Below are 63,773 nucleotides of genomic sequence, written 5' to 3' on the forward strand. Positions count from 1 at the left end.
TCATTTCATCTTTTCATCTAGTCATTTCATTATTTCATTTCATTTCATCTTTTCATCTCATCATTCATTTCATTTCATCATTTCATCAATTCATCATTTCATTTCATTTATTTCAACATTTCATTTCATCATTTCATCATTTCACTTCATCATTTCATTCCATCATTTCATGTCATTTATTCATTTCATCATTTCACTTCATCCTTTCCTCATTTCATTATTTCATTTCATCTTTTCATCTCATCATTTCATTTCATTTCATCTTTTCGTTTCATCAATTCATCATTTCATCATTTAATTTCGTTTCATTATTTCATCATTTCACCATTTGACTTCATTTCATCATTTCATTTTATCATTTCATCATTTCTTCATTTCATCTTTTCATTTCATTTCGTTTCATTATTTCACTTCATCATTTCATTTCCTCATTTCATTTCACCATTTCATCATGTCATCATTTCATCATTCCATTTCATCATTTCATTTCATTTCATCATTTCGTTTCATCTCATCAGTTCATCCTTTCATTATTTCATCATTTCACCATTTCACTTCATCTCATCATTTCATCATTTCATCTCACGATTTCATTTCATCTCATCATTTCATCTCATTTCATTTCATCTCATCAATTCATTTCATCTTTTCATCTCATCATTTTGTTATTTCATTTCATCTTTTCATCGAGTCATTCATTTCATTTCATGATTTCATTTCATCAATTCATCATTTCATTTATTTCATCATTTCATTTCATCATTTCACTTCAGCATTTCATTCCATCATTTCATATCATTTATTCGTTTCATTTCATTTCATCATTTCCTCATTTCATTTCACCATTTCATCATTTCATCATTCCATTTCATCATTTCATCATTTCATCCCATTTCATTTCATTTCACCATTTCACTTCATCTCATCGTTTCGTCATTTCATCTCATGATTTCGTTTCATCTCATCATTTCATTCTGTCTCATCATTTCATTTCATCTTTTCATCTCGTCATTTCATCATTTCATTTCATCTTTTCATCTAGTCAGTTCATTTCATTTCATCAATTCATTTCATCAATTCGTCATTTCATCATTTCATTATTTCATCATTTCTCTTCAATTCATCATTTCATTTCATATCATTTCTTCATTTCATCATTTCATCATTTCATGTCATTTCTTCATTTCACTTCATCATTTCATCTCATGATTTCATTTCATTTCCTCATTTCATCATTTCATTCCATCATTCCATTTCATCATTTCATTTCACTTCATCATTTCATTTCATCATTTCATTATTTCACCATTTCATTTCATCTCATCATTTCATCATTTTATCATTTTATATCATTTCATCATTTCATTTCTTCATTTCATCAATTCATTTCATCATTTAATTTCATTTCATCATTTCATTTCATCATTTCATCTCATTTCATCATTTCAATTCATTCATTTCATTTCATCATTTCATTTCAACATTTCATCATTTCATCTCAACATTTCGTTTCATCATTTCACCTCGTCTTAACATTTCATCATTTCATCTCATGATTTCATTTCATCTCACCATTTCATTTCATCTCATCATTTCATCTTTTCATCTCATTTCATTTCATCATTTCATTTCATCTTTTCATCTCATTTCATTTCTTCATTTCATTTCATCATTTCACTTCATTTCATCATTTCATTTCATCATTTCATCTTTTCGTTTCATCATTTCATTTCACTACATCATTTCATTTCATATCCTTTCATTTCATTTCATCCTTTCATCATTTCATCATTTCATCTCATCATTTCATCCTTTCATTTCATTATTTCATTTCATCATTTCATCTCATTTCATTTCATCATTTCATTTCATTTCATCTCATTTCATCATTTCATCTCATGATTTCACTTCATCTCATCATTTCATTTCATCTCTTTTCATCTCGTCATTTCATTTCATTTCATCATTTCATTTCATCAATTCATCATTTCATCATTTTTTTAATTTCATTGTTTCATCATTTCATTTCATTTCATCATTTCATTTCATTTCATCATTTCATATCATTCATTCATTTCATCATTTCATCATTTCATTTCATTTCACTTCATCATTTCATCATTTCATTATTTCACTTCATTTCATCATTTCATTTCATTTCATTTCACCATTTCATTTCATCATTCCATTTCATCATTTCATTTCATTTCATTTCATCATTTCATTTCATCTCATCATTTCATCATTTCATTTCATCCTTTCATCTCATCCTTTCATCTCATCCTTTCATCTCATCATTTCATCTCATCATTTCACTTCATCTCATGATTTCATTTCATCTCATCATTTCATCTCATGATTTCATTTCATCTCATCATTTCATCTCATGTTTTCATTTCATCTCATCATTTCATCTCATGATTTCATTTCATCTCAACAATTAATTTCATCTTTTCATCTCATCATTTCATTATTTCATTTCATATTTTCATCTCATCATTCATTTCATTTCATCATTTCATCAATTCATTTCATTTCATTATTAATTCATTTCATTTCATTATTTCATCATTTCATTTCATTTCATCATTTCATCATTTCACTTCATCATTTCATTTGTAACCCAGAAGCAGCAATTATTCTTTTTAATTGGTATGATTTTTCAAAATAATTCAAACAATTCTTCTTCTAGTATGTCTTTTAAAACATATAAATTATTTAATTGCAGAGTTAGAAAGAAATTATAAAATAATTTGATGGTGGGTTTGCCAACATCAAATGCTGCTTCAAGAAAAAAGAAAAAGAAGAAGGGCCCTAATTACTTTTGAAGTAGAAAACCAAAAGTTGTTAGCACTTTAATAGTTGAGAGAAGGAAAAAAAATTTTAAATAATCTCTTTAAAAAATAATACTGGAGACCTACCCTTGTGTCTATCTATTTTACTACTATTTGCTATAAAAGACATCTCCTCAGGCCAACTCATATCTTTGTTGTGAACTGGAAGGACAGATAGGAATGTGTTAATTTCTTATTCCTAAATCAGAAGTTTTAAAATCTAGTTAATTTTAATACATGCATTGCTTGACGATGAGATTACATTCTGAGAAATGCATCATTAGGTGATTTTGTCTTTGTGTGAACATCACGGAGTGTACCTACACAAACCTAGGCTATGTATGGTATAGGCTGTTGCTCCTTGGCTACAAGCCTGTACAGTATGTTACTGTATTGAACACTATAGGCAACTGTAACACAATGGTAAGTATTTGTGTATCTAAACATGTTAGAACATAGAAAAGGTACAACTAAAAATACAGTATTATAATCTTATGGGACCACTGCCATATACAGGTCTTTTGTTGACAAACATCTTTATGCAGCACATGCCTGTAATTGTCTCTAAAACCATTCCTATTCTTCATATTGAGGACTTTAAAGTCACTTGGTTTGAATAACCTTTTCCCTCAATTACCTACTTGAAGTAAAATTATTCTTAACCATCTACAGAAGTAATTAAAGTTCAGAAACAATGGAATTTCTTATACTTAAAACATTAGAAATATTACAATTATTTCTTAAATTTTAACAACTGTCAGAGTAATTTATTCCTTTTTCTTTTTTTTTTTTTTTGAGACAGTCTGGCTTTGTCCCCCAGGTTGGAGTGCAGTGATGTGATCTTGAGTCACTGCAACCTCCGCCTCCTGGGCTTGACTGATTCTCATGCCTCAGCTTCCTGAGTAGCTGGGACTACAGGCATGTGCCACCACACACAGCTAATTTTTGTATTTCTAGCAGAGACAGATTTCACCATGTTGGCCAGGCTGGTCTTGAACTCCTGACCTCAAGTGATCCACCCATCTTGGCCTCCCAAAGTGCTGGGATTACAGGCATGAGTCACTGCGCCCGGCCTATTCATTTTAATACAAAGGCAGCTAACAATGTTGCCACAAAACTTGATGGGAAAAGATACACTTAAAAAGTTTTTAATGGCATGTGCATGCCAGTGTGTAAATCTATGAATATACAAGTAGCTCTGTCAGTGAGTAGCCAGTGTGGATGACTAATGAAAGCCTGTGCTACTAACTATGCAAGAAAGTTGTTCTCTTTACTGAAACTCAAAGCAGTAACTTGAAAATTTTAAGGAACTATAAATTTGTAAACTGAATTCACTTGTTTTTATCTACCATTCCCATCCTTTGTCAGTCAATGACTAAAAACAGAATATTTTCCCTTTAAAGCAATCTAGGCCAGGCACGGTGGCTCACGCCTGTAATCCCAGCACTTTGGGAGCCTGAGGCGGGCGGATCACAAGGTCAGGAGATCGAGACCATCCTGGCTAACACAGTGAAACCCCACCTCTACTAAAAAATACAAAAAATTAGCCAGGCGTGGTGGCGGGTGCCTGTAGTCCCAGCTACGCAGGAGGCTGAGGCAGGAGAATGGCGTGAACCCGGGAGGCGGAGCTTGCAGTGAGCCGAGATCGGGACTCTGCACTCCAGCCTGGGCGACAGAGCAAGACTCCGTCTCAAAAAAAAAACAAAACAAAACAAATAAAGCAATCTAAATCGTATGGTAGGATTACATAAGAGTTCAAAGGGTTTTCTTTTTCTTTTTTTTCCAAAGGGTTTCTTTGTCATAAAAACATAATGATCAAATAATAGTTGTCTTGGAGAAAATTATAAAATGGGTTATTAGTAATTCTTTAAATTCTTCCCTTTGAAAATTTAATATAGATGCATGCTTCCATCTTTTACCTTCAATTACCAGGTGTTCATCCTGAATTTTCAAATATTCCAATCTAGGATCCTCATCATCCAGAAGAGTAAGGCAGTTCTGTGTAAGAAGGAGGAAATGTTTTTGTTATTTGGTTAGTAAATTTCAAACAAATACAGATAAAAATGAGTAACAATTAAAAAAAACTTCTTTGTAGTTACATAACTTATATCACAAATATCTGGCCTACTATAGTTGTTCATAAATATTTATAACTTAGGTGGCAGTATGAGAGAAAGACAATGTGTACTTCACAAGCATTATCTTTCTCTTTTTTAAAATTTCAACAGGTTTTTGGGGAACAGGTGGTGTTTGGTTACATGAGTAAGTTTTTTTGCTTGTTTGTTTGTTTTAAGATGGAGTCTGGCTCTGTTGCCCAGGCTGGAGTGTAGTGGTGCAATCATGGCTCACTGCTTCCTGGAACTCATGGGCTCTAGCAATCCTCCTGCCTCAGCCTCCTGACTAGGTGGGACTATAGGCACATGCCACCATGCCTGGCTAATTTCTTTGACTTTTCTCTAGAGACAGGGTCCACCTATGTTTCCCAGACTGGTCTCAGACTTCTAGACTCAAGTGAACCTGAACCTCCCACCTCGACCTCTCAAATTCCTGGGATTATAGGTGTGAGCCACCACACCCGGCCTAAATTTCTTACGTGCCATGCTACTACAAAACATCATTATTAGGGGCAGCTGGATGGAAGGTGTAGGAGGACACTATAGTGCCTTTTCAATATTTTTGTATATCTAAAATCATTTCAACAGGAAGAAACATTTATTTTAATACATGAAGGTGGTTACCCTTCCATGAGTTTAAAGTACAAAGGCAGGCTCATGGTGTCATCAGAATTCAGAACGCTGGTCACAGGGCTGGGGGTGCTGGGAGGGGCTGGGCATGGTTGGCTTTGTGATCTGGGCACTGGTGTGTTCCATCTGTGCATGTCTTTCGAGCTGCACACTTTCTTAATACATTTTCATAAGTTTAGCAAAAAATAAAATAAGGATGAGAAGCCTGCTTGGGTTGTTAAGCCTCGGGAAATTATCCAGCCATGAGCCCTGGCCCAGATGCTTCTAGAAGCCTGGAGGGAACTGAGAACTTTCCAAGTAGAGGTGGCAGAGGCAAGGCCCTGAGGTGGTAGCACACTGCTGTTTGTCCCTAGCTCTGAAGGGGGTGTCCTGGTCGGAATCAGTGCTGGGTGCACTACAGGCCCGGGAGTCCATGTCCACATTGTGGCTCAGTGCAGTGAAAGCCAATCTTACCCCCTCCGCAGAGTGTTCAGCCTGCCAGCAGGTGGCCAGCTGGTCCTCCTGGGATATGGCACGGACCCAGCAGCTCTGTTCGAAATCATAATGAGGGAACCAAGGGCCCCCTACATCCAGGTCCGTTGGGAGGCGAGGCATCCAGTTCCACTCCAGGAATCTCCAGGAACCCTGAGGTCCTCCCTGAGCCAGGGCCGGGCTGGGCACACCCTGAGTGCCCACAGGGTAGGTGTCTTCCCAGACAGCCCCACCAGGACAGGGTGTGGAAGAACGAGGTGCCCATGGCGAAATGGGCCACTGGAACTGGGCTGGTGGGCCTGGAGGGGCCTGCCTGTCCCCCTTGCAGAGGGTCTTCCTGCCACGTGAAGCCGGCACAGGACTGGGTGCCGAGGCATCTCTGGAGTCCTTGGGGTCTCTGTGTGGCCCCCGTGGTCTGACACTGAGGATACGCCTGTAGTCGGATCCCAGAGGGAGGGGTGTGTGCCACCTGGCATGGGGAAGCCATTGGGGCATGGCGGGTGGCTCCTGGGACTGCCCCCAGGGTTCAGACTGGCTGGGGGCTTCCTGCCGCACACCTTCATCCCAAGGCTGTTGGGCCTGGGATATGGCCCCCAGTCAGAACGCAGGTGGGAGGGGCCTTGGATGTCACCCAGCCCTTTGCCACCTCACATGGGGACCCATCTCTGCAGTGGGTGATTGGGCCCAGATGTGGGTCACCCTCTGCCCTCCTGGGTTGCCCAGTCCATGCCAGGACTGACTGTTCCCACATCTGGCTGAACTCTTGGCTCTGGCTCTGGGCTGGCCCGGGGTCCCGCCTGTGCCCTCTCCCTGAATGCCCTGTGGGTCAGGGACACCTGATTCCCTTGTCTCCCTTGCTCAAGGCTTGTTGTCCTGGCAACCTTGGAGGACGGTGCAGGAGTGAGGGGCCTCTGATGCTGTCTGAGGCTGTGGGTGCTTGAAGGGAGGGGCGGGGTCTCCCACAAATGGGTCTGGCTCCTCTAGTAACTTTGAGGGCCCTGTGAGGGGGAGAGCGAGACACCGTGGAAAGTGGGAGGGGGCTTGTTGGAGGGTCTTGCCCACATCTCCCTCCTGCATGCACATGTCCAGTACACACGCACTGAGCGCCTGCCCTGAGGACTGGTGGGCCTCCTGTACTTTTCTTAGAGTCCAGGAGGAAGAGGAGGAAGAAAAGGTGAAGAGGAAGGCCCAGGTAGTAGGGTTGAGGGTCCCGGGCACTCCTCCACTATTGACTGCCCCAGAGGGTGACATGGGAGGGGACATGGCACTGGAGCCCACCTGGCGGTGGCAGGTCCCCTTGCTTCCTTGTTAGTTTCTTCGTAGAGGCCCTAAGATGCTTGAGCACAGTGTCATCATCTATGGCCCAAGTGTGGAAGAACTGGTTCCGAAAACATGCCCACAGTCCAGACCCGGACGTCTTCATGAGGCGCTCTAGGGACAGGGAGAATATCAGGCCAGGAGAGTTACCTGGGAATGGTCACAGCTCATACCCCATGGCCACTTCAGCCTCCCACTGGGTGGTGCTGCATCCTTTTGTGGCCACCCCAGGCATCCAGATGTACACAGGAGACTGTGGCTTGGGGGCGATCTGGACAGGGAAGTACTCACCACACTCCTGACTTTCATCTGGGTCATGTGGGGGATGTGCTCGGTGTCACAGTGCCCTGCCCAGCCCACCTGGCCAGACCTCCCTCTGGGCCAGAACAGAGGATCATGAGGACAGTGTGAGGAAGCTGCCCTCGGGCCAGTCGGGGTCTGACCACAGGGCTCCCCAGGCCCCACTGGGCACACGTAGACTTACTCTTCTGAACCTTAAAGGTAATGCTTGTTATTGGCATCAACACCTGTCCTCCATCCAGCAAATACACGTCCCACAGGCGCAGGGTGAGCCCGAGAGAGATCTGTGGGGACAGCAGGTGTGAGAGAACCTGGCCCTTCCAGGCTGGGGCTGGTGGCTTGAGCTGCCCACATTGGGGCTTCAGTCTCCAGAGTCAGTGACCTTCCCCATGAGGGTCGCCTGAGCCATCCAGAACGCTGGGTCAGACAAGGTCTTGCAGCTCCCCATAGGCTTTGGGGTGCCCCGCTCTGCCCGCCTTTGCAGATAGATTTGCCCGGCGGAGTTGCTGCGAGGTCTGTGAAAGGAGCACAGGGGTGCCGAGGGGGCGGAGGGGGCTGAGGTGATGGGGCTGGGGCTTGCCCACCCCTTGGCGGGTAGGCTGGTAAAGTCCCTGTGCCCCCCTACTTCCTAGGCTGCTCTGAGACCTCACCCAGGCATTTCCCTAACCAGGCATTACCTGGCACGGACTGCCTGGGCTGGCCGCGACCCTCCAGCCCCACTGGTGTTAAGAGCAGTGGCGATAGATGAGGTCCTCTGAGGCACCTGTGGAGAGAAGTCCATGTGCTGTGAGCTGGCACTGCGACGGGCACTTCACAGACATTTAAGCCTCACCTCTGAGAGGTGAGCTTCCCCACTTTGATGGATGAGAAAACTGAGGTTCAGGGAAGTTAGTGAATCCGTCCAGGGTTATGAAGCTGGGAGATGGTGGAGCTGAGGTTCTAACTCGCAAAGTCTGCCCCTTAGCGCCCCCGAAACACCCTGGGCGTTTCTCCGTTCCCACGTTCCCCATGGGGATAGATGCCACCCCTCCATGTTGCCTCCTCAGCTGGACGGCTGACCCCGGCAGGGCAGCGCCCTACCTTTCTCTCGCTTCCTGCCCTGCACTCTTCCTCCATGTGGCCCTCCCCTTCACTGCCCTCCTTCTCCTCTGCTTTTCCCTGGGCCGGCAGGGCTGTCCTTACCTTGGGTGGGGCCTCATTATCTGGGCAGACCCAGGCTGAGGGGTTCGGGCTGGGGCCAGGTCTTTCAGAGGTGGGGTCTGCATTCTGGCGGATGACAGCTCCTCGGGCACTGGGTGTGGCAGTGGATGCAAGGATGGCAGGATCGGGGTCACGGGAGGCTGGGAAGGCAGCCAGGTTTCGGGTGGGCTGGTCCTGCAGGGACTGGGATCGGGGTACAGGTGCTGCGTATGGCTTCAGTGGGACCCGGTGTGCCACCAGTCTCCACAGGGACAGACCAGGGAGGGTGGGCTGCCTGCTCCATGGCACGTCCCCACCTGCGAATCGGGGTCTGGGGTGGGAAGGGACTTTAGTTGCCCCTTCCTCCATTGAAGGACAAGGGGTTCCTTGAGCCTGAGGACAGCTAAGTCAGGACAGACACAGGCAGCAAGAAGCAGGTGAGTGTCTCTGTCCACAAAGCCTGTGCTCTGTAATCCTAGCTCAGGGCTAAGCAGGTGTAGGGGTGTGTGTGTGTGTGTGTGTGTGTGTGTGTGTACCTGGGCTCTGAGCAAAGCTCCTTGTGTGTCTGCATTAAGACAGGAGTGGGGAGAGACTCACCTTGTGCGGTCCCTCCTGGGGCTCCACTGGCCTCTGCATAGGAATCTGGGAAAGGGGTCCTGGAGGCCCGGGGGAGGCCTGGGGGATGGGGGGCTCAGGCCCCGTGCTGCCTGGCTTGCTCTTGGCCAAGGGAGAGTTCTGCTGTTTGTTCATCCTTGTTCTCTCTTCTACCTGTGATGTGAAGGGATGTCAAGCAGGCCAGCTCTTACCTCCCTGTTCTTCAAACTGAGGGTCCCACCTGCCCTAACCACTCCTGCCCTGTGCTCTGTGCTGTGTGCTCCTTTCCCCTGCTCTGTGCTGTGTGCTCCTTTCCCCCGCTCTGTGCTGTGTGCTCCTTTCCCCTGCTCGGTGCCTGCTACTGTGAACAACTACTTCTTGTGGCTCTCCAGGCCTCAGGCAGTGGGACTGCAGTCTCAGGAGGCAAAGGAGGCAGTGAGTACCTCTCGGGCCCAGGCTGGTTTGTCAGCAGGATTCATGCCCCGACCATAATGGTACAGGGGCTTCCTGTCCCCAGGCAGGAGCTGCTGCTGCTGCTGTTTCTGAAGCTGCTGCTGCTGTTGCTGCTGCTGCAGGGACTTGAGGTAGGCATGCTCCTGCTGCAGCTGCCTCTGGAGATGATCTGACTGCCGCTGCTCCTCCAGCTGCTTCCACTTGTATTCCTGGGCCCGAGGGTAGGGAGAGAGGGCTCAGCAGGGTGTGGCCCTGGGAGTTAGAGCAGGCATGCCCTCTCTTTTCTGCAATTGCCTAGAGAGGAGATGTATTCCCTTGATGTCCTGGGTGAATCCCTTCCCTTGAACTGTTCCCATCCAGTTCCAGCAAAGAAGCTCTGAAAAGCATCTTCCCAGAGGATGCTAAGGGACCCGTTACCAGCAGCAGGGCCTGGTCCTGAAGCAGCTGTTGCTGAAGGATCTCGAGCTGTCGCTGAGCCTGTGACGAATATATTCCTGGGGGCCGGGGTGTGGGGTGGGGGGCAGAGGGCAGGGAAGGAGGAAGACGCAGAGGAGGGCAGCAGCAGCAACTTGGAGAAGGAGGAAGGGATCCGCAGGAGGGTGAGGGGTGCAGGGGAAGAATAAGAGAGAGGTAGGGGAAGGGATGGCATGAGCCCCAGGGGGGCCATGCGGCACAGATGGGGAAGAAGAGGGCACAGGGAATGAGGGGGGATGAGGAAGCGGCCAGGGAGAGTCAGGGATGGGGTAAAGAGATGGGAATGAGGCAGGGAAGGAGGAGGGAGGGGGCCAGGGTTGGGGTTGAAGGGTGGGAGAAAACGGAGAGAAAGAGTGAAGCTAGAAAAGACAGGAGGAATCTGGGGGTGGGGGAGAGAAGGGGGAAGGGCACGGGAAGCAGGGGCAGCAGGAGCAGGAGGGCAGGAGGGCAGGGATATGGGTGCGGCGCTCTACCTGCTCGCGCTCCGCCTGCCGCCGCTCCTCCTCCCGCCGCAGAGCCTGCGTGTGCTTCAGCCGCCGCTGCTGCTCCTTCTCCTGCAGCTTCCGCTGCTCCCGCTCCCACCGCTGTTGCTGTGGGGAGATCCAGGTGGTCTTAAGAACCATACCGGACATCGTGTCAGCACTGTCCCTCCGTGGACAGGGAGGGGAGCTCCAAGGAGGGGAGCTCTTCACGGAGGGTGGTGAGAGAGACCGGCTTCCGCTTGTTTCTGCAACTATACCCATCCCCATCCAAGGACCCGCAGGGCTGGGCTCAGGTAAACAGCCGGTAGCTGTGACGAGAGAGGCTGTGAGACTGACTGCTGTATGGTGAGACTGACTGTATGGTGGGCTTAGCTAGACACCTTCCACTCTCCACACCCCACCAAACAACAAACAAAAACCCGAACTCATAGAGTCGACTCTCTGGGCACGTTCATGATGGAGCTGGGCAGCGGTGGCACAAAGAAGTGTTGGGGTCACAACTCTGTTGGTTCCCACTCTCAACCCCGTGGTCCCGCCTGAGTGGGTGCTTTAACTGGATCAAAGCCTCTGCCTCTGGCCACGCCCAGGTGGCCAGGAGACTTACCGTCCCCTTCTGCCCGGTCTTCAGTCCTGTCCTCCTTTCCTATTACTGCCGCGTCCCACATTCACCCCGGAGTTGCTCTCTCCCCAGCTCTTGCTCAGTCATTCCACTTCTCAGCACTCAGGAATTTGGTTTTTAGGAGTCTCTACCTCTTTGTGCCCACCACCCCCAGGACAAGAGTCCCCAAAGCCAAGCACCACTGTAGACCCCCCACTCAGTGATGACCCCCCAACCCCCACTGTGCCTGCCAGGCCTACCTTGGCTCTCCCTCCTCTCTCCATGGCTGTCATCTTCCTCCTCGCTGCTGCTGTACTCATATTCTGTCTCCTCTGCAGGGGGAGACCACTGCAGTTAGCTCACCCAGTGCCCCAGACCCCACCGTGGGCTAGAGAAATCTTGGGTGGGGATAACCAGAAGGTCTGTCTGGGTGGGCAGGCATGAGGGGCCCCACCCACTTCCTGGGGGCAATGGGAGGACAGTGGGTCTCAGGTGTGGGCCTGGATGGGGACTGGGACTGGGTCCCAGGGCAGGTGAGGTCTGGCAGAGCCTGTGCTTGTGCTCACATATGCATGTGCTTAACATGGAGCTTTTGTAAGGATGTGAAAGGCCGGTCCTCCTTTGGAAGGCTGATTCAGATTGGAAGGGAAAGGAGGGAAAGCCCCTCAGGCGTTGCAAGTTTGAGAACCATCTCCTTGGACAGGGAGAGCTGCGGCCAAGGAGGGGAGAAGGAAGGGGAGCCAGGAGTGAGCAGGGCTGGCAGAGAGGAACCAGGCTGGAGTGTCCCCTAGTACTTGCCCCCTCCAGCCTGCCCACTGACCTTTCTCACCTCGCTTCTTCCAGGATCGGTCAATGTGGTCCTTAAGCCGGATGTGGACCTGCCGCTCCGTGGGCTGGTCCCAGATGAAGGGAAACTTCAGTAGCTGCTCCGTGGGTGGGCAGCTCAGGTAAGTCTTGATGAGACATGTGTCAATGAAGTCAATGAACTTCTCAGACCTGGAAACAGTGGTGGCTCACACTGGGAGGGTCCCCTCAGAAGGGATGGGTGCAGGAGGAAGAGGGTGGATCACTCATCTACAAGCCACCTTGACATCCCTCCTATCTTCATATCCCAACACCAGTCACCGCCCTCTGCCCCCCAAAATCTCTTCTCTGGTGAGATCCAAGCCTGAGCACAGAGGGTATGAAGGTGGGGATGGCCTTGTCCAGGGACCTTCCTTCCCAGAGCCCACACTCTCAGACCTACCACTTCTTGGACTTGAGCCTGCGCGGAGGGTTCCGAGGAATGAGGAAGAGGGCTCGCATGGGGTGCATGTCACACAGAGCTGGACACAGAAGAGATGCCCTCAGTCCCTTTCACTGCACTGGGAGCTACAGGACCCTTCCTCGGCAGGGTCCCAGGACCCACCTCCTCCCTACAGCCACTCTCTGGGCCCTTCTCTTCCCTCTCCTCCTATTCCCCGGCAGACTCAGAACTTACGGGGGATCCCTCTGCCATCTCGATGGCTGTGATTCCTAGAGACTAAATGTCACTCTACAGACGGGAGAGAAGGAACAAGTGAATATTGCTGACAACTGTGCCCTGCAACATCTCTTCACCCACCATCCTGGCCTCTCAGGAGCCTTCCTGGGCCACACCCCTTCCTGCAGCAGTGCCCTCCAACCCATCCCATCTTCCCACCCACACTTGCCTTGCCATTAGTGTTCCCCAGCCCCTCACTGCTAACATCATCTGAACTTCCTCTGTTCCCCAGCCTGCTCAGGCCCCAAGGTCCCCATATTGCTTCCTGCCCTTGGCAGCCCCCATGCTCCCAACTTTCCACTCCATATCCTGTAACTGTAGGTGGCATCAGGGTTCTCATCACAGGCGATGACCTCTGGAGCCATCCAGTAGGGAGTCCCAGTGAAAGTGTTCCGGCTGCCCACGGTGCAGTCCAGCTGAGCACTCACCCCAAAATCCACTGTGAAGACACAGAGGGAGGGGTCAGCGTGGGGAGTCACCTCTGCTCCCTTGCCTCACATCCCTGCATGCACACACAGGACTTGCCTGAGCCAGCTGTGGTCCTGGCCCGACCCAGACACCCCAGCACCCTCCTTTACCCCACCATCCTGAAGAACCCAATTCCATCTTCCTGCATCTTAGAGAAAAACCCAGGTAAAAGGATCATGGACAGCATCCCAGGCAGGAGGGTCATCAGATCCCATCTTCCCAGAGCAACCTGCCAAGCACCTGGCCCATAACAGGTGACAGGTGAAGAGCTTCCTGAGGGATTTGCAGCAGGAGGCAGGGCATTCCAGTGGGAGAGGGGAAAGGGGAGGGAGTTGGGCCTGAGCCACCAGAGGGGAAAAAGGGGCCCCTCATTCTCTGTTCTGGAGGTGAAAGGGCCCCGTCAGCCTCAGAAGGAGCTGGCACACCTAGCTTGATCTCAGCATTCTCTGTCAGCAGCACATTCTGCCCCTTGATGTCTCGATGGATCACCTTGTGTGCATGGAGATGGGCCAGACCCTGGGACAGGAAAGCAGGGAAAATTAGCCATGGTGTTGGATGGGGTGGGAAAGAGTAAGTGGGGAGCGAGTTGAGGGGACGAGGAGCAATCAGTCTGGACAGGGCTGGGCTGAAGGAGCAGATCCTCTCCACCAGGAGCCCAAGCAAGCTGAGCTGTCCTGGAGAGCTTCCTCAGAGAGGTGGCTGCAGGTGAATAGGTGGAGAAGCGGCAGAGCTTGGAAACAGGAGTTTGTCTCCTCCAACAGCCTGAGACTTCTCAAGGTGGGGACCGTGCTTCCACATCCCACCCGCATCAGGCCTGCTGCTCCCTAAAGAGGGGAGTGATGTCTCCTCCCGGTGCAGGGAGGATCTTTGCTCACGGAGAAGCTCCAGCCAGGGTAGCAGAGGAGAAGACAAGAGGAGGGGCCTTGAACTCACCCTGACGATCTCCCTGCAGATATAGGTGATACAGACCTCCTTCAGGGCGTTGCCCTTCGTGTTCTTTACCAGGTCAGTCATTGAACCAGCACCACAGAACTCCATCACCAGCTAGGTACCGAAAGAAAAAGTATGAGTCAGACAACCGCCCCCCTCCCCTGTCCCGATCCCCCACTAGACTCCTAGAGGAGGACCAGAGACCTTGGGGCTAGAACTGGTATGAATTAGAGAGCAAGGGCCACAGAAGCCTCACAAAGGCCACAGGATTTCCTGAAGTCAAGAGAGAGAGGGAAAAAGTCTAGGTGTGGTGGCTCATGCCTGTAATCCCAGCACTTTGGGAGGCTGAGGCAGGCAGATCACCAGAGGTCAGGAGTTCAAGACCATCCTGGCTAACACAGTGAAACATGGTGAGCAAGACTCTGTCTCAAAAAAAGGAAAAAAAAAAGAGAGGGGGGAGAAGGAATACAGATGGAAAAGAACTGGCAGGGTGGGGCTGGGTTTAGGGTAGGAGTCCAAGGAATCCCTGAAACTGTAGACAAAATGATGCAGGTATATGCATTTTCTTTGAGGAAGGGTCTAGTACTTTCATCAGATTCTCATTGGGATTACAAACCCTAAAGTGGTTAAGAACTACTGCTTTACAGCAGGGTGCGGTGGCTCATGCCTGTAATCCCAACACTTTGGGAGGCTGAGGCAGGTGGATCACGAGGTCAGGAGTTCAAGACCATCCTGGCTAACACGGTGAAACTCCGTCTCTAGAAAAAAAAAAAAAAAAAAAAAAATATATATATATATAAAAGTAGCCGGGCGTGGTGGCAGGCGCCTGTAGTCCCAGCTACTTGGGAGGCTGAGGCAGGAGGATGGCATGAACCCGGGAGGCGGAGCTTGCAGTGAGCCGAGATTGTGCCACTGAACTCTAGCCTGGGTGACAGAGTGTGACTCTGTCTCAAAAAAACAAAACAAAACAAAACAAAAAAAACTACTGCTTTGGGCCAGGCGCAGTGGCTCATGCCTGTAATCCTAGCACTTTGGGAGGCCGAGGCGGGCAGATCACGAGGTCAGGAGTTCGAGACCATCCTGGCTAACATGGTGAAACCCCATCTCTACTAAAAATACAAAAAATTAGCCTGGCGTGGTGGTGGGCGCCTGTAATCCCAGCTACTCAGGACGCTGAGGCAGGAGAATCGCTTGAACCCAGGAGGCAGAGGTTGCAGTGAGCCGAGATCACACCACTGCACTCCAGCCTGCGTGACAGAGCGAGACGCTGTCTCCAAAAAAAAAAGAACTTCTGTTTTGGATCGGGGCTGGCCCAAGGCCTGCTTCTGTATGGTCAGCAAGTCAAGAATGGTTTTTACTTTTTTTTTTTTGAGACAGGGTCTTACTCTGTTGCCCAGAGTGGAGTGCAGTGGCACGATCTCAGCTCACTGCAGCCTCTGCCTTCCAGGTTCAAGCGATTCTCCTGCCTCAGTCTCCCAAGTAGCTGGGATTACAGGTGCCCGCTACCACGCCTGGCTAATTTTTGTATTTTCAGTAGAGACCGGGTTTCACCATGTTGGCCAGGCTGGTCTTGAACTCCTGACCTCAGGTGATCCACCCACCTCAGCCTCCCAAAGTGCTGGGATTACAGGCTTGAGCCATTGCATCTGGCCTGGTTTTTACATTTTTAAATGGTTGTGGGAAAAAACAAAAAAAGGAATCTTATTTTATGACATGTGAAAGTGAAAAAACATTGAAATGTGAGTGACCTGTGAAGGTGTTGGGGGTATAGCCATGCTCATTTGTTTACGTACTGTCTATTTCTGCTTTCGTGGTGCAATAACAGAACTGAGCAGCTGGGACAGCAAATATGACCCGCAAAGCCTGAAATATTTACTATCTGGCCTTTCACAGAAAAAGTTTGCCAGGGCCGGGCACGGTGGCTCACGCTTATAATCCCAGCACTTTGGGAGGCCGAGGCGGGCGGATCACGAGGTCAGGAGATCGAGACCACAGTGAAACCCCGTCTCTACTAAAAATACAAAAAAAAATTAGCCGGGCGTGGTGGCGGGCGCCTGTAGTCCCAGCTACTCGGAGAGGCTGAGGCAGGAGAATGGCGTGAACCCGGGAGGCGGAGCTTGCAGTGAGCCGAGATTGCGCCACTGCACTCCAGCCTGGGCGACAGAGCGAGACTCCGTCTCAAAAAAAAAAAAAAAAAAAAAAAGAAAAAGTTTGCCAGTCCTTGACTTAGAAGCAGAAAAGGGGCTAAGAATCAGTGATTCTCCAAGTCTGCTAGAGACAGAAAGAGTACGTAGGGTCTACCTAGATAGCTGCAACAGGGAACCTGGGAAGACCCTGAGAGAAACTCCTCCAGCACAGAGAGTAACAAGGCCAGGAGATGAAGAGGGCTCTGGGTCTGCACCTCCCAGGGAGAGCAGCTGAGACCTGGAGGCAGAGAAGATGGCTCCAACCAGTCTTCCTGGGAATCAGCATGCTTGTCCAAGTTTTCACTAAAAGCCACATCCAACGCAGGAAAAGGCTGGATGGACACATATATTTGCATATGCAATAAAAGTAATTTGCATGTGCCTACTCCTTGGAAAGCAGAGCACAGTGAGAGGAGGGGAGGACCTGTGCCCAACAGGTCCAGAAGGGGGCGCCTGGCCACTAATGCCTCTAGCCCACCACAATCTCCACCACACACACCTGGCAGGTAGACCTCCCTGTCACCTTTCTCCCTTTCTTTGTGTGCTTGAGTGTGTGTTCCCAAAAAGCCAAAGGGCCTTGGAGGCCAGGACCATGGCTTGTGCTCATCTATACAGAGTATACAGAAGTGCTTAGTAAGTGCTTGTCATCTGAATAGCTGCTGGGAGGGGAGACCTGGCGTCAGCGCCAAAACTCCTGACAGCCATTGCCACACTCCCTGCTGCTCCATCCTCAGGGACTGGGCTCAGTACCACAAAGGGTGAGGCTGGGGGAACATGTCAGCACCAGTGCCCAGGCTAGGGAGAGGAATGACTCTTAGGAATGTTCTGGGCCGGGCAGGAGGAATTTGGGGGAGGCCCCAAGCTCTGCAGCAGGCTCTGGTTTGAATGATGACGTAGAAGGGCTGGGTGCACTGTAGCATCTGGGGTGCCGGGAGGGGTCTGGGCCCTGTTATCTCCCACAAATATTTTGGTTCTGTTGCTTTCCCAGGAGCTATGCTCAAAGGCAGGAAAACTGATGGACCGCCTCCCCACAGTCTCTCTAGCCTTTGCCAAAATTATATTTATTTATTAAGAGCCGATCACACAGTGTGAGATACTGGTTAGGGGAAGGGTTGGGGCAAATGCCAGGACCCCTCCCCACAAAACACTCAAAGGACGAGATGCTGCAATTCATGGGGGCTGGAATGCGGGTCCATCCATGAGGCAGGAGGCCCCTCTGGGTCCAGGTACAGGGGAGGCTGGGTAGACCGAAGGGAGGGTAGCTGGCAAGGAGAGATGCTGGGCACTGATACTGAGTCCTAGTGAACAGCCTGGAGACAGGGAATGGGGGGAGGGCAGGCAGGGGGGTGTTTCTCACCCAGAGCTGGTCATCGTTTCCCAGGGGGCTCTTCTTGATGAAGGCTCCATAGTAGGTGGCAATGTTGCGGTGGTGAGAGTATTTTTTCAGCATGTTGATCTCCTGTTTGATGTCTTCCTCCTCGTCCTAGGCAAATGGGAGGAGCTGAGCCCTGAGACTCCCTCCACACTCCCTTCTCGCTGGTCCGACCCTCCCACTGCCCAGCTCCACTCCCTACCTCCATAACATCCATGACCTTGATGGCAGCCAGCTGCCCAGACTTGACATGCTGACCCTGCAGGACAGAAGGATCTGAGTCTATGCTCAGAGAACTGAACGTAGAGAGGGCTTGACTCTAGGAGACACAGCTTTAAACTGTTTTCTTTTTTTTTTTTTTTTTTTTGAGACAGAGTCTCGCTCTGTTGCCCAGACTAGAGTGCAGTGGCAGGATCTCAGCTCACTGCAAACCCCACCTCCCGGGTTCACGCCATTCTCCTACCTCAGCCTCCCAGATAGCTGGGACTACAGGCACCCGCCACCACGCCTGGCTAATTTTTCGTATTTTTAGTAGAGACGGGGTTTCACCATATTAGCCAGGATGGTCTTGATCTCCTGACCTCATGATCCACCCACAGCCTCCCAAAGTGCTGGGATTACAGGTATGAGCCGGCACGCCCGTCCCGACGGCTTTCTATCTTACAAAGTGCCCCTTAGCTGGGCACTGTGGCTCACACCTGTAATCCCAACACTTTGGGAGGCCAAGGCAGGCAGATCATTTGAGACCAGGAGTTCGAGACCAGCCTGGCCAACATGGAGAAACCCCGTCTCTACTAAAAATACAAAAATTAGCTGGGTGTCATGGTGGGCACCTATAATCCCAGCTACTCAGGAGGCTGAGGCACGAGAATTGCTTGAACCTGGGAGGCAAGCCGAGACCGTGCCACTGCACTCCTGCCTGGGGGACAAAATGAGACGCCATCTCAAAAACAAAAAAAAAAAAAAAAAAAAAAAAGAAAAGAAAAGAAAAGAAAAAAAGAAAGAAAAAAAAAGAAAGCACCCCTCATTGTGGCTACACACCTCAGTGAATGTGCTGTTCATCGGAGTGGACAGAGGAGAGCGCTCCTGAGCCATCATGGCCAACAGAAAAACCACCGACAGTGGACTTCCAAGTTACAGGCTCAACAATGACGAAGGGTCTCCTCCCATAAACACTCAAGACAGATGAGGGAGAAACATTTATGTTCTGTTCCAGCCTCTCTGGCTTGGACTTTCTATAGACTGAAAGTTAGAGCAGGGCATGAAAGATGCTTCTCCACCCTAATGGAGGATGGAGGGAGTAGGAGAAGGAGACTAGGGAGGGAGGGGCTTTGCCTCACCCTTTTCTCCTAAGCAAGACAAAATGCTGCAGTGCTTTCCTGACTCACCAACTCTGGACAGGAGGCCTCTCCCAGAATCAACTTCACCCACAAAGCTTTTTATTCTTGTCGATAGGGAAAGAACAGAGACAGAGCTGAGATTTTAGGGAACTCAGAGAAACACAGAGGGGCCAGCCGACATGTGCTAATGCTCCTGTCACCAGTCCTAGTGGGAAGAAACTTCCTCTTCTTGAGTGTCTCCCAGCCACTGCCCTCCTACCCCAACATCCTTCTGAAATTCCTAGTGGGAGCATCTAAGGCTTGGAGAGGAAAGCCCAAAGGCTTCCCGGGGAGGAGCAGGATGGAGGAAGGTGGCCCCTCATGGGGATGGACTGGCTTTGCCAGCCCATGGGTAATTTTTTTCCTCAGCCATTCAAGACCCCAAGCCCAGAGATGCAGGAGCACACGGCACCACTATTCCCATGGCAACAACAAGGCAAGAGATTGCGGGTGGGGTGCCTGTTTCCCCAAAGTTTGCAAGAGAAGGAGCGTAAGAGAAAGGCAGGTGGTCTCAGTGACACAGGAAACATGGGGCTAGAGATGCAGAAGAGACTTGTGACAGTATCCAGCACTTTGTCTGGAGATGAAAATGCCACGGGCCCCAGGGGGTTCCAGTCAGAGGCAGCATTCACCCTGAGCATCCTCACTCCCTGCTAGAGTGGCTCCCCCCATCCAAGTGTGAGCAGTGTGGTCAGGCCACACGAGAGGGCGGGGCTGGCCAACCTAAAAGCTACCATCGGTGGCTGAGAACATGCCACTTCTGTCAGGGACAGAGGCACCTCAAAAGCAGGAAGCCTGAGCTCTGGTTCCAGCAGGCCAGCTGTGGGAGCACAGGTCACTTCCCCTCTGCAGAAGGCCACCCATTAGGTCCCACTACCTCAAAGTCCTGGGTCTCTCTGTGGTCCAGGGAGAGGCCAAACCCACAGCTCTGGCCTTAGCTCTCTCTGAATCCCAGGAGAGTTCTGACACACAAGGCCATATGCCCTTCCACCTGCTCTAACTGCTGCAGGCCACCCTGCCTGGCTGCTGGCCTGTTCCCACCATGTCCGGGACTGGCTCTGCACTCAGGTAGAGAGAGGCATCGACAGTGCCTCCTCCTGGGTGCTCTTTCCTCTCCCCCCCTCTACCTTTCCAGCCTCTGGCATCTCCCATAGCCCCTCTCAGACCTGCAGATCAGAAACCTACTTCCTTCCGCTCCTCCCAAGAGTGCCCTGCAGATGTGGACGTCATACTTCCACACCATTCATCTCACCTGTCCGTAGGTTCCATTGCCGACCACCTCCACAAGCTCAAAGATCCCAGCAGGGTCCTAGGGGCAGGGGACAGGAGGGAGACAGAAGAATACTGTGTCAGGACTTTAGAAAAGGATTACAGAGCTAGAGGGGGGTAAAGTGGTATCCAGTCAAGATATGAGAGTGAACACCAGCACATCAGGAGGGCACATGGCAGGAACCCTGGTGGCTGGCTGCCCTTTTCCTGGATTGGTTGAATGAATGTTTTATGGGAAAAGTTGGAAGAAGTGAGTGGCCAGGTGCGATGCTCATGCCTGTAATCCCAGCACTTTGGGAGGCCGAGGCGGGTGGATCACGAGGTCAGGAGATCAAGACCATCCTGGCTAACACGGTGAAACCCTGTCTCTACTAAAAATACAAAAAATTAGCCGGGCATGGTGGTGGGCGCCTGTAATCCCAGCTATTCGGGAGGCTGAGGCAGGAGAATGGCTTGAACCTGGGAAGTGGAGCTTGCAGTGAGCCAAGATTGCGCCACTGCACTCCCGCCTGGGTGACAGAGCGAGACTCTGTCTCAAAAAAAAAAAAAAAAAAAAAAAAAGAAATGAAAGAACGTGGAAGTCAGAACCCAGATGGCTTTTCAAAGACATGTTCCCAATTTCAAATCCACCGAGAAACTGCATCTGTATCCTCATCTGCAAAATAAGGGTGCCCGAGTACCTTCCTCTGGGGTTGGTACTCACATTTTAAGTGAAGAAATGCCCATCAAATGCTTCAGATGGTTCCTGGCGCCAGAGCGTGTGCCCAATAAAAGTTAATGACCATTATTATTATCTTACTTCTTAAAAGCAGGGATGAGGAAAGCTAGCAGGGAGCAGGAACTTCAGGGCCACAATCCTCTTGTCCTTCCCTCTTCCAAGTCCCCCTGAGACTGAGGGCTTCCAGGCCAGGGTTTGAGGCAATCAGGGGCAAAGGGACCTGGAGGGAGGGAGTGAGCAGGTGATGATGAGAAAGGGCCTCTGAGAAGGGAGAACTTTCTGTTCCTACTTTTTTGAGCCAAGCAGTACCAGGAGGAGAGGGCCCGGAGGGCTTGAACAAAGCCTGTAAAGAGGCTCGCCCTTCCCATGGACCAAGAGCAGGCAGGCCTGGCCTCAGCAACACAGCTGCTGTCGGGAGGCCACCAACACCCTCCTGGCAGAACCTTTTATTTTTTTGAGAGAAAGAAGTTGGAAGGTGGAGCTGCAAGCTGAAGAGAGATACAGCTCAGTACTGTCCACACTCCTGCACCTCCTGCAGAATGATGGCTCTTTTTTTTTCGTTTGAGACTGGGTCTCACTCTGTCACCCAGGCTGGATGCAGTGGTATAATCATAGCTCACTGCAGCCTCAGTCTCCTGGGCTCAAGCAATCCTCCCACCTCAGCCTCCTGAAGAGCTGGGACCAAAGGCATGCACCACCACTCCTGGCTAATTTTTTTTTATTTTTAGTAGAAACAGGGTGTCACTATGTTGCCGAGGCTGTTCTCAAACTTCTGAGTTCAAGCAGTCCTCCTGCCTTGGCCTCCCAAAGTACTGAGATTACAGATGTTAGCCACCACGCCTGCCTCAGAGCCGACAGTTCTGGTGTTTCACATGGCAGGCCCGTCCCCACCACTGCGGGGACCAAGCAGAGGCAGAAAGTGAGGATGGCACTTACGAATAAACTCTCCTGGCAACACGTGGCCTCTGTGCTGATAATCCTAAAAGCATATAATCTAAAACTCCCTTCTCCTTGATTTTGAAAGCTAATATAGGGTTTCTGGGAGAAAAAAACAATCCCACCAAAAAACCCCACATCCATGCCAATAAAAGCACTTCATCCACTGAAATAATAAGCCCAAGGAAGATGACTTGTGCGTGTTGAAGACCAGAGAGACACCAGCCCAAGGCTTTTAAAAAATGTCCTCACTGTGCACTTTTTCCATTTTCTCAAAGAGGAGCTGGAAAGCGGAGATGTGCCCCTGGCACCCTGTGCGTGCCCTATCAGAGCATGTACCACGAGGCATTGTGACTCTACATTTACTTGTCTAATTCACTGGAGAAAGGAACTGAGCCCTCCTTGCTCACCCATAATGTCTAGCACCTTGCTGAGGCCTGGCACGCAGCAGCCTGAAAAAACACCCCAGCCGGCTTGGGAGGAAGTAATGACAGAGCTGAAGGGGGTTCCTTCTCTGTGCTCTGAAGGGGACTGGGCTGACCAGACCAAGAACTTTGTGGGTCTACATTCAATTATTTGGCTTCAGCTAAAGTTACGAAAAAAAAATCTTGGCCAGGCATGGTGGCTCACACCTGTAATCCCAGCACTTTGGGAGGCTGAGGCGGGCAGATCAAGAGGTCAGGGTATCGAGACCATCCTGGCTAACACGGTGAAACCCCATCTCTACTAAAAATACAAAAAATTAGCCGGGCGTGGTGGCAGGCACCTATAGTCACAGCTACTTGGGAGGCTGAGGCAGGAGAATCGCTTGAACCCAGGAGGTGGAGGTTGCAGTGAGCCGAGATCACACCACTGCACTCCAGCCTGAGCGAAAGAGCAAGACTCTGTGTCAGAAAAAAAAAATCTTAACAAATTTATTCTTTTTTTTTTGAAATGGAATTTTGCTCTTGTTGCCCAGGCTGGAGTGCAATGGCAAGATCTTGGTTCACCGCAACCTCCACCTCCTGGGTTCAAATGATTCTCCTGTCTCAGCCTCCCAAGTAGCTGGGACCACAGGGGTGTGCCATCACGCCCAGCTAATTTTGTATTTTTAGTAGAGACATGGTTTCACCATGTTGGTCAGACTGGTCTCAAACTCCTGACCTCAGGTGATCCACCCACCTCAGCCTCCCAAGGTGTTGGGATTATAGGTGTGAACCACTGTGCCCGGCCTAATTTTTTTTTTTTTTTTAGAGTCAGATCTTGCTCTGTTGCCCAGGCAGGGGTGCAGTGGCATGATCACAGCTCACTGTAGCCTGGAACTCCTAGGCTCAAGCAATCCTCCCACCTCAGCCTCCTAACACATTAATATTATAGGCATGACCCAGCATGCACAGCTAAAACAATATTTAATAGGTATAAATCACAGTAGGATCCCCAGGAAAGAGAGGTATTGTCACTGCAATGCAGGGGGCTAACGAGAGGTCTTTCTGACCCTGAGAGCTGGAAGGAACCTGAAAAAATTCATCTCATTTGTCTTCAGTTCTAGATTAGAGGCTCAAAGACCATAGAGTTCCCTACAGAGCTGCCCAACAGAAGCACTCATCCATTCTGGGGCCTCTGAACTGACTGCTGGAAAATCCTTTCTTGAATCAAACTGTAGTTCTTTCCGAGATGGAGGGAGACAGGAAAAAGGACCTATGGTCATAATTTTCTGAACACTCCTAATCTAAGACGGAAAATACTGTGGGCCTGTTAGAGCTATAATGATCTGTCACCATGAACTCAAATTACTACAAGTACATTTTAATTTTGTAACCTTGACTCCCAATCTGTCTCCTTTCCCTATGTTTGGGCGGCACTGAGGGATGAAGGAATATTTGAAGTCAGACACCCCGGGTTCAGATATCGACATTTAATGGGTTTCAAGTCAGTTCCCTGAAAACTCCTACTGGAAAGGGTGATTCAGAGAAGCAAGCTGGGGTCCCGCACGTGGCACTCTGGTTGTGGTCTCTCACCCCCCCTCCCCACCCAGATGCTCCATGTTACAATAGCAGCACTGCTTTCCCACCACAGTCCAGTCTCTGCCTAATCCTCTTCCTCCTCCCTTTCCTGTATTGCAGCCACCCTGTCCTTTCTGCCTTCAAAATGTGCTTTGCTTGTCCACCACCTCAGACCAATCCCTCATGTCCTCCCTCCTGGAGCTCTAACCTCCCCCATGTCTTCCTTCTGCTGCCACTGATTTAATTCTTCCAAAATGGCGCTTTCCTGATTTTACTCTTCTGCCCAGAACTGGTAGCGGGGCTCCCCAGTGCTTAGAGAGTCCCAACACCTCAGCCTGATATTTAACGATGCCCCGTTATTATCCAACCACTAAATATCTTCTGAGTGAGTGCCTCCATTTGCCCTGCACTGGGCTAAGCCCTAAGCAGGGAAAACCTGTAAGGTAATCGTATCTCATTTCATTCATCCATTACATATTCCTTGAGCACAAACTATGTAGTAACTCCTGAATTAGACACAAAAGGGAGCTCACCGATATATGAGAAATATAAAACCTTATAATTTTATAGATTGGCCAAGTACTCAAATATGAAAATGTGGCAGTCTACGATTATATATCATAACAGAAGCCGAAAGCACGAAAGCTGCTGAAATGCTGCTTGGTGTGGCGGAAAGAGCACGGGAGGGGGTTTTCAACTCTGGCACTAGTCGTGTGTCTCTGTGCAAGTATTTAACTGTTTGAGGCTTCATTCCCCTCCCACAAGCTAAGAGGGGGCTGGATTGTGTAAAAAGTCCACTTTAGGGTTGGGCGTGATGGCTCATGTCTGTAATCCCTGCACTTTGGGAAGCTGAGGAGGCCGGATCATCTGAGGTCAGGAGTTCGAGACCAGCCTGGCCAACATTCTGAAGCCCGGTCTCTACTAAGAAATACAAAAATCAGCTGGGTATGGTGGTGGACACCTGTAAACCCAGCTATTCGAGAGGCTGAGGCAGGAGAATTGCTTGAACTCAGGAGGCGGAGGTTGCAGTGAGCCGAGATCGCGCCACTGCACTCCAGCCTGGGTGAAAGAGTGAGACTCCTTCTCAAAAAAAAAAAAAAAAAGAAAAGAAAAAAGAGTGGTGAAGACCATGCTGTGTTGTGGGAGAGCAGTCTGGGTTTGAATGTTGAACTGGGGATGTTAAAGTATACACAGGTACATTCTATTGTCATGCTGTGCTGTGGGAGAGCAGTCTGGGTTTGAATGTTGAATCGGGGATGTTAAAGGATACACAGGTACATTCTACTGGGCAGTTAGAAACAAGGATCTGTAAATACAATTTACAGGCATTTGTGAGTGTGAGAGTTGGAGATACAAACAAGATATTCAGGGAGAGTGTGGATGGCCATGGGCAACATGTGAGAGCAGCAGAACACACGCCAGAAGAGGAGATGGTCATGGAGGCTGCAGGGGGTATAAGGGGAGTGATGGCCTCGAATGCAGCAGAGCAGCCAGAGGGCACTGAAAAAAATCCCACTGACCTCAGCAGCTAGGAAACCACTGGGAACTGCCACTGTGTGAGCAGAGGGCAGACAGCGGGGGCTGGAGGAGACAGGGATGTGCTGAGGAAATGAGGGCAGCACCCTTTCTGGAGAAGTCTAACCTTGAGAGGAAGGGGGAAAATCAGATGACAGCTAGAGCTGGCAGCGAAGTCAGAAAATAGGGTTTTCAAAATAGGGAAGATTGTTCATGATTACGGAGAGGAAGAAGCCAAAAAGGGTGGATGTTTGAGGAGTTGATTTTTCTTTTGTTTTTGAGATAGAGTTTCTGTCACCCAGGCTGGAGTGCAATGGCATGATCTTGGCTCACTGCAACCTCCGCCTCCCGGGTTCAAGCGATTCTCCTGCTTCAGCCTCCCAAGTAGCTGGGATTACAGGTGCGCACCACCACACCTGGCTAATTTTTTGTATTTTTAGTAAAGACGGGGTTTTACCATGTTGGTCAAACTGCTCTCGAACTCCTGACCTCGTGATCCACCTGCCTCGGCCTCCCAAAGTGCTGGGATTATAGGTGTGAGCCACTGCACTCAGCCAATTTTTGTACTTTTTATGGAGACGGGGTTTCACCATGTCGCCCAGGCTGTTCTCGAATCCTGAGCTAAAGAGATCCACCTGCTTTGGCCTCCCAAACTGCTGGGATTACAGGGGTGAGGCACCATGCCTGACTCTGTCCATCTTTTTTTTTTTTTTTAAGACTTAGTCTCATTCTATTGCCCAGGCTAGAGTGCAGTGGTGCAATCTCAGCTCACTGCAACCTCCACCTCCTGGGTTCAAGTGATTCTCTTGCCTCCCTCTCCTGAATAGCTGGGATTACAGGTGCCCGCCACCACCACACTTGGCTAATTTTTTGTATTTTAGTAGAGACAGGATTTCACCATGTTGTCCAGGCCAGTCTCAAACTCCTGACCTCAAGTGATCCACCCACCTCGGCCTCCCAAAGTGCAGGATTACAGGAGTGAGCCACTGTACCCAGCCTGTCCATCCTTTTGATTAGAGCCATCCTAGTAGGTGTGAAGTGGTATCTCATTGTGGTTTTGATTTGTATTTCCCTCAGGAGGCTGAGGCAGGAGGATCCTGTAAATCCAAGAGTTCGAGGCTGCAGTGAGCTATGATCATGCCACTGTACTTCAGCCTGGGCAACAGAGTGAGATCACCTCCCTACCCCATCTAGAAAAGGATGGACAGTCAAAAGTGTTGATGAGGGCAGGGAGAAACTGAAATTGTCATACACTGCTGCTAATGTAAAATGGTCCAGCCACTTTGGAAAACAGTTTGGCAGTTCCTCAAATGTTAAACAATGAGTTACCATATCATCCAGCCATTCCACTTCTAGGTAGATACTCAAGAAAACTGAAAACATATATCCACACAAAAATATGTAGGTGGATGCCCACAGGAGGATTATTAATAACCAAAAAGTAGAAGCAACCCAAATATCCATCAACTGATGAATAGATAAATGTGGTATATCTATATATAGAATGATATTGGCAATAAAAAGAAATGAAGACCAGGTATGGTGGCTCATGCCTATAACCCCAGCGCTTTGGGAGGCAGAGGCGGGAGGATCACTTCAGGTCAAGTGGTTTGAGGCTGCTTGGCAGGTTTGAGACCAACCTTGGCAAGATAGTAAGACCACATCTCTACAAAAAATTTAAAAAATTAGTGAGGCATGATGGCATGTACCTGTAGTCCCAGCTACATGGGAGGCTGAGGTGGAAGGGGCCCTTGAGCCCAGGGGCTGAAGGCAGTAGCGACCTATGATAGCACCACTGCACCCCAGCCTGGGGGACAGAGCAAGACTCTGTCTCAAAAAAAAAAAAAAAAAAAAAAAAAACAAAAAAAAAGGGAATAAACTACTGCCAGATGTTGCAACATGGATGAACCTTGAAGACATTATTCTTAATGAAAGAAGCTAGTCACAAAAGGCCACATATTATGTGGCTACATTTATGTGTAATGTCCAGAATAGGCAAATCTAAAGAGAAGAAAAGCAGATTAGTGGTTGCCAGAGGCTGGGAGGAAGGAGAAAATGGGTAATGACTGCTAATGCATCCTGGGTTTCATTTGGGGATAATAAAAAGATTATTATCTTCTGAACTTAGATAGTGAAGATGGTTGCATAAGTCTGTAAGTATACCAAAAACCACTTTAAAATATTTTATTTTAATTTTTGTTAGTTTGTTTTTTCAGACACGGTCTCACTTTGTTACTGAGGCTGGAGTGCAGTGGTGTGATCTCAGCTCACTGCAACCTCCGCCTCCTGAACTCAAGCAATCCTCCTGCCTCAAACTCCCAAGTAGCTGGGACTACGGGCACACACCACCACACCTGGCTAATTTTTATATTTTTTGTAGAGATGGGGTTTCACTATGTTGCCCAAGCTGGTCTTGAACTCCTGAGTTCAAGTGATCTGCACGCCTTGGCCTCCCAAAGTGCTGGCATTACAGGCATAAGCCACCACGCCTGGTCTAAAATATTTTAAAAGGGTAAATTTTATGGTATGTAAATAAATTTCAATAAAGCTGTTATTAAATATAATAATCCTTCAATATCACTAATAATAGGAGAAATGCAAATCAAAACCCAATGAGATAGCATCTCACCCCAGTTAAAGGGTTATTATCAGAAGATAAAAAGGCTGGGCATAGTGGCTCACACCTGTAACTGTAATCCCAACACTTTGGGAGGCTGAGGTGGGAGGATCACTTGAGCCCAGGAGTTCAAGATATGCCTGGGCAACATAGTGAAACCACTCCTCTACAAAAAATAAAATAGTCTCAAAAAAAAAAAAAAATAGCCAGGTGCAGTGGCTCATGCCTGTAATCCCAGCACTTTGGGAGGCTGAGGCGAGCGGATCACGAGGTCAGGAGATTGAGACCATCCTGGATAACATGGTGAAACCCCGTCTCTACTAAAAATACAAAAAAAAATTAGCCAGGCTGGTGGCGGGCGCCTGTAGTCCCAGCTACTCGGGAGGCTGAGGCAGGAGAATGGTGTGAACCCAGGAGGCGGAGCTTGCAGTGAGCCGAGATCACGCCACTGCACTCCAGCCTGGGTGACAGAGTGACTCCATCACCAAAAAAAAAAAAAAGCAAGACCTCAAACTATTAAAATTATAGAAGAAAACCTAGGAAATACCGTTCTCGACATTGGCCTTGGCAAAGAATTTTTGGCTAAGTCCCCAAAAGCAATTGCAATAACAACCAAAAGAGGTGGAATCTAATTAAACTAAAGAGCTTCTGCACAGCAAAGAAAACTATCAACAGAGTAGACAACTTACAGAATGGGAGAAATATTCATAAACAGTGTGTCTAATATCCAGAACCTATAAGAAAAACTTAAATCAACAAGCAAAAAAACAACCACATTAAAAAAATGGGCAAAGGACATGAATAGACACTTCTCAAAAGAAGACATACAAGTGGCCAACAAACATATGAAAAAATGTTGATCATCACTCATCAACAGAGAAATGCAAATAAAAACCACAATGAGATGCCTTCTCACGTTAGTCAGAATGACTACTAAAAAGTCAAACAAATAACAGATGCTGATGAGGCTGTAGAGAAAAAGGAGCACTTATACACTGCTGGTGGAAATGTAAATTAGTTTAGCCAGTGTAGAAAGCAGTTTGGAGATTTCTCAAAGATCTTCAAACAGAGCTACCATTTGACCCAGCTATCTCATTACTGGATATGTACCCAAAAGAAAACAAATCATTGCACCAAAAAGACATGTGCACTCATGTTCATTCCAACACTAGTCACAATAGCAAAGACATGGGATGAACCTAAATACCCATCAATGATAGACTGGACAAAGAAAATACGGTACCTATACACCATGAAATACTACACAGCCATAAAGAAGAAGGAAACCATGTCCTTGGCAGCAAGATGGATGCAGCTGGAGGCCATTATCTTAAGCAAACTAAGGCAGGAACAGAAAACCAAATACTGTATGTTCTTACTTATAAATGGGAGCTAAACATAGAGTACACAGAGACACAAAGATGGGAACAACAGACACTAGGGACTCCGAGAGGGGTGAGGCAGGTGGGGGACAAGGCCTGAAAAGCTAACCATTGTATACTATGCCCACTACTTGAGTGATGGGATCAACTGTACCCCAAACCTCAGCATCACACAATATAGCAATGTAACAAACCTGCACATGTACCCCCTCAATCTAAAATAAAATACATATATATGTACACACACACGGAGAGAGAGAGGGACTGAACATAACCTATCATGCTGTGCTTTGGTGAGGTAAAAAGAAAGTTATTTTAAGTAAAAGGCACATGGCTACTGGTTTTCAAAAAGACTGTGAATCATCTGACTTTCACCACTTTTTTTGGCTTCCTAATTCGGAGAGAACAAGCTTATGAGGCATCATAGACAAACAGGTCTAGATACCATATTTTGTGAAGAGTAAATAAAGCAGACACATATTTATATTTCTAATTTTACAGAGATTTAACAATGAATAAAAATTACTCCAGGCAAAATGAGTTTTGGGTTTCATCAAATGTAAAATGTTTTGAAAACTAATCCAAAATATTCACACACACGCGCACACACACACACACACACACAAACACACACACAATCACGCCAGCAGGAAATACTATTCTTATGATCAAGATTGGAAACATCTTATTTTCTATCTCTTCCCTGCAATCTCATTATGGCTAGGCTACATCATAAATGGGCACTAATGAACATGTGAATTGCCTTTGCATATCCACTCTGGCAGCTGCCTCGGTCCATTTCTGTCAGGTGGGGACAGCACAGGTGGTATCAGTGGAGTCATTCTTGAATGACTGCTCTTTTTAACTGTTTTCTTCAATTTCCTGTTACCATTCCTATTTCCTTTATGCTAAACCTCCTGCAGGCAGCCACCTCCCTCTAGCTTTTTATTCTTTCCAGTGTTCTTGGCAGCATGGCTGATGGGCTGGGGAGGCTGTAATCAAGGGGCCTTCCTTCATGGTATGATCCAGCCTCAGAACGGGCGGAGGCAGAATGGACGGGGTAGCAGGAAGAACAAACAGGGGTCCGAGGCGAGTTTATACTTTGGGAGCCCCTATTATTGGTCAGTAACATGACAGGTTTTCTTTTCTTTTTTTCAGACAGGGTCTCCCTCTGTCACCCAGGCTGGAGTGGAGTGGTGCTATCACAGCTCACTGCAGACTTAAACTCCTGGGCTCAAGCAATCCTCCTGCCTCAGTGCTGGGTTTCTTTTTCTTTTTTTGACATAAAGTGAAAAGAAGGTAATGGCAGTGGCAGATACAAGATATATATCTACAATCTGGGTAGATTCTGGTTTTAAGACATATGACTGCTGATATGATGGAGACTCCCAGCCCTGCTAATTTACTATCTGGGCGAGGTCTTGGCTGAGCCTGGGTTTTCCCTGCCAGCTTGTTTCTTTCTCTGTCCCCATCTCCCCAAAAGGCTTGAGGCTGGGAAGGGAGTGTTGTGGTGCCAGAATCTTTGAAAGGTTTAGCAAAATATTTTAATAATGCAGTAGGAGTTGGTGATTTTAAGGAGGGTTTCTATTTAGTGTGAAAGATACAACAATAAAGCTTCTGCAGGAAAACATAGGACAGTATCTTCATGATCTTGGAATAAACAATGTCTTACACAGAATACAAAAAGCATTAACCGTTAGAGAAAAGATTGATGAATTAGACTTAAGAACTTTGTTCATCAAAAGAAGAACATTTAAGGCACGCTGGATGAAGGTATTTGCCACAAAATTATTTAACAAGGGACTTATATCAAGAATACAGAAAGAACTCTTAAAAGCAACAAGGAAGATAATGACAATCTGATTTTTTTTTTTTTTGAGACAGAGTCTCTCTCTGTTGCCCAGGCTGGAGTGCAGTGGCACAATCTCAGCTCACTGCAATCTCCACCTCCCAGGTTCAAGTGATTCTCCTGCCTCAGCCTCCCAAGTAGGTGGGATCACAAGGGCCCACCATCACACCTGGCTAATTTTTGTATTTTTAGTAGAGACAAGGGTTCACGATGTTGGCCAGCCTGGTCTCAAACTCCTGACCTCAGGCTATATGCCACCTCGGCTTCCCAAAGTGCTGGGATTATAGGCATGAACCACTGCTTCCAGCCAACAATCTGATTTTCTAAATGGGCAAAAGTTCATGTCCTGCTTACAGAGCCAATAAATCTTGACCCCCAAACAAACAAGGATGATGGTTTCCAGTTTCATCCACGTCCCTGCAAGGGACATGAACTCATCCTTTTTTATGGCTGCATAGTATTCCACGGTGTATATGTACCACATTTTCTTTATCCAGTCTATCATTGATGGGCATTTGGGTTGGTTCTATGTCTTTGCTATTGTAAATAGTGCTGTAATAAACATACATGTATATGTGTCTTTATAGTAGAATGATTTATATTCCTTTGGGTATATACCCAGTAATGAGATTGCTGGGTCAAATGGTGTTTCTGGTTCTAGATCCTTGAGGAATTGCCACACTGTCTTCAACAATGGTTGAACTAATTTACATTCCCACCAACAGTGTAAAAGCATTCCTATTTCTCCACAGCCTCATCAGCATCTATTGTTTCTTGACTTTAATAATTGTCATTCTGACTGGTGTGAGATGGTATCTCACTGAGGTTTTGATGTGCATTTCTCTAATGATCAGTGACGTTGAGCTTTTTCTCATATGTTTTTTGGCCACATAAATGTCTTCTTTTGAGAAGTGTCTGTTCATATCTTTTGCCCACTTTTGGATGGGGTTGTTTTGTCTTGTAAATTTGTCTAAGTTCCTTGTAGAGTCTGGAAATTAGACCTTTGTCAGATGAATGGATTGCAAAAATTTTCTCCCATTCTGTAGGTTGCCTGTTCACTCTGACGGTAGTTTCTTTTGCTGTGCAGAAGCTCTTTAGTTTAATTGGATCCCATTTGTCAATTTTGGCTTTTGTGGAAATTGCTTTTGGTGTTTTAGTCATGAAGTCTTTGCCCATCCTATGTCCTGAATGGTATTGCCTAGGTTTTCTTCTAGGGTTTTTGTGGTTTGGGGTTTTACATTTAAGTCTTTAATCCATCTTGAGTTAATTTTTTTATAAGGTGTAAGGAAGGGGTCCAGTTTCAGTTTTCTGCATATGGCTAGCCAGTTTTCCCAGCACCATTTATTAAAGAGAGAATCCTTTCCCCATTGCTTGTTTTTGCCAGGTTCACTGAAGATCAGATGGTTGTAGATATGTCTTGCTATTTTTGAGGTCTCTGTTCTGTTCCATTGGTCTATATCTCTGTTTTGGTACCAGTATCATGCTGTTTTGGCTACTGTAGCCTCATAGTATAGTTTGAAGTCAGGTAGCATGATGCCTCCAGCTTTGTTCTTTTTGCTTAGGATTGTCTTGGCTATACAGGCTCTTTTTTGGTTCCATATAAAATTTAAAGTAGTTTTTTTCTAATTCTGTGAAGAACGTCAATGGTAGTTTGATGGGCATAGCATTGAACCCATAAATTACTTTGTTTATGACCAATGTATGACCAGTTTCACGATATTGATTCTTCCTATCTATGAGGATGGAATGTTTTTTCATTTGTTTGTGTCTTCTCTTATTTCCTTGAGCAGTGGTTTGTAGTTCTCATTGAGGAGGTCCTTCAAGTCCCTTGTAAGTTGTATTCCTGGATATTTTATTCTCTTTGTAGCAATTGTGAATGGGAGTTCACTCTTGATTTGGCTCTCCGCTTGTCTGTTGTTGGTGTATAGGAATCCCTGTGATTGCTGCACATTGATTTTGTATCCTGAGACTTTGCTGAAGTTGCTTATCAGCTTAAGGAGTTTTGGGCTGAGATGATGGGGTTTTCTAAATACAGAATCATGTCATCTGCAAACAGAGACAATCTGACTTCCTCTCTTCCTATTTCAATACTCTTTATTTATTTCTTTTGCCTGATTGCCCTGGCCAGAACTTCCAATACTATGTTAAATAGGAGTAGTGAGAGAGGGCATCCTTGCCAGACTTATCTTTAAAGAAAGCATTTACCAAACACATATCTGAAGAAGAACTTGCATGCAAAATATACCAAGAACTTGTGAAATTCAAAAGTAAGAAAATAAACTACATTGAACAAATGGACAAATATATGTAGCCATACCTCCCAATAGTAGATATTCTGATGGAAAATAAGCATATGAAGACATGGTGAACACTAGGGAATTAGGAGAAAAAAGTAATGCACTGTACACTAAGGAAAGCAAAGTAAAACAGCAATGAGATAGAAAGCCTATACATCGATTAAGACAGTTACATAAACAACAAACAAGCAAAAGCCAGCACTACCAATCCTTGGCGAGAATACAGAACAGGAACTCTCCTTCATTACTGGGGAGACTGCGTAATGGCATAGCCACTTCACAAGATAGCATGGCATGTTATTGCAAAGGAAACTGCAGCATCACATAGTATGCAGTAACTGTGCCCCTACACATCTACCCAACTGGTGTGAAAACACATCCACATACAAACCAACAAGAGAATACACACAGCAGCTTTATTCACAATGACGAAAACCTGGAAGGAATCAAATCGTCCTTCAGTGAACACATAACCAAACTGTGTCGCTTGTAACCCGAGACAGGAACACGTGATGGAGACACATGAGACCTTTAGGGTGCAGCAGAGGAAATGGGGACAGACACATGAGAAGGCAGCACTGCAGCCACAAGGATTTCAGATACAAAAAGAAGACACTGACCACAGGCACATGGTATGGCAGCATTTGAGGACAGATATGTCTGCAGGCACAGGGCAGCTGGGGAATGAAGACACTTGAGGATGGATATGGACCTCTAGGTGATGAGGGAAGACCCAGGTATCCTGACATGGGCCATATGGACAAGGAATGGATACACATGAGGGAAGACATGGGCTACGTGCAGAGGGACCAAAGACAAATGAAGACTGGCATGGGAGGTAGGCGCGGGGGAAGGAGAAAATCTAGGCAAGATCTGTACTGCAGGCTGAGAGGACGGCAAAACCTGACAACACACAAGGGCAGACATGGAGAGAACCTGCAGAATTCAGGCACTGGGATGGAGATGCACAAAGCATGGCATGTTTGCAGGGACACAGGGGTGAAGACATTGGGAGACAGACAGTGCTGCAGGCACAGGGGTTGGAAACAGCTGAGTGCATACAGGAGATGCTTAGATCAGAGCTTAGTGGAAACGTACACCCTAAGTGAGGATGTCAGAACAGAGAGAGACTGAAAATCAATCATCTCAGCTCCTTCTCAGGGATCAAAGCTAAGGAACAATCCAATTGGAAGTATACCGAATAAAGGCAATAAAAAACATAACAGCAGACATCAATAAATACGTAAAAAATAAAGCACAACAAAAACAAATCAACAAATAACATCAATAAACCATTAGTCAATGTGATTAAGAAAAAGAGAAGTTAACACAAACCATCAGTATCAGAAATCAACACAGACACATTCTTCACTGGGCCTGTGGACCTTAACAAGAACTTAAGAGGACTTTGTGAAATATGTGGGTCTAAAAATTCAACAGAGAACAAAATGCACCACATTTAAAAACCAACTTACCCAAACTGACCCAAACATAACATGAAACAGAAAAACTCCTAGTCTACTAAACAAATTGAATACATTCTTGGAAAAAAAAAATCAACAAACAAAAAGGTTCCACAAGTAAAACTCACAGCTCATAATTATGGAATACTCCATACAAAGAAAAACACTGAAATGAAAATAAAGATAATATTTTCAAAATTTTTTGTGTAGCTGGCATTACATTGAGGACACAATTGGACCAAGACACATTATGGAACACAAATGAATAAAATTATGTCACCTCTTTCATAAACAGTATGCATCTCCTTTTTAATAAACAGAGCTGGGGCCAGGCGCGGTGGCTCACGCCTGTAATCCAAGCACTTTGGGAGGCCGAGGTGGGCGGATCACGAGGTCAGGAGATCGAGACCATCCTGGCTAACACGTGAAACCTCGTCTCTACTAAAAATACAAAAAAAAAAAAAAAAATTACCCAGGCGTGGTGGCGGGTGCCTGTAGTCCCAGCTACTTGGGAGGCTGAGGCAGGAGAATGGCATGAACCCAGGAGGTGGAGCTTGCAGTGTGCCAAGATCGTGCCACTGCACTCCAGCCTGGGCAACAGAGTGACAGTCCATCTCAAAAAAATAAATAAATAAAAATAAATAAATAAATAAATAAACAAACAGAGCTACAAATATGCTGAGCAAAATATTACATAAATGAAGCCACTTATGAAAACACAGTAGATCAATACTAAATGGAATATATACCAAAATGCAAGGTCCTTAACATTCAAAATAAATCATATAAGTCAACCCATTAGCAGAAAAATACAGAAAACAGTAAGATCATTTAGCCGAAAAGTTTTTTAAAGCATTTAATAAAATTTAAAATTGAACCACAAACACACAAAAAAAAACTTGAGTAAAATATAAAAAGAGGACGGGCCAGGCACAGTGGCTCACACCTGTAATCCCAGCACTTTGGGAGGCCAAGACGGGTGGATCACCTGAGGTCGGGAGTTCGAGACCAGCCTGACCAACATGGAGAAACCCTGTCTCCACTAAAAATACAAAATTAGCTGGGCGTTGTGGCACATGCCTGTAATCCCAGCTACTCGGGAGGCTGAGGCAGGAGAATTGCTTGAACGTGGGAGGCGGAGGTTGCGGTGAGCCAAGGTCATGTCATTGCACTCCAGCCTGGGTAGCAGGAGCGAAACTCTGTCTCAAAAAAATTAAAAATAATAATAAAAAAAAAAGAAGGCAACTTCTGGGCGGGCATGGTGGCTCATGCCTGTAATCCCAGCAATTTGGGAGACAAGGTGGGGGGATCACCTGAGGTCAGGAATTCAAGACCAGCCTGGCCAACCTGGTGAAACCCCGTCTCTACTGAAAATACAAAAATTAGCCAGGCATGGTGGTGGGTGCCTGTAATCCCAGCTACTCGGGAAGCTGAGGCAGGAGAATCGCTTGAACCTGGGAGGTGGAGGTTGCAGTGAGCTGAGATTGAGCCATTGCACTCCAGCCTGGGCGACAAGAGCGAGACTCCACCTCAAAAAAGAAAAAAAAAAAAGCAACTTCCTTAATTTCATGAAATCTGATAAAGTCTAATACTAGCAATAACAAATAACATAATAGAGAATTATGGGAAGCTTTTTCCCCCAGTGCAGGACCAGATGAGGATGCCTGCTATCACTCTTTAATCAGCATTGTAGTGGAGAAACAATACAGTAAGAAATAAAAAGGCATTAGGATTAATTTTTAAACCAAAAAAATTGTCGTTATGTGTATATGACCCTATTACATGCCTAGACAATCCCTGAAAACCCCAAAACTGTTACAATTAATAACTTACTGGATACATTATTGTTACAATCAGATTACTATACACTAGTATGAAACCAATAGAAAATAATGATCAAACTAGAGAACAAGTATCTATGACAAAACGAGCCAATAAAGGATCAATTTACAGATTTAAGATAAATCCTTCCAATCAATATATAAAAAAGGACCCCACAAAAACACGCACAAAATGAGCAACGCATATGAAGACAAGTAAGGCACAGAAGCCAATAAACATTTGCTAAACTCTACCTCATATGAAACCCGCCACTGCAAGTTCCAGGTGAGAGGATCCCTGCAGAAACACTGCAGGGCAGGATCCCAGAAGGCAGGACCACCGGGGAAGTGATGGAGCCCCTGCAGTGGGGAGGGTCTCAGGCCCAAGAGGGTCAGGTGGCTCCAGACCTCCTGCTCCAGCTTCCCCTTACTCCCCACACCAGGCACAGCCCCAAGTGAGTGCCCCGATGCAGGGAGGATTCTGACTGGCCATGTCTTCTCTGCCACTGTGCAGCCTGCTGAATGGCAGCCTGCTTGCCCATTACATCATTCCAAGCTTCCCTTTCATGGGTCACCTTCTCCCTCCCAACACAATGCCAGAATCCACCCCAGGAGGATAGGGACCGGGAACCAAACTGTGGCACCATGAGTGGAGACCCTGGAGGCAGACATGGGTGTAGGCACAGAGTGGAAACATGCTAGCCCTAGCACAGAGGATGGGGACATTCAAGGGCAGACACAGGCTGCAGGCACAGGAGAGAAGACCTGGGCTACAGTCACAGGGGATCCAGACAAAAAGGGAGCTCGCTGGCTACAGCTGCACGGCAGAGAGGCACACCAGGGACAGACATTGGTAGAGGTGCAGGATAGAGGAGTAGGTGAAGGTTGGTGTGGGCAGGGAGCACAGAGATAAAGACACCCAAAGGTAGATGTGGCTGTAGGCTGAAGGGTGGAGTCACAAGAGTCCTAATGTGGGCTGCATGGACAAGGGCTGGAGACACAGGAAGACAGGCATGGGAAGCAGGTACACTCAATGACAGGCCTCTGCTGCAGTAACAACAGACGGAGACACTCAACGAAAGAGACTGGCTGTAGGTACAAACACTGGGGATAGGAGTTTTGGGCACAGTCTCCTGGGAGAAATGATCCAGAAAAAGAACAGAAATGGGCTGAAGGCACAGGGGAAGGAGACACACGAGTGCAGACACGGCCCAAAAAGCATGGATGAAAACACTGACTGTGGACATGGATTAGGGGGACAGAGAATGTAGCAAACATAAGCTGGCATGGGCAGAAGCTCAGGGGACAGACAGACAAAAACATCAGAATGGGCTGCAAACACAGGGATTGAGGCACTGGAGGACTGCTACTGCCTGAAGGCTAAGGAGATGGCAACATTCAAGGCAAACAATGTCCTGCAAGCACACAGGATGGAGACTCACATGGCTGGCACGGGCTGCAGGAGCAAGAAATGGAGACTTCTGACAGGGGGCATAAAGTGCAGGCAGAGGACAGACCAGGTGACAATACACAAGGGCAGACGTGGGCTTCCGTCATTACGGGATGATGATACTGGCAAGAAGATACAGGCTTCAGGCACAAGGATGGAGACACACAAGGCCTGGCATGGCTGTAGGCAATACAGGGTGGAAACACTGGGAGGTCAATGCGGCTGCAGACACAGGGTTTGGAAACACCTGATGGAAAATGTGGGCTGTCAGGTAAATCCCTGCTTAGAGAGAAATTTACAGCCTTAAATGAATGTGTTAGAATAGAAAAAAAGATTGACAATCACATAAACTCCCTTCTCAAGAATTAAAAACTATCAAAATGAAAGAATGCAGAATTAAAGTAATAAAGAGCAGACATCAATGAAATAGGAAAAAAATGCAACAGAAACAAATCAAGGAAAAAAGTTGGTTTATAGGGTCAGGCGCAGTGGCTCATGCCTGTAATCCCAGCACTTTGAGAGGCCGAGGCGGGCAGATCATGAGGTCAGGAGAACAAGACCATCCTGGCTAACACAGTGAAACCCCATCTCCACTAAAAAATACAGAAAATTAGCTGGGCGGGGTGGCGGGCACCTGTAGTCCCAGCTACTCGGGAGGCTGAGGCAGGAGAATGGTGTGAACCTGGGAAGCACAGCTTGCAGTGAGCTGAGATCGCACCACTGCACTCCAGCATGGGCGACAGACTGAGACTCCGTCTCAAAAAAAAAAAAGTTGGTTTATAAATATTAATACACCTAATAAACCACTAGTGAAACTAACTAAGGCAAAGAGAAAAGACACAAAAAACCAATATCAGGAATCAAAACAGAAGCCTGTTCTGTAGAGCAGTGTATTAAGACACTAGGAGGGTTCTGTGAAATACTTAGGACTACAAGTTTGACAACAGAGATTCAAATAACATCACATTGAAAAATAAACTTACCAGGCCGGACATGGTGGCTTACACCTGTAATCCCAGCACTTTGGGAGGTCGAGGCAGGTGGATGGCCTGAGGCCAGGAGTTAGAGACCAGCCTGGCCAACACACCAAAAACCCGTCTCTACTAAAAAATACAGCCAGGCACTGTGGCTCACACCTGTAATCCCAGCACTTTAGGAGGCTGAGGCAGGTGGATCACGAGGTCAGGAGTTCAAGGTCAGCCTGGCCAACATAGTGAAACCTCGTGTCTACCAGAAACACAAAAATTAGCCAGGCATGGTGGCATGCACCTGTAATTCCAGCTACTCGGAGGTTGATGCTGGAGAATTGCTTGAATCCGGGAGGCAGAAGTTGCAGTGAGCTGAGATCGCACCACTGCGCTCTAGCCTGGGAGACACAGCGAGACTCTGTCCCCCAAAAAATAAAAATAAACTTACTAAAATGGACACAGAAATAACATAAAACAAGAAAACTCGTACACATACCAAAGGATTTGAATTATTAAAAGTCAAACCAGCCAACAGAAGTACTGTTCCACATGGAAAATTCCATACCTAAAGAAATATTCCAAATATTTAAGGAAGAAAACACCTAAATTTCTCAGACTCTTCCAAAGAAAGAAATATAGGAAATATTTTTCAGCTTTTTTTTTGTGAAGCCAGCATTACGTTGACACCACAATCTGAACAGGACATTAGAAAAAAAAACTATAGGCCCTCTCTTTCATTAACAGAAATACAAATATTCTTAAAAAATCATATCATATGAATTAAACCACATATGGAAATGTAACACATGGATGCCAAGTGGGATATACTAAAAAATGCACGATTTGTTAACATCCAAAAATAGTTCATGTAAAATATCCTATTTTCAGAAAAATAGGAGAAAAACATATGATTATTTACAGTATATGCAAAGAAAAGCATTTATTCAAATTCAACAATTAGTCATAACTAACTCTTAGCATATGTAAAAGAAGGCAGCTTCCTTAACCTGATTAAGTTTGTCTAAAATGAAATTACAGCAAACTACATAAGGAATACAGGATCACTGAAACCTTTTCCCTGGAATCAGAACCAGACACACTGTGCTCAGGAGGTGCGATCGGGACAATAAAGGAAGAAAATAAAGAAAAATAAAGGTGTAAGAGCCAACATTTAAGCAATACAGCTGTTATTATACGTAGCTGACACTAAGTATGTAAGTATTTACGTACGTATTTAAGTACATAAGCACATAACTACATGTACATAAGTATGTGAAAAACCCACCACAGTCCAAAAATAATGGCTATGAATATGTGAATAAAGCCAGGTAACACGATACAAAATCAATCTATAAAATCAATTAGATTCTTATTTACCAGCAAGAAAGAAATGTGAAATAAAATTAAGGTACAATGACCAGACTAAGAAGCAACTATCTGCACTAGAAATGACCCCATAAAGGATTAATTTATAGAATACCTTTTTAAATTCTTCAAATCAACATAAGAATACAAATGACCCAATAGAAAAGCCAGCACTGAAAACGAAGACAAAGACGCAAAGGCCAATAAATATTCACAAAACGTCGCTTCACTAACTTATTTCCAGTTCCAGATGACAGGAGGCCCTCAGGGACCCAGAAGGCAGGACCACAGGGAGGTGACAGCGCCAGCAGCAGGAGGGCAGGCCTTTGCATTGGCCCAAGCGGGCCACGGCTCCTGGCGGGCTGGCAAGCCCGAGCAGCCTGGCGCTCCTGGCCCCTGCACACGCTTCCCTCCCTCCACCCCGTTCCTCTCTCTCTCTCTGTGCCTTGGGCCCCGTGGGATGCGCTCACATCCAGACTCACTAGGTCCGAGACATTGGGAAATGGAGAAGCGCTTGCGAGCTGAAAGTCCTCCAGGAACACCTCAAGGAAGCTTCACCTGCACCTGGGACACCCTTCCCTGATGCTGGCCTCAAGGCAGGTGCGCCGCACACGCTTCCGGTCCATGAGCTTCCGGTCCATGACGACCACACCGCAGACGAGCACGCGAACCCAGCCTCCAGGAAGAGAAAATGGCGGAATGGGCCTTCGCCTCCCTTTTATAGGGCTGTACTCAACCGCTGCATCTTGGAAGCTTGGTTTTGATTGGGTGAGAAGGAACTTTTTTCGACAACTCTTATTGGATAATAGTCTCCTGCTCTGACTGGATAATCTTAACTAATCAGAGTTGGAGACTTATCCAATCTGTGTTGTAGTACAGAGTCTGCTCTCATCCTAACAGAAAGAAGCTTCCAGGATATGTCCTTTGAATACAGACATTATAAAAGGGAGGCAAAGATCTGCACCTGCCGTGGAGGTTGGGCTCATGTCCTCCTCTGCATTGGAGTTAGCCAAGGAGCGTGTGCAGAACACTTGCCTCTTGGCCAGCCGTAGAGAAGGATGTCCCAGGTGCGGGCGAAGTTTTGTTCATGTGTTCCTGGAGGATTTTTCCCGTGGCAAGTGCTTCTCCATCCTCCAGCATCTCAGGCCTGGTGAGTCTGGATGTGACCGCTTCCTATGGGGGCCCCAAGCACAGAAAGATGCAAAGGAGGGTGGATGGAAGGGGAACGTGGGCAGGGCCCAGAGAGCATCAGGTTGCCCGTTTCACCAGGCACCCCTGCTCCGGTGCAAGGCAGAGGCCGGCCAGGCCCCCACCCAGCGCCCCTCCTGGGCTGTGGCCCTAGCACCTAGACCCATCCCGCCATTCTCCGCAGCTCCACTGCCCCACAGGCAGGAGCTACCGGCGTGGAACCTGCGGGCTGCAGTGAGCAGTGGAGGCAGTAGCCGCTGCTCCCTGGATTCCCGGGATGTTTTTCTTTGGCTTTTTTCTTTTTCTATTTTATTTTAGATTCAGAAGGTACACGTGCTTGTTTGTTATGTGTATATCACACGCACAATGTGGGGGTTGAGCTTCTAGCATACCCATCACCCAAATATTGGAGGTTGTACCCAGTAGGTACGTTTTCAACTCTTCCTCCCAACTTTGTGAGTCCCCAGAGTGTATTCTCTCCATCTTCCTGACCATGTGTACCCATTGTTCTCACTTAATACATAAGAACATGCAATATTTGGCTGTTTCTGCATTAATTCACTTAGGATAATGACCTTCAGCTAGCTGCATCTGTGTTGCTGCAAAGGACATGAGTTTGTTGTTTTTTATGACTGCCTAGTACTTTGTGGTGTATATGTACCACATTTTCTTTATTTAATGAACTGTTCGTGGATACTTACCTTGGTTCCATGACCTTGCTGTTGTAAGTTATGCTGCGATAAACATGGGAGTGCAGTGCCTTTTTATATAATGATTTCTTTCCCTTTGGGTAGATACCAGTAGTGGGATTGCAGCCGTTTGAGGCCGCTCTCATGGTCATCTAGTTTCTGTCAGGATCACAGGCTGGGGCACGTGCTTCTCCTACAGACTGAGGGCTGCTTTAGAAACCGATGTGTTTTCCTATCAGAACACTTCTCATCACCTCTGGAGCACATCCTGGCCCGGTCATCGGAGCCTCCAAGCGTCATGAGTCCCCTTTAATTCCTATGGGGCGTCCAGCACATGCATTGTTCCAGGCAGCCTCTGGAGGGACTCAATCTACTCCTCAGTGGAGGGGCACAGCCATGCTGAGAGGAAGTGTGCCCCGTCACACATGGCCAACTGGCTCTCTGCAGAAAGGGGTGGTGCTGTTCCAAAGGCCCAGGAAAGACAATGGGCAATGGAAATAAGCAGGACAAAGCCTCCAAGCTGCATCTCTAACACAGAAGATGCTCAAAAGAACCCAATTTGATCTGTGTGGTGTACGTGAAAAATTTGAGGCCAGGTATGGTGGCTCACACCTTTAATCCCAGCACTTTGGGAGGCTGATGTGAGAGGATCACCTGACCCCAGGAGTTCAAGACAAGCCTGGACAACACAGCAAGAGCCTGTGTATTAGTCCATTCTCACACTGCTATAAAGAAATACCTGAGACTGGGTAATTTATTAAGAAAAGAGGTTTAATTGTCTCAAGGTTCTGCAAGCTATACAGGAAGCATGGCAGCTTCTGCTTCTGGGGAGGCCTCAGGAAGCCTCCAATCATGGCAGAAGGGGAAGGGGAGTGAGGCCTCTCACCTGGCAGGAGCAGGAGCAATAGAGAGCAAGCGGGGAGGCGCTGCACACTTTTAAACAACCAGATCTCACAAAAACTCACTGTTGCAAGAACAGCACCAAGACAATGGTGCTAAACCATTCATGAGAAACCTTCCCCATAATCCAGTCACCTCCCACCAGGCCCCACCTCCACCACTGGGGATTACAGTTCAACATAAGATTTAGGTGGGGACACAGATCCAAACAATATCACCTTGTCTCTACTAAAAATAATAATAATAAAAGCCAGATGTGGTGGCACCACCTGTAGTCCCAGCTACTCGGGAGGCTGAAGCAGGAGGATCACTTAAGCCCAGGAGTTCAAGGCTGCATTGAGCTATGATGACACCACAGCCTAAACAACAGAGTGAGGCCGTGTCTCAAAACAAAAAGAAAAACAAAAAAAAACTAATTTGGATTTGTATTTCAATCTTCTGTTTTCTGTTCTTTAATACCCTTATTAAAGAAACTGCACAGCTTATCTTCATTTTGGTACTCCAATCTCAACATCATTTTTTAAATTGTTTCAGCAGTGGGAAGAGATTCCCAGGGAGATACTGTGATACTCGCCATCCAAAGCTTTATGACTAAGGTTCCTGTTGAGGGAAAATTCAGATATAGGAAAAGGCCCATATTTATTGTAAGAAAGTTTAAGGATAGTTGCCAAAAAAAAAAAAAAGTTCCCAAACTCAATGCAAAATTACTATTGCAGTATTTTTCCATTCTTATATCTGTAATAATAAGCAAAATGATCAATGAGCCACATTTCTACCCTTAAAATAAATATACTTACCAATTACTCAAAGAATCTCACAGTAATCTCCAGGCTATCTTGAACAACCAACCTGCTAAAGATGCCACAGGTGCCTCAACACTGAAGGAATCAGGTCTATGCCAGCTCAGCTACTTCCTCTAGTTAAACCTTTGAATACACACACACTGAGTTTCTCTACAGCTTTAGGATGCACAGTGGTTGTTATTGTTGCTAGACAAGTCCTTGAAGATTATCCTCTGACTCAAAGCTTTAAAGAAAAATCTTACCAGAAAAGAATTCTTTGGTGAGATGTGGATCAGCATGGCACGCTCTAGGCAACATTTAGGAAAGAATGCTGATTTCTTCTCTCTCACTCTAAATGCCTTTGTGATACCTGCTTGGGTATTGCCCAGGGATTCCAGCGGTCAGAGATTCTGTAGGATGGTTTTTCTTTTTTTTTAAATCTTGCCTCAGGTTTATTTGTACAAATAGCACAGGAGGACACCAGCCCCACGCATATAACAGCCCAGGGGTCACACCAGTTCTCTGTTCTCAGATTTACAGAGACCTCTACTCTGAAGGCTTCATGGGGGCCTGGACACCTTTGGAAGCTGGAGCTAGAACTGAAGCTGGAGCTGCGGACTGGGCCTTGGTTTGATCCTTGGCCTTTGGCTGGCAGAACCTGAAGGATGACATTTCTAGCAGAGCTCCAGGGAAGTCTTGCTGGGCAGGCCATCTCCTCTGCCCCAGCCTTGCTCCTTGAGTCCAGGCTCTTTGCATGGAGGCCCAGTGAACATGGCTGGAGCTCTGAAGTTATGTGCTGGTGGACAAAGGTCAGTGACAATCACAGGACACCCCTCTTAACCTATACATGTAACTTACCAGTGGCTCTTTGGAAATATGGCCTCACCTCTGCTGTCCAGTTCACAGTGACTTGAATGCTTGGGTGTCAGGTTTGGACAGGGTCCCCTTAATGCCTGGGTGTCAGGTTAGGACAGGGTCCCATTTCAGGAGCTAGCAAATGGAAGAAAGCAGGAGGGCAAGGCAGCAGGCAGGTGATCATGTAGACTGTGGCCAGATGGAGTAGGTTCCAACCTTGGACCACCATTCATCTGCTGTGTGAACAGAGGGTGGACACCTTTAAGTGGTAGGGGACTCTGGCTGGGCACGGTGGCTCACGCCTGTAATCCCAGCACTTTAGGAGGCCAAGGCTGGTGGATTGCCTGAGGTCAGGAGTTTGAGACCAGCCTGGCCAACATGGCAAAACCCCATCTCTACTAAAAATACAAAAATTAGCTGGGCGTGGTGACGGGCACCTGTAATCCCAGCTACTCAGGTGGCTGACTCTGCACCTGTGGCTGGGGTGGGTGAGGCTTTGTTTGGTACTTTTATTGCCTATTTTTCTTTTCTTATGCTCAGAGCTACTCCTGGGCAAGTTCCCTGACCCTTGAATCTTTTTCAAAGTTTAGCTCTTCTGTAATATTTAAAGGATTCCTCCATAAACTTAGCTAAGTTGGCCACTATGCAAGCCTCCTGGATTTCCTTCCTTCAAGATATTATAGCATGACTCTTTTGCTAAATTTGTATTCTCATGCAATATTAGCATGAGGAAAATTTTACAACATTTTAAAAAGTGAATATAGCTACTGATAATGAAAGTTAAGCTACATTGACATTCATTTTGGAATTAGTGATCACCTACTAAGTTGAACCATATGAAATTTCTGTGGTGTAAATCAACTCGGTTGAGTACAGGTGACTTCATATGGTTGAACCTACAGGTCACCCTGGATCACTCCTCCACTCCTCATTTTGCAATCCAAGAAAAGGAGGCTCAGGATGTGAAGTAACTTACTCATGGTCACATAAATTATTAGGCATTGACTTAGAAACATAATGTATTTTCTTAACTAAGGGAGTGAAAAATTCTTATGACTACTCCATTTACGAATTGCCTTGGCTATTCTTGCATGTAAATATATATACATACATATATATTATATATATAATATATATATCTATATATATATCGATATATATGTATTATATATATATATCGATATATATATATATATATTTTTTTTGAGACAGAGTTTTGCTCTTATTGCCCAGGCTGGAGTGCAATGGCTGGATCTCAGCTCACCGCAACCTCTGCCTCCTGGGTTCAAGTGATTCTCCTGCCTCAGCCTCCCAGGTAGCTGGGATTACAGGCATGTGCCACTGCGCCCAGCTAATTTTTGTATTTTTAATAGAGACGGGGTTTCTTCATGTGGTCAGGCTGGTCTCGAACTCCCAACCTCAGGTGATCTGCCCACCTCAGCCTCCCAAAGTGCTGGGATTACAGGTGTGAGCCACTGCGCCCGGCCTCTTGCATGTAAATATTTTGAGATACAAATTGAATAATTTCATTTTACCTGAGGGAAAATTTAGGGGAAAGTAACATCTTTGCAATAGTGAGTCTTGATACCCATGGATGCAATGTATTTAAGTCTTCTATCATGCCCTTCAGTGGTGTTTTGAATATTTCTTCATGGAAAGCTTAGGACATATTTAATTTTTTTGTTTCAGATGCAGGGGTCAATTTTTCCTTTATTTTGAACTAATTACACATACATATGAACAATTGTTTTCTGAAGTTACTTTCACAGGGAAGACCTTTACCGAATTTTCTTAATGTTGTTTTTCAAGGTATTGGCTTATGTTTCCAAGAAACTAATAAAGATAATTGTACTTTGTTTTTAATGTTTATGCTTCTTGTTGTATTCCTTTCTCTAATTTAATGTGCCTGATAACTTTTGAAAGTAAGAATAGAGACACAGGAAAGAGGCCAGAAGGTTGGAATAAGGGCTAAAAAAAGAAACTTATTGCCACCAAAATAAAGACGAATCCAGGTTAATCCTCTCTGGTATTGACTTGTGAGAAAAGATGGACATCAGCATGTAGGACCTTAGAACGACAAGAAGAATGAAGAAAAGAGCCTCAGAGCACGGCCTGGTGATATCATAGAAGACATGTGTTTAAGGCATTTCATCTCTCGGTGACGACTTGCTTCAGGTCCTTGCACATGCATATATGGAGAGAAGGGTGTCAAAGCACAATCTCATGTTTGCTCTGATTTTTCTCTCTATGAATTGTATTTAATTTCCTTTTTTCAGAGACCAACAGATTTGTAGAAAATGAGGCAAGATTATTTACAGAACATTAGCTTCTGCATATAATGTTTATATTTATATTATGACATTTTGTTGACATGGCCAACAAGATTTTACCTTTAGGTAAATAGAAGAACTGCTTGATCAAAAAGATGCCCACTTTTCAAGAGCACAGTTGAAGGGAACAGTTGAAGATGATAATCACAATAATATAATGGTAGGAAGAACAGAAAATGCTGTGTGCTTGCTTTATGCCAAGCATTAAGCACAGCTTTTGAAATGGTTAAATCTCATTTAATCCCCACAATAATAATGACTATTTTATACATGAGGAAACTAGAGTTTACAGAAGTGAAATTACTCAAATCTACAGTTTATAACTGGTTTTTATTTTCACAGCCACATCTGGAGGACTTTAAAGCCCCAGCCTAGGCACTACTTTTGTCCTAAAGATGTGCATTTATTGTCTATGATATGTAAGAGACCATAAATATTGGTCTCAATGCAAATTAATTTTCAAAGATCTATCAACAAAAGTAAGCTTGGTAAAAGATGATTTTAAATAGAACATTCAGTAAAGATTAAACAAGATGCACAATCCAATCAAAGAAAATGTGTTAAGTCCTCACAGGGGCATTTTCTACAGATTTAGACATAGCTTTTCCACGTGAAAAAGGAAACTATATAATTCATGTTTAGCTTCCTCCATCTAAAGTGACACAATGTACCAAATAACTTAAATTAATGGTTAGATTTGGTTAATTATCAAGGCTTCCTCTTTGAAAATCATAAATTTTTTTTACTTTTTTTTTTTTTTTTGAGGCGGAGTTTTGTTCTTGTTGCCCAGGCTAGAGTGCAATGGCGTGATCTCGGCTCACTGCAACCTCCGCCTTCTGGATTGAAGTGATTCTTCTGCCTCAGCCTTCCGAGTAGTTGGGATTACAGGCGCCCACCACCACGCCCAGCTAATTTTTGTATTTTTAGTAGAGACAGGGTTTCACCAGATTGGCCAGGCTGGTCTCGAACTCCTGACCTCAGGTGATCCACCCACCTTGGCCTCCCAAAGTGCTGGGATTACAGGTGTGAGCCACTGCACCCAGCCAAAAATCATAAATTTAACTTGGATATGGAATTAATTTGGCCCTCTCTTTCAGTGAAAGACGTAAAAAAATTGCCCCCTTATCAACACAAAGGGTTTCTCCTGACCATTATTTCCAGTTATGCACAGTCTCCTAACTATGCCAACAAAAATCATTCTGAACTCCTTCCATTTCCCAGGGAGAAAACAGAAGCGCCTTGGGCAGGGTGAAAAAGAAACCACCTATAGAGGAGGGCCCTGCAACATGAACCCATCTTTAGGCCCAAGGGCATTCTGACACCTGAAATCGAAGTCATGATTGCCTCCATTTCTAGAAAAAGTTCCAGAAATATTTCCAGGAAATATAATTGTTAAAGCACAGGCTTTGTTGTCATTAGGCTTGGAAAGGTCTTTGAAAGTTATTTGGATTAAATCATTAGAAATTTACTAACACTGATATCAAGTTAATGGTTAAAAACAAAGCTTTGTCCACCCCCAGGCCCAGGAGAAATATGTACATATGTTCACCAAGAGACGTGTACAAGTATTTTCACACCAATATTACGAGCCAAAAACTCAAAACAACCCAAATGTTCACCTAAAGTAGAATAGACACAGTATTCTGACATTCCTATAATGAACTACTACTATGCAATGAGCACAAAAAAACTCTAACTCCCAATAATGTGACCGGATCTCACAAACATTGTATTGGAATATGGAGGCCAGACCCAAAAGAGGATGTTCCACATGGATGAAATTTATAGAAAATTCAAAAACAGGCAAAGCTGATACATGGTATTAGACAGGGCAATGATTATTCTTAGTGCAGAGGGAGACAGTGATTAGAATGAGGCATGAGGGAGGTTCTGGGTTTCTGGGAATGTTCTGTTACTGTTCATGTTAGGAGGAGGGGTGCAAAGGGTAGTGACCAGGCCCACCCTCTGGATCCTGCAGCATGAGAGAGAGCCTTGATCCTGATGGCAGAAACTGTCCCCCGAGCCCAGGGCCACCCATAGGACAGACACCACGAAGCCACATTCTGAGACCAGTCTCAGCCATTCTTGCTGCCCTCCAACCCTGTCCCAGCCAAAGACGAGCCTCCAGGGGTGGGGAAGGATGGACGGATGGCATCCAAAGCACTCTGAGGGCCTCTGCACCTGGATGGATGAATCTTTGTGTCCAGGGCTGGCTGTCAATAGATCCAGGCTTTCATTCCTAGAAGTGGTCAGTTTCTCAGATTTTCAGAAAATAATGTCTAATTATAAAATTTTAAAAATATATAGAAGAGTTTTTGGCCAGGCGCAGTGGCTCACCCCTGTAACCCCAACACTTTGGGAGGCCGAGGTGAGTGCATCACCTGAGGTCAGGAGTTCGAGACCAGCCTGACCAATATGGAGAAACCACGTCTCTGCTAAAAAATACAAAATTAGCTGGGCGTGGTGGCACATGCCTGTAATCCCAGTTACTCACGAGGCTGAGGCAGGAGAATCGCTTGAACCCGGGAGGCAGAGGTTGCAGTGAGCCGAAATCGCGCCATTGCACTCCACCCTGGGCAACATGAGTGAAACTCCATCTCAAAAAATATATATATATGTATATATTATATATATATATATAGAGAGAGAGAGAGAGAGAGAGTTTTATAATAGCAATACAAAATGAAACCATCATGTATTTCACAGATAAATTTAAAAACTGAATTAAAAAGTATATCAAGTCCCATTTTTTTTCAGTTTGCTGGCCTGAAATAAAGTAATAACGGCACAAGCACCCACAGCAAAGACAGATGGTCCTGGCATAACTAAGGGGCCCTGCCCGGAACTGGCTATCTCACCCTCCAAGACTGAATGGGGTTTAGCAGGGCATGGGAGGTGGTGGCTGGGCAGATGGAGATGACCAGGAAGTAGGAGCTCAGGATCTCAGCAGGCCAGGGCTCCTGAGACCCAGGAACCGGGGTCTCTACCCACCCCTCCCATGCTTTCAGTGCCACTGGGGAAAAGAGGTGAGGCCAGGGGACATGGCTGGGACGGCTGGGCTCCCTGGCCTCCCAGCCCTGGACAGAATGCTGTTGCCAAACCCTAAACAGCCCTGAGGCCAGCCTCGGCCTTGGAAATGCGGGAAAGCAGCTGACAGTGAGACGGGGCTCCTGGCGTACGAGTGGGGCACGGGCATCCTGGATGGTTGGGGAGGGGCCGACAGGCACTTCACGTATTACAACTGGGGATGTGGGTGAGGGAGGGAATCTGGTTTTGTTACTTGGCAGTGGCTTTTTCTCCCCCTTCCTTTTTAACAATAAAATCCCATTTGGGTCTTGATGGTTGTGTTGGAAATTTGACCTTGTCTGGAATGTGGGGTGGCCATGACTAAGATTCAACCAACTTCCCCTCCCCCGAGTCCCCATCTACCCCTGGCTCACTATATAGCACCAACCTACCAATACCTGGGGGAGAGGGGTTTTTCTCTGGATCCTGAGGCCTCTCCCCATGGTGGGGCTAGGAAGGTCCATTATGTCCCTATCCCACCGGTCTTCACACCTGCCCAGGCACCCTCCCAGGAGAGGTCAGGGATTTGGGGCAGCCCGGATGCCAGAAAGTCTCACAACCCAGATGAGGCGGTTGCCCCTTGAGGTCAGGGCTCAGAAACTGCCCAGCTAAGCCCCTCAGCCTCAAAATGAGGAAACTCCTGCAAGGGGAATGGGGTGCTCCCTGACTCCCCCGCAAGGGGAATGGGGCGCTCCCTGACTCCCCCGCAAGGGGAATGGGGTGCTCCCTGTCTCCCAGGCAGGTGGGTTGCTGTGACCATGTGGATGCTTTTACCTGCCCTAGTTCTGTGTCTGGGTTGGGGGAAAAGCTCAACAAAGGGGAGTGAAACCCCTAAACCCCCTGGCTTGTGGGACCCTCCCTGGGTTGTTTTTACCCAGAAACTGAGTGGTTCAATCATCCCCTTACCACTCAGAGCAACAGTTTATTCAGGACCAAGAACGTTCCTTCAAGTCGGCTGTGAAATCAGCTCTTGAAACCAGGCATCTTGTCTACCACGCCTCACCTGGACTCCACCCCAGCCCTAGGGTGGCCGGCCCCTGGCCATCCAGGGGACCAGGCTTGTTGCCACCTCCACGCTCGCCTTGCCCTTCCCAGACCCAGAGGGACCACCTAGGCCAGGCCTTTATTCCCAGACCCCGAGGCTACTTGGGGGTCCGGATGAGGGTGTGGTATACGGGCTTGACGATGAGGTGCAGATGCAGGGCGTTCTCCACCAGATACTCCGAGTTGCGCCGCTGCAGGTCGGCATGAGCCAGGAAGTCGCCGGCCTCCTCGCTGCTCTGGTGGAAGCTGTAGGCGTGGCGGACCAGCACGCGGCCCTGCTGGCGCGCCCCCACCAGCACCGTCTTCTGGAAGCTCACGCCCGCTGCGTCGCCGCCGCTGCTGGCCGGCGTCACCACTAGCCGCGGTCGGCCGTCCTCCGGGCGCGCGGCGGGCAGCACTGTGCCCGCAGTGTCCGCGTAAACGGGCCGCAGGCTGACGGGCAGCAAGCGCGGCGAGAAGAGCACGTTCCAGGTGACCCGGCGGCCCGCGTCGTGGCCACTCGGGCCCGGCTGCGTCTGGAAGCTGGTGCTGCGGTCGTTGCGGGCCGGGTTGTTGATGACCCACGGGGCGCCCCAGGCGGGCGCGAGGTAGTTGCGGGGCAGGAAGGCGCTGCCGTTGACGTCAAAGAACTTGGCGTAGTGCAGCGGCGACGCGGCGTGAAACTGGTAGGCCTGCAGCAGGAGGTCGGCCACTGCGGGGCCGTGGCGCGCCTGCAGCTGGAACAGCTGTGCCGGTGGGATCATGGGGTAGCGTATGGCGCGCAGCGCCCCCTCGGCCACGGCAGGGGGCGGCCGCGCGCGACCCAGCCAGGCCTCCAGCGCGTGGAACAGCTCCAGTTCATCCTGCAGGACCAGGTCCGAGCGTTGCAGGAGCTGCCACAGCAGCTCGGGGCTCACGGCGCCCCACTCGGCGCTGGCCGCCACGGCCGACAGGTTCCAGGCCAGGAACTGCAGGCAGCTCTCGCGCAGGGCCTCGTCCCCGGTGCCCACCGCGTAGTGGTACCAGCCCACCGCCGGGCCCGCGCCTCCCGCCAGGTGCGCGCGCATGTAGTGAGCCACGCCGCGCTGCAGGGAGGCCACGTCGTACTTGGTGGCCAGTCTGTGCAGGGGGATGGCCTGGGTCAGCAGCACGGTCAGCTCCCCGCAGTACAGGTACCTGCGGGAGAGACCAAGAGGTGGGGCGGGGTCAGGGTGGTACCCACCTCCCAGCATAGCTTTTTCTGAGTCCACAGGGGACCCGGCCTGGAGTTGGAGCTTCACGGTCCGGGTGTAAACACAGTGGAAGCCCCACCCTGAGGCTTCCCATGTTTTCCTTTCAAGGACCCTTCCAGGCCATTCTTACTTCACAGGCTCTTCTTTCCGTTTCCGTGGTGATGTAGAAATTGCCTGCAATGACTGTGCCTCTACTAGGCGTGCAGCTCTAGGCTGGAACAAAACAGAGGTGGCTCCTGCCGTTGGGGTTTCCATTCTGGTTGGGATCCATGGCCTGCCTTCTCCTTGTCATGAGTCTGGGCAAGTCACTTAATTTCAATGAACCTTAGGCTAATCAATCATCTAGGAAAGGGAGAGTGGCACACACCCCTCAGGGTTGTTGTGACAACAAGAGGAGAATAAAGAATCTTGCTACAGGCCAGGTGGGTGCCAGTGGCTCACACCTGGATTCTCTGCACTTTGGAAGGCCAAGATGGGAGGATTGCTTGAGGCCAGGAGTTCAAGACCAACTTGGGCAACATAGCAAGACCCTATCTCTACAAAAAAAAAATAATAAAGTTAAAACATTAGTCATGTTTGGTGGTGCACACTTGTAGTCCCAGCTGCTTGGGAGTCTGAGGCAGGAAGATAGCTTCAGCCCAGGAGTTCAAGGCTGCGGTGAGCTATGATCATCATGCCACTACACTCCAGCCTTTTTTTTTTTTTTTTTGAGATGGGGTCTCCCTGTGTTGCCCAGGTTGGTCTCAAACTCCTGGACTTGAGCAGTCCTCCCACCTTGGCCTCCCAAATTGCTGGGATTACAGGTGTGAGTCCCCATTTCTTTTTTGCAGCCTCACCTTCCTTTTTCCTCTCCTACTGTTGGTGATCACTTGTGCTGAGTATCTCCTCCTCTTACTTCTGCCGCTGTCCCACTGCTCACCCTTCCTGCCAGTCCCCACTGGCACATGGCACCACACTTGCCTCTATAGGAGTGCGGCAGCCACTGCCAGCCATCTTCCCCAACATCCATTTCTCCCCTTTCCCCTGCGTGATTGCCTCTGGGAATAAAAGACCATATTTCCCAGGCTCCCTGATTGTGGCCTTGGCCATGTGACTAACTGCTGGTCAATGGGCACAGTTTGGGATTTGCAGGAGGGCTGGTTAAATGCAACTGATTCAGGGTAACAGGAAGACCCTTTTTGCCCTTCTGTCTTATCCCTCTTCCTGTTGCCTGGAACTTGGAAGCAATGTATAGAATTCTGCAGGCATCTCGTCTGAGCCGTTAGAAGAGTTACTTTCTTAGACACTAGTGTGAATGGCACCCCCTGAGCAGCACCATGGCAGGAGGCAGGAGGTGGAGAGAGCCGTCTAACTTTTTCAGCTCCCTAGCCCTGTGGTTCCAAACCTGGCCAAACACCAAAACCACAGCGATGCTTTAAAGTAAAAAATATTCCTCTATAATGGAATATTTAGGAAAATAAAAAGTAAATAAATAAAATAAAATAAAAAATGATTGCCGGCCCTAACCCTAGACCTGAAACTGACGATCCAGGTTGGGATCCGTGAAACTGTAGTTTTTTGTTTGTTTGTTTGGTTGGTTGGTTGGTTGCTTCGTTGGTTGATTTTTTTGAGACAGAATCCTGCTCTGTCACCCAGGCTGGAGTCTAGTGGCACGATCTCAGCTCACTGCAAACCCAAACTCCGCCTCCCAGGTTCAAGCGATTCTCCTGCCTTAGCCTCCCAAATAGCTGGGATTACAGTCGTGTGCCACCACACCCAGCTAATTTTCTATATTTTTAGTAGAGACAGGGTTTCACCATGTTGGCCAGGCTGGTCTTGAACTCTTGACCTCAGGTGATCCGCCTGCTTCAGCCTCCCAAATTGCTGGGATTACAGGCATGAGCCACTGTGCCTGGCCCCAAAACTGTAGTTTTTAAAAGCTGTCTATGGCCAGGTTTGGAAACAGCTCTGAGGGGGTTACCAGGAACCCAAAGTGACATCAAACTGCACAGATGACACGGGCAAAGACAGGGAGCTGTACAGTGGAAGAAGGGATGCAGGGGTCACTGTCATCCCAGTGATGTCCGGGGAAATGGACATAATCTCTAAGGGCCTGTAGGTGGAGGAGCCGGGGGCTGAGGAAGGGATGAAGCCTCCCCTAGTCTTCCCCATCCCCACCTGACGAACTTGTCGAAGACAGCGGCGCAGTCCCTCGGCTCCTGCAGCACGGCCTCACTCTGGTTACTCAGCAGCTCCCGGAACAGCTCACTGTGCAGTCCCAGCAGCAGACAGTGGGTGTGGAAGACCCGGACCTCACCGGTGCCCACAGCCTGCACCCACAGAACCACATTGCTGGCGTTGCCCTGTCGCAGCAGCTCCTGCAAGTGCTGGAGCACCGCCTGGGAGTGGTTGATGGAGGTGCCAGCTGCCTCCCCGCCAACATCGGCTCTCTGGGCTGCAGCAGGAAGGAACACAGCACAGCCTGAGAAGGTGCCCGGGCCCAGAACCTCGGTCGGGGGTGGAGAGGGACCAGCTGGAGACATATGCATGGGTGTGAGCAGAGGGCAAGGTGGGCCTAGGCGGGCTGTGTATGCATACTGGTTTGTGCCCACGAGGCGCGTGGATGCATCTGTGCACACACAAACATCCTGGGTGGGAAGATCATGCCAATGCAAACCCCAAGAGGATGCTCTTGGAAGGGGGTGCATTCAGGCAGGGAGAGGTTGTGCTCAGGTTTAGGACAACATGCCTAGAACTCATCTCCATGCTGCCAGCCCCCCAGGCAAGGGTTGAGGAAACTCGTGGTCCCACCCTTCTCACTTCCTAAAGAATTGTCCATCTAACCCCTCGGAACAGTAGTCAGAAGTGGTGCATTACTAACAAATACTATATGCTAGAGATTCTCCTAAGAGCTTGGGATATGGCAGTGGACAAAGCAAGCCAAGTTCTTATGCTCATAAAAGCTCATAAAAGCACAAATTGACATATCAGACGGGTAAGACACACACAAATAAGCACTCCAGTTTTAAAGGAGCCAGCCAGGGAACCAGTGTCAAGGCAGGCTCCAGCCCTGCAAAGGCCCTTGAAGGGAATGGGCCTGGGGTACTGGGAGCAGGGACAGTGTTAGGGAGGCCAGAGCAGTGGCAGGAGAGAGAGGCGGGTGTGAGACGAGGCTGCGGGTGTGGAAGGGAAGCTGTTTTCCAGGCCCAGCCCTGCCCGCTTGGGTCCTGATCTCTGAGACAGAAGCCCATTTTCTGTAGGTGGCCAGCAGGGGACAGGAGAAAGGTGAAGGGCCAGCTGGTGCTGGAATAGAACTTCCTGGGTAAGTGAGCATTGAGGCTGGCCAGGCCGGCCCTTTTCTCATGCTCCGGGATGCCCTGACAGTCAGATGGGGATGTGCATTCAGTTACAGAAACTGTCAGCAGCTTTCTCAAGCTGAGAACAGCGAGGGGAGCCTTGCAGAGGGAGGTGGGCGGGGGCCTGATAGCAGCAGATGGGCCCCGGCCACATGTGCACGCACAGCACACGCAGGCCCGCGGTGCACACAGGAGAGAAGGCTCGCACAGGAGCAGAGCATCTGTGCATGAGAGAGGGAGGCTGAGGGACAAAGGGAGGGTGAAAGAGAAGTGGGTAGTGCGTTTCCCAGCCCTGCCTTCCCCAGCTGTCACTTTGAAGGACCTGAATGCTGATGGCATCCCCATTCAGCCTTTGCCCAGGACAATGGGCAATGGAGGGTCCTCTTGTCCTTAAGACCCCTGTCCACCTGCCTGCCAGGCCTCTCCTTCCTTCAGAGAGATGAGTCCGTGGAGCTGTCCGGTCCACCCCGTACTCTCCCCGGCAGCTGGACACTGCCCCCTCCTGGCCAGCCGCGTGCAGCCAGGGCTGGGACATCCTGCCCCTCCACCCTGCCCCGCACCTGGCCCACTGCCCGCTCACCTGCACGGGTGACCAGGCCCACCAAGGTCAGCATCGCCCAGAAGCTGCCCCAGGACCCAGGCTTGGAGTAGCCTCTCCTAGGATCTTTATGCTCAGCCCCCAAGTCCACTGGAGGGACGGTGAAGCCCAGACCACTTTGCTCACATCCCTCTTCCTTATATAGGATCCAGCACAAGGGGACGGCACCCCCCTTCCTGCTTGGCCTCCCTCCCCTACTCAGCCTCCTCCATGGATTGGTGGAAACTGGCCCCAGCTGTTGCCCAGGCAACCACTTAAGCCAGAGAGTGGCAGCCCCGAGGGCTATTGTGCTGCCTGTGGGCCCCCAAGGGAAACAGATCCGGAACCCTCCTCCCCCAATCTCCTTACCACCCAGCAGGGCTAGCCATGCCTCTCCCTGGAAAGTTTCAGGCTCTCTGGAGAATAGGCGAGGGGCTCCAGGACCACTGGCAGCCATTGGCCTGAGGGTCCCCAGTTCCCTCCCCCAACCCCAGGCCTCGGCCCTGGCATGGAGCGCACTTGGCAGCGTAGTGGCTGGAGCACCATGGTAAGCCGGCTGCAAAGGAAGGGCCTGGAAGAGGAAAGGAGAGGCGGCTGAGGCTCCCACCCCTCCCCCACTCCCATTTTGGGGTGGGGCAGCTCCTCAGAGAGAACCTCAGGGATCTCTCGAATAGGGGCTCATGGGCAACTGATGTCAGTTTCATATTCTTTGTTGAAGAAGGTTCCTGGAATGCTGTGGGGAGGGTGATGGGCTGGCGGGAAAGTTCTGTGGGGACTGTGACTGTCACTTCCCCCAGGGGCAAGCTGAGCCAGGTGGCAGGGCTGGGCATAGAGCAGATGCACCCTTCCCCGTGCACCACTGCATGGGCGCCCCCTGCCCAGAGCGGGGCTGGCCACCTTCTAGCTCTGCGCTCCAGCCAGCCCAAGGCTGGGCACTGTCTGCCCTGCTATTTCCTGACTTGAATTCTCCTTCCCCAGGTGGCCTCAGGTCTCTGGGTTCACCTCCTTGGAAGGCTTGTTTTAGCAGCTTCTGTCTTATTTCCAACTGTAATTTTTCCTTTTCCAGGCCAAGGAGGCAGGCTGCAGACCTGGTGTTTCACTCCCACTGTAGGGAAACTGAGGCAGGGAGCTAGGTTGCAGTCTCAGTTGGGTTAGTGCAGAGGAGTGCTCTTCTAAACACAAAGGCAACAGAGAGAGGAAAGTGAGTCTGGAGCTCCGCGGAAGCGTGTGTGTGTGTGTGTGTGTGTGTGTGTGTGTAGGGTGGCATGCTGTGAGTCTTCACCTTTGCAGGGAGCCAGCAGGGTCTGCCCCAGCTCTTCGTGGGAGGGACTCCTTTGAGCTTGGCTAACCGAAGTAGGTGACTCCCAAGCGATCTGACTCCGAGGCAGGGCTCTGGGTTGGGGATGAATTGAATCTTCCTCTCCCTGGCTCTCTGGATCCCAGGGGCCAGCTCGATGCATTGATTTCTGCCTCTGGCTGGCACAGAGACCCAACAGCTCCACCCCCTCTCTGAAGCCGCGGAGAGAGCAAGAACTGGGTCTGGCACCTGCCTCATCCGGGTTGGCAGAGTTGGAGCTCTCCAGCCCAGCGGAAACCCCTCCGGCGGCCCTGACTTTCATGCCTGGCTCCCCTCGTCCAAATCCACTATCCCTTGCCCACTGGCTGCCCGCCTGCCCTTCCCATGGGCTGTACCATGTCCTGGCTCAACCCAGCAAGTCCGAGTCTCCATGCAGCAGGGCAGCCCTGGTCCCTGAGGGCATTCCAGCTTCCAAGCACAGTGCTTTTGATAGGAATGTTATTGATGATAAGAGAACCCGCTACTCAGAAAACTGTCATTTGGTATTTGTGCCTCTCAACTCCAGCGTCCTTCAGCCTCTGCATCAGTCATTCTTTGTTTTGTTTTGCTTTTCTAGAGGCAGAATCTCTCAGTTGCCAAGGCTGGAGTGCAGTGACGCAATCATAGCTCACTGCAGCCTCAAACTCCTAGGCCCAAGTGATCCTCCTGCCTCAGCCTCCCAAGTAGCTGGGACACAGGCAGTGCCACCACCCCCAGCTAATTTTGTATCAGTCATTCTTGAAGGGTAGCCACCTGCATTAGAATCTCCCATGCTCTACCTTGGAACCAGAATTTTCAGGGGCAGGGTCTGGCCGTCTGTTTTTTCTAAGTACTCCCAGACAATTGTTATACACACCCCAAGACAAGCGCTACGTACTAGAGTTACATTGGTGGCATTTCAAGTGTGAAGGAAGCTGGGAGGCCCTGGATCATCAAGAAGACCTGGGAGAGTCACCTCTGACTCCCCATCTCTGACAGGCCCCACCTCCCATTATTTCTAATCTCCCTTATCCCTGGCCCTCTTTGAATGATTTAGAAACTAGCTTTCCACATAGAGGCATTCTCTGTTCTCATTTTCTTAACAGAGCGTTGCTGGAGAGTCTGTGTGTGTGTGTGTGTGTGTGTGGTGTGCATGTGCACACGTGCGTATGCAGTGCATGTGTGTGCATGTGCATATTTATATGTGTGTGCGTATTGTGTGTGTACATGCATGTGCGTGGTGTGTGTGCATGCATATTTGTGGATATGTGTGTGTGGTGTGTGTACATGCATGTGTATGTGTGGGGGAGTGTCCTGGGGCGGAAGAGAGGAAGCTGGATATTTGCCCTGAGCAGTCTTTTTTTTTTTTATCTTTTGAGATGGAGCCTCGCTCTGTCACCCAGGCTGGAGTGCGGTGGCGCCATCTCAGCTCACTGCAGCCTCCACCTTCTGGGTTCAAACAATTCGCCTGCCTCAGCCTCCTGTGTAGCTGGGATTACAGGTGTGCACTACTATGCCCAGCTAATTTTTGTATTTTTAGTAGAGACAAGGTTTCACCATGTTGGCCAGGCTGGGTTTGATCTCCTGACCTCAGGTGATCCTCCTGCCTTGGCCTCCCAAATTGCTGGGATTACAGGCATGGGCCACAGTGCTTGGCCAAGTCTTTGAGAGGAAGGATCTGCAGCACTGCATATATATATACACGTATATATATGTATATATATATATACACGTATATATGTATATATATACACCTATACGTATATATATATACACCTATACGTATATATATACACATATATGTATACATATATACGTGTATATATGTGTGTGTATATATATACGTATATATATATGTGTATATACATACACACACATACGTACATATATTGGCCCCATGGATCTGGGAGCTCCATAATTCCTTGAAGGCAAGTCTGATGAATTCACAAGCCAGCACCATCCCAGAGAGGAATGTTACTTCCCGCCCCAGACGGGAGTGTTTTTAGCCCAAGCCATGTGTCTGAGGTCTTATGACCAGGAACCTCAGAGGCAGGATTTATTTTTCGAGTTCTGAGTTCTGCTTGACTTTTCTTTTTTCTGATTGTTGTTGTTGTTATTGTTGTTGTTAGAGATGGGGTCTCACTCTTTCACCCAGGCTGGAGTGTGGTGGCACTTTCATAGCTCACTGTAGCCTCAAATTCCTGGGCTCAAGCAATCCTCCAGCCTCAGCCTCCCAAGTAGCTGGGACCACAGTTATGAACCACTGCACCTGGCTACTTGACTTTTCTTTCCACAACACCATGTTGTCTTTTTTTTTTTTTTTTTTCTGAGACGGAGTCTCACTCTGTCGCCAGGCTGGAGTACAGTGGTGCGATCTCAGCTCACTGCAACCTCTGCCTCCCGGGTTCAAGCGATTCTCCTGCCTTTGCCTCCGGAGTAGCTGGGACTACAGGTACCCACTACCATGCCCAGCTAATTGTTGTATTTTTAGTAGAGACGGGGTTTCACCATGTTGGCCAGGATGGTCTTGATCTCCTGACCTCGTGATTTGCCCACCTCGGCCTCCCAAAGTGCTGGGATTACAGGCGTGAGCCACCACGCCCGGCCCATGCTGTCTTTTTGGGGAAGTTTTTCCAATTGTGATAAGTGATCCCTTTGGACAAGGAATCTCTAGTACTGTAAAAGCAACGGAAAACTCTTGCAAGCTTTGGGCCAGATGAAGAGTTTCTGAATCTGCAAAGGGGGTGATCAGACACTGGACTGTGATAACACCTCAGAGGGGTGGGCTCCAGATGCAGCCTGGCCCTACCTGGCACCCTCCCTTGCATCTGTAGTGCCTCCTGTCCTGACTTAGGGTTCCCTGAGTCACTGGGCCACTTGGATTGGGGACAGGAAATCATGGGTTTAAGTTCCAGGCCCTGTGTACTCAGGGGAGCACATAAAGGTAAATATGAGGCTGGGCATGGCGGCTCACGCCTTTAATCCCAGCACTTTGGGAGGCTGAGGCGGGCGGATCACTTGAGGTCAGGAGTTCAAGGCCAGCCCGGGCAACATGGTGAAACCCCGTCTCTACTAAAAATACAAATATTAGCCAGGCATGGTGGCTGGTGACTGTAATCCCAGCTACTTGGGAGGCTGAGGCAGGAAAATCGTTTGAACCCGGGAAGCAGGGGTTGCAGTGAGCTGAGATTGTACCCCTGCACTCCAGCCTGGGCAACAGAGTGAGACTCTGTCTCAAACAAACAAACAAAAACTTAAATAAGAAGGAATCCTTGACCAGGTGCAGTGGCTCACATCTGTAATCCCAGCACTTTGGGAGGCTGAGGCAGGTGGATTGCATGAGCCCAGGAGCTTGAGACCAGCCTAGGCAACACGGTGAAACACCGTCTCTACAAAAAATACAAAAATTAGCTGGGCGTGGTGGTGCATGCCTATAATCCCAGCTACTCGGGAGGTTGAGAAGGGAGGATCGCTTGAGCCTGGGAGTTCGAGGCTGCAGTGAGCTATGATCACACCACTGTACCACAGCCTGGATGACAGAGTGAGACCCTGTCTTGAGGGGTGGGGAGGCAGAAGGAAAAAGAAAAGAGAGAGAGAGACCCTGGTGCTCATGCCTGGTAGCTCTGGCTGGACTATCAGGGCTGAAGACTTCAGAGACCAAAAAGGTCAAGGTGAGGCTGGGCGCGGTGGCTCACGCCCGTGATCCCAGCACTTTGGGAGGCCCAGGTGGGCAGATCACCTGAGGTCAGGAGCTCGGGACCAGCCTGGCTAACATGGTGAAACCCCGTCTCTACTAAAAATACAAAAATTAGCCAGGCGTGGTGGCAGGCACCTGTAATCCCAGCTACTTGGGAGGCTGAGGCAGGAGAATCACTGGAACCCAGGAGGCAGAGGTTGCAGTGAGCCAAGATAGCACCATTGCACTCCAGCCTGGGTGACAGAGCGAGACTCCGTCTCAAAAAAAAAATAAGAAAAAGTCAAGGTGTGCGGCTGGGTCTTCATAACATCTTTCACCTTGTCCAGGCTGGCTCAGAGGTGTCTGTCTTAGTGGCTAGAATCCCTTCCACCGTGGGCTAGCAGCCTGCCCTGGTCACTGACACCACACCATGTAAGAAAGAATCGCCACCACCAAGAAGGGGCCTCTCACCTCTGTACAGGCTGTGTGCTGGCTGATGACATGGCTGCCCTGTCCTGTCTGCTGCTGCCACTGAGCTGAACATCTCCAGGCTCCACCTCTTGAACCATGGATCCCAGCGTTGTTAGCAATGAGTATGATGATGTTGCCCATGGATGCAAAAGATCCAGTGGGACCCCACTTCTCTGCAGGACAGCACTGCTGTCCTGGGTACAGAAGCATATACTGAGGAAGACAAATCAATGGTGTCCCATGCACAGAAAAGCCAGCATTCTTGTCTCAGCCATTCCAGGTGGCTGAGGTCTCCACAGGTCACACGGGGAAGCTGGGACCTCCGAATAAGACCATCCAAGGACTCCAGCAGTTTCCGCCAGGTGAATCCAGCCATCTCCCAGAACAGGGCTTCTATGGGGTGGGATTCTAAGTTGCCGGAAGGACGTGCATGGGGCATCATTTTAGCAAACTTAGTCCCCCTCCTCCATCTCTCCCTCTCCTCGCTCTGAATCCAGGGAGCTCTAGTTTTCTGTGTAGCCTGTGTGAGAGCCTTGGTTGAAACCATTGTGTTCTGTCTGAAGAATATTTAAGATTTCCAGTCAAGTGTAGGTCCCTCAAAGAAACAAAGTGGGCTTGGCATGGTGACTCACACCTGTAATCCCAGCTCTTTGAGAGGCCAAGGCAGAAGGACCACTTGAAGCCTGGAGTTCCAGACCAGCCTCGGCAACACGGCGAGACCCCAAACTCTGTCTATATCTATACATAAAATTTAAAAAACAAAGTGTAGGGACAGGGTAGGCACTCGGTAAATGTTGGCAGGGACCCTCCTTGCCCCTCACCCATGGCAGCTCCTTGAAGAGAGGGTCTGCCTCCTCTCACCCCTAGCCTCCTGCTGCAAGGAGGTGGTGGCCTGGGGGGTCATCTGTGCTCCTTGCACTTTCTGGGGCTGGGGTCCCAGCACTCCACCAGAGGACCTGTCCTGAGCGGGCAGCTCCGTCTCCAGTTCCACTGTGCCACCCAGGAGGCCTGGCCAAACCGTGGGACTTTCAGGCTTGCAGGGTCAGAATGTGGCCACCAGGGGGCAGCAGGGCCTGCGCCGTGAGTATCCGAGGGGGTGTTGGGATGGGGAGTTCCAGGCTCTGATGTGAGATCTAACTCCCAGAGCTGGGAAGCTCCCTATATTTCCTGCCATATTTTCTGCTGCATTTCCGGAGGACAGGCCGTGGGAAGTGATGCCAGGCGGGCCTGAGCTCTCCTCCCGAGGCAGTCCACGGGGCATCCATGTCCCGGGTGCCTGCTTGTGGGCGGCTCTGGTGACTCTTCCTCTAGGGCAGGGGAGCCAGAGCTGCAGATTCTGGCCTCTTCTGAGTGCTCACCAGCAACGGCTGGTGTTTATTTGCCAGGGATTGATATTCTTG

General features: G+C 48.3%; 2 protein-coding genes across 2 annotated transcripts; both read right to left on the bottom strand.

The window, feature by feature from the left end:
- Window positions 1-5,842: 5,842 nt before the first annotated feature.
- LOC100585360 (misshapen-like kinase 1) lies at window positions 5,843-37,693 on the bottom strand. Its single transcript, XM_030827078.1, is given in 22 exon segments — window positions 5,843-6,444; window positions 7,328-7,480; window positions 7,851-7,950; window positions 8,049-8,181; window positions 8,344-8,429; window positions 8,849-9,049; window positions 9,443-9,613; window positions 9,883-10,101; window positions 10,840-11,156; window positions 11,276-11,310; window positions 11,707-11,723; window positions 11,726-11,778; window positions 12,267-12,442; window positions 12,693-12,771; window positions 12,923-12,978; window positions 13,263-13,407; window positions 13,862-13,952; window positions 14,370-14,480; window positions 17,910-18,035; window positions 18,127-18,183; window positions 20,529-20,612; window positions 37,583-37,693. Coding segments are annotated over 22 exon segments (3,123 nt in total).
- A 14,193-nt stretch (window positions 37,694-51,886) lies between these two features.
- LOC100585024 (BTB/POZ domain-containing protein 17-like) lies at window positions 51,887-57,368 on the bottom strand. Its single transcript, XM_030827079.1, has 4 exons — window positions 57,281-57,368; window positions 56,915-57,022; window positions 55,157-55,433; window positions 51,887-52,943 (listed from the first exon to the last, which is right to left on the bottom strand). The coding sequence occupies exons 1-4, from the start codon at window positions 57,366-57,368 to the stop codon at window positions 51,887-51,889; spliced, it is 1,530 nt and encodes a 509-aa protein (XP_030682939.1).
- Window positions 57,369-63,773: the final 6,405 nt, after the last annotated feature.

This window comes from Nomascus leucogenys, chromosome 14 (genome assembly GCF_006542625.1).
Source record: "Nomascus leucogenys isolate Asia chromosome 14, Asia_NLE_v1, whole genome shotgun sequence".
Classification (NCBI taxonomy): domain Eukaryota; kingdom Metazoa; phylum Chordata; class Mammalia; order Primates; family Hylobatidae; genus Nomascus; species Nomascus leucogenys.

Coding starts and splice junctions, on each gene's coding strand:
- LOC100585024 (XM_030827079.1), bottom strand. CDS start 57,368: ATGGCTGCCAGTGGTCCTGGAGCCCCTCGCCTATTCTCCAGAGAGCCT. Junction 57,023..57,280: donor ATGGCTAGCCCTGCTGGGTG/GTAAGGAGATTG, acceptor CCGTCCCTCCAG/TGGACTTGGGGGCTGAGCAT. Junction 55,434..56,914: donor GGGCCTGGTCACCCGTGCAG/GTGAGCGGGCAG, acceptor TTCCTGCTGCAG/CCCAGAGAGCCGATGTTGGC.